The sequence below is a fragment of the Rhea pennata genome, chromosome 2 (assembly GCF_028389875.1).
Source record: "Rhea pennata isolate bPtePen1 chromosome 2, bPtePen1.pri, whole genome shotgun sequence".
Taxonomy (NCBI): domain Eukaryota; kingdom Metazoa; phylum Chordata; class Aves; order Rheiformes; family Rheidae; genus Rhea; species Rhea pennata.
In genome coordinates this window covers 126,086,989-126,147,936 of record NC_084664.1, presented here as the reverse complement: position 1 = coordinate 126,147,936, position 60,948 = coordinate 126,086,989, and the positions used below count along the sequence as shown (strand labels likewise).

The window sequence follows — 60,948 nt, the reverse complement described above, 5'->3', positions numbered from 1 at the left end:
TAGTTTTTTACTTGTCTAAATTACATACCCCTGCCAGAAAAACATTTTAGTCCAGGCCTGGCTGCCAAAGGTGGGTTTGGCTTTGTTTCGCCAGCTCCTTCTTGCGATTCTGCCGTTCTTTGCCTGTTCCATATTACTGTGCTTCAGCACGTGGAAAAGGAGAAAAATAGCAGCAGACTCTCTGAAATATGCTTCAAACTCGACTAAACTTATCTGACTGACAATGTGCATAAAGCCATCTTCTTCCCCATCCCCCCTCGCTTTCTCACCATCAGATGCCCTTTGCCTTGGACATTGGCAGTAGCCAGTTACTTGAAGACCTTTGTGGGTTACCAGGAGAAGGTACACTGGTACCAGAACTGCAGCCCAGGTGCACGTTACACCGTCAGAGGGGCCTTAGCTCGTTGCGTGAACACCTGCAGGGCAAACACTAGCCCTCTAACTTTTTTATCCGACTCGAATGCCCCATACTACACACTACTGTGTGCAGGTGTTTTCAGACACTGACATTTTTAACCTTCAGCTTTTCGGTCCAAATTTCACCAGTTCTGTCTCTGCTGTGGCATGGAAGCACCAGTCCCACCGGAGGAGGACAGCTTTCCTTATCCGAGTCTTACTAAAGCAGGTTTTGACATGGAAGAGCCAGCTGATTCAGCGTTTGGAGGGCTGGAATGAGGCATCCAAATTCCTCCAGGCACTAAAGCCACCTCTGACCTGGCTACAAAGGGGAGGGAAACAAGAGAAATATCTTCTCGCTGCTGCCAAGAAAGTTTCCCACCCTCCCCTGCCAAAGGCCCCAGCTGTCCCCTGCTCAGCTGCCAAAGCAGCCTTTCCCGTGCAGCCTCGGAGGGCTCCTCTACATCAGCGAGCTGAACCAAACGTGTCATTTCAAACCAGTTTAACTAAATTATTACAAACTTTCTTGGGAAAGCAGGACTTCAGGAAAAGAAAAAGTTGGGGGCTTTCTTTATATAGCTTCTGATAAATGTATAGGTTTATATAGGGTGAAATTCTGGCTGAGCAGGCTGTGAATGGGGACAGGATTTCACCCAAATGCTTAAAAAAGTATGCAAGGCATCGAAAATCAAAAGATGTCAAGAACACACTGAATTTAATGTGATTCCTTGTCATTGCATGCAGACAGCATTACTCATTTTCACCTGGAAATCAGTGGAAAACTTCACTTTTAAATTTCCCCGAAATGCAAAGTTTCCAGCCTGCTGATACATCCAAGTAAAGTGTCGTGCTTTGGAAATGGGGGTCTCTCCTTCCCCAGCATACAGCCACTCAGCCACTGCATAGCACTTTTCATATGCAAAAGCACTTTATGGTCCTTAATTAATGAAAATGAAAAAGCTTTCTACAAGGAAAGCATTACAGCTATCAATTAAAACAGCAGATAATGTGCTGACTACATGTACAGTATACTAGTGAAGTGATTTTATACAGTACATGTGGGGACTTTGGCTTAAACCTGAGGATGAGATATTTATTGCTTGTACAGTTGTGTGATAAATTATTGGCAAGTAGAAGCACAGATGGCTTTCCCTTAAGATCAGGCATCACATGCCACAAATTATCTGGGAAATTGTCATTTTAAAAATAACTCTGGAACAAGTGCCAAGCTGGGAGGCATATCAGTGTCTAATAAACAGATATAAACACAGCAGTGCCCCAAAATGAAATGTATTTGTATTAAACTATGGCTGGAAAGAGCATATATGATTTGTACCTACTCTCCAGCAGTACAAATTAAAGCTTTTCGTACTGTATTTCTTCTGTCTCCCGCTAATCAGGAAATTCATATTATGTTTTCTTGGTGCATATTTAAGCTGCTGTGGAATTAATGGACTGAACAGTCATGCTGCATTCTTATGTTATAGTTCCTAAAAAAAAAAAAATAAAAAAAGATCACAGCGGAAGAAAGTTAAGTGCAGTTACAGGCAGGTAATTTTTTGACTGGTTTTCAAGGCGGTGACGTGCGTAAGCCCTGAGCTGCGGGCGCTCGTGAGCTGCCTTCTCCGGGAAGCGCGCGCGCGCTTCGCACCTGAGCAGCTCCCGCTCCAGCTCCCGCTCCCGGCGCGTGCTCAAACCTACCGCCGAAGTGACGGTACCTGGCGAGCGGCCGGGGGCAGCAGGCGCCCGGCGGCGTTTCCCCGCTCGCCCCGGCGCCGTTGGCGGCCCCGCGGTTTCCTCCGCCGGGCGAAGATAAGGGGGGAGCGGCCGGCGCTGGCTTATCGAGAGGGGCAGAGGCTGCTGCTGAGCGGAGCCAGGGCCGGCCGCCCCGCGCGCGGCAGGAATGCGGCTCCGGCGGCCCCGCCGCCCGTCACCTGTCCGAGTCCGTCCTCGCCTCGCTCGCTTATATGGGCACGGCGGAGCGGCTCCGGGTGACGTCGGGGCGCTAAAAACAGCCCCCGGCGCCCCGCGGCCCCTCGCTCGAGCGATGTCCCCCCGGCGGAGCGGCGCGGCGAGCGGCTCGGCGCACCGGAGCCAGCCTTGGATTTATTGCGAGGAAAATTAACCCGGAAACGGATCAGGAGCGCCGTGAGCCGGAGCGTATGCCCCTGGAAAAGCTAGGCATGAGCACCTCGCTGAACTACAAGTCCTTTTCCAAAGAGCAGCAAACCATGGATAACTTGGAGAAACAACTGATTTGCCCTATCTGCTTAGAGATGTTCACGAAGCCTGTGGTCATCCTGCCCTGCCAGCACAATCTGTGCAGAAAATGTGCCAGCGACATTTTCCAGGTAGGTTTATTCCAGCAAAAGCTGCTTCTGTAGGAACAAGCAGCACTTGTTTAAATGAATGCAAAAGCACAATATCACTTGTTTGATTTGATTGCTGTTAATAGCCGGTAAGGCTGGGGCTAGTAGTTTAGAGCATAAGCAGAAGTTGCATTTGGGAAATGTCCCTAAGCTCTGGCTTCCTCGGGGTTCGGGCAGGGCTTGCACCGATATAAAATCCTACCCAGCAGCTGAGGAGAAACAGCTGTACACCCGAAGAGGGGAACCAGCCCTTTGTCCCGCATTCACCAGGCGTTTTTCTGGGGTTTGCTTATTGGAACTACCCTCTCGCTGCACGTATTTATAAAGGGTTTGCTGCACACTTGTTTTTGTTCAGGAGCTTTTGGAAGAGCTGCATGTCTCCAGCATGGCTTGTTGCAGGGCTGTGCGACAGCTTCGGCTCCTTCTTCCATTGCACATTGTGAATGCGCTTTGGATGGCTTGCGCTTGGAGGTGGGGAGGAGAAGGAGGGGAGAGGGACGCTCGCACTGATTGCAGCGGGCATTGGTCTGACGTGAGCCGGATGCTATGGAGGACACCTTGTGCTCAGAGAGTGAAGGCTGCTGTCATAGCACAGTATTTCGGTAAAGTTTTGCTTGGCCTTACTCACCTCTTCTTGTCCTGCTTGGCAAGAACAGGCCTCGAACCCATACCTGCCAACCAGAGGTGGCACCACGGTGGCTTCGGGAGGTCGCTTCCGCTGTCCTTCCTGCAGACACGAGGTGGTCCTCGACCGGCATGGTGTATATGGGCTGCAGAGGAACCTCCTGGTGGAAAACATCATTGACATATACAAGCAGGAGTCCACAAGGTAACAAGGAAATTTGTACCCTTGAAAGTTGTGCCACAGAAACAGACACAGCTTAGGAGTGATGTCCTTCTGGTTTTTCCATTTGTCAGATGTGAGGTTTATTTAGTTACTTTATTTTTTGGCAGGATGGAAATGCATTCTGCTGCTATGCATGCCTATCTGTTTGCTGTGCAATGAAGTCAGCTTGCACTTATTGAACATAGAAAGCAGTACCCAAATAAGTGTTGAATTTTCCTGTTTCCACTTACGGAAGAGGATTGTGCCATCCTTACCCACATGAGCGGTACTTACACATGCAAGCAAAGCTCTTGAAGTCAGCATAGTTAATCACATAAATAAGGAAAAAATAGCTAGGTTCACATCATTCATTTTATGAAGTAGTCAAATGAATGTATCTGTACTTCATCTGTGTGTTCTCATGCTACAGAGGGGAAAAAAGTTTCAAATTTTATCAGAAAATCCTAAGAAACTGATAGAACAAAAAAGAAGATAGCTGAATTAGACACAGGAGATATCCTGCATCATAATATAAAATCGTAATTCAGTAAAAAATCCCACTTCTGTCATCTTGGGATGTGACCTCTTGAAATTAAGTCTTATTTAAAACTCCATATAAGAGAAGGAATAGTCAGAAATAATCATATATCCGTGCTGCATGGCAGTGTACAAGAATCCCAGAGCAGAGGAATGGGTTGATCCTGTAAAGTAAGACTGCTCCCAAACATTGATTTCTAGAAATGGATTTGTAACCCATCCAGCAGTGGACCCATGTTACGTCTTGTCTCTCTTGCTGTGTTGATGGGTCAGACGCACGCTACCACTGTGAGGAGCACACTAGGGAGGAAGCTAAAACTGGTCCCAGGCCACCAAGCAAGCAACTGCTTAACCAAGGGCAAGAGCCTCTCATTGCCAGTGCGGTGCTGTATTGCAAGGTGTTTTGTACACCTTGCCCTGCTTGAAGTAAGACATAACCCCGGTCACGATCCCTGACAGTCTCCCTTCTCCCCCAGTAAGGAGCTAGGTATTGCAGGATAGTGGTGGCAACAGGTTCACTGGAGCAGTTGGACGCAACCGGCCGAGCCTGGCATCCTGTGCAAGGACTTCGGACAGCTTTGGGTGCTCCTACCCCCTTCCCACAGGAAGTCACCGACACAGAGGGTGTTTTGGAGTCCAGCTGTGCCTTTGGCTATTCTTGGCTGTTCGAATCCCCTTGGGTACTGTTGTAGCTGAACACAGATTGGAGCTCCAAAACACTGGAGAGCGTGAAGCTGGCTTAAAATTGTCCTTTCTGTTGCCTTTAGTGCTCTGTGCCAAGGGAAGCTCAGCTACCCCTGTGTCACAGACACCCAAATATTTTAATTAGGAAAATCTCCGAGCAAAGGCTCAGAGCAATGCTGGACTTTGCTTTTGACTAAAGAAGCTTGGTGTATGTGTTTTCATTATCTTTCTTGTTTTTTTTTTTTTCAACTGAGAGTGGTGTTTAACTTAAAAAAAAAAAGAGAAAAGAAATATGGCTCCTTTTTTTGCATTTAGTTCATTGACAATCGGCACAAAATTCAGTTACATGGAAACGTGAGAGATCTAGTAGATTAAAAAAATCTACTAAAGAAAAATGTAACATGATAAATAAAAGGAAGGGGTAGAAAAAATATATATGAATGTATCTTTCCGAAGTATTTGTCAAGAAGGTTTGCTTAATCTGCTACAGTGCTTTTTTTACATTAATTATCAGGGTTATGTAGCAGCAGCAATGATAACAGCCGTTATCTGAACTATTTGCCACTTTGTAGGCCTCAGCTGCCTTATCACCTTCTGCCTAGCATTTCTCAGACACCCGTGAGTGTGTGAGCAAGATCTGCCTTTGCTTTATCCTGCATTGCTCCACTGAAACCAGAAAGTCAAGAAAAATCAAGTCTTCCCTGCTTCTTCCTTCTCTACCATTTTCTTCCAAAATGAAGGTTAGGTTTTGGCAGAGTCACATAAGAAGAAGGGTGTGATATAACCTTTGCAGCCTTCTTTCTCTCCAAGATGACCCTCCAAAATAGCAGTTCTTGTGACTTCTGACAGGACCCTCTTCCCCTCTAGTCTTCCTGTAATTCACCATAAATGTGCATGTTAGAAAAATGCCAGCTCCCACTGGCTTTTCACATGAATTTAGGAGAGTAAGGTTAACTCAGGCTTTGTTTCCCATATAGGCAAAAATATTTTATTTTGAAAATACTGGTCTTAATTTGAGTTTTCTGTTTGAATTAAGGGATTGTTCTTTTAAAAATAAAAGCCAGGGCAGGAGCTCTACCATTGTATTAGGAGGCTCTGCCCAAGCTCTCACATGCAGCCACTGTTATTACTAACAACCACATCATATGGTCTTTTTCACATTGCTCATCATTTCCAGCCGATGACAACTTAGCTTGCTGCCCAATTTAGAATCTATTAACAACGCAAGGAAAGAAATATTCAAGCAGGACATGGCTGCTACAAAGCTTTACAGGAGAGAAAGCATTGAACCTAGTGGAAATAGGGTTGACTAAAATATTAAACAAGTGTTTGAAAGTCTGTAGGCCACCGATTACCTGAACTTTCTGAGGAACTTCAGAGTGCCTGCTGCTGCTGGGAAAGGATAACTGCAGGAGGCTACAACTTCCAGCAAGCTCTAGCAGCATCTAATGAGCTCTGTCAGCTATTCCTGATCAAAGGGTGCTTTGAGCTTTTGTTCCAGCTGACTCCTAATTAGGGAGGGTCGAGCACCCTCTCTCCCTAGGGAGGCCTATGTAAGTGCCAAGCCCAGACGGCAGGGAACAAATGTGGAACTTTAAGCAGTGGCTTGTGCAGAAACTGTGGTGAGAACAGCATACATGGGCTCTGCAGAGGTGAGGGTGCCCTGTATGGCATGATCCCCTGCAGCAAGGGGATAAGCAGGGGGAGACTCCCTGCTGTAGGGGACAGAAGCCCCCTTTGCCAATCCAACCTGCTGTCTGTGGAAGTTTTCTGCTTGCCGGGGGCTTGGATCCAGGATGTTATGGAAAGGCTGCTGAGGTTTGCCTGGATCTCTGACTATTACCTCTCACTGCTCTTCCATGTGGGCACTAGCAATAGGTCCAGAGGACACCTGGAGCATTTCAGATGTGATTATGTGGCTCTGTGGGTGAGGACCAAAAGCATGGGGGCCAGATGGGATCCTGCCAGTGAGGGAGAATGGCTTGGAGAGGAGTGTATGGATTCTGCTGTTCAGCAAAAGTTTGTGCAGATGGTGTTGACGACAGGGATTCAATTTATATGGCCATGGGACTCTCTTCTGCCAGGAAGAGATGAGATCCACCTGACCAAGTAGGGCAAAATGTCTTTACCAACAGGCTTGCCAGCCTGGCACGGACAGCTTTAAACTAGGAGCGACAGTGCCGAGAGGTAGGGGGTGATGATGAGCCACAATCAAGTGAGGAAGTGGCGGACCAGTTGGCCAGCAAACAACCCAGCAAGAAAGACCTTGTAATCAACTGAACAGGGCAGAAGGAGGCCCACCCCAAGTGTATACACCGGACAAGGAAGCACCAAGAGGACAGCATTATAGGGGAAGCTCGCATACCTTCTCCAGGAAAGCAGTGCAGTTGCCTCCTTGCACACTAATGCATGCAGCGTGAGGAGCAAACAGGAATAATCAGAGATCTGCATCCAGCTGCACTGGAATCACAAAGACATGGTGGGGTAGCTCACACAACTGGAATGTTGTAATGGATGGATACAGGCTCCTTAGGAAGGATGGGCTGGAAAGGCGAGGTGAGGAATTTCTCCTTTTTGTGAAACAGCAGCCAGAATGCATGGAGCTCTGCCTCGGGGCAGATGATGATCCAGCTGAGAGCTTATGGGTCTGGGTTAGTGAGCAGAACAATACAGGCAACATTGTTGTGGGTGTCTGCACAGATTGCCTGATGAGGAAGAAAAAATAGATGATGCCTTCTTTGGATAACTGGAAGAAGCCTTATGTTTGCAGATGCTGTCCTAATGGAGGACTTTAAGCATGCTGATGTCAGCTGAAGAGACAACACAGCAGGGCACAGGTAATCTAAGATGTCTCTGGAGTGCATTGATGACAACTTCTTGACACAAGTGATCAAGAAGTCAGTGAGGAGATGTGCTCTGCTGGACCTGATATTTACAAACAATGAAGGACTGGTTGGGAATGTGAAGGTCTTGGAGTGGAGTTCAGTATCCTGTGAAAATAGATCAGGGCAAAAAGCAGGATCACAACCTTGGACTTAAGGAGAGCAGACTTTGGCCTGTTTAGAGATCTTCTTGGAAGAATCCGATGGAATATAGCCCTGGCGAGAAGAAGCATGCAGGAGAACCGGTTGGTTTTAGGGTTTACCTCCTCCAAGCTCAATAATACTTGACTTCCTAAACATTGGTATAAACCAAAGGTGGCAGGAGACGTGCATGGATGAACAAGGAGCTCTGGACAAATCTGACATAAAAAGGAACATACAAGAGGAGGAAGCAGGGACCCAGGAGGAATGCACAGTCTGAGTCTGCAGAGATTAAATTAGGAAAGCCAAAGCCCACTTAGAGCTGAATCTGGTATGGGACGCAAAAGGCAACAGGAAAGGTTTCTACAAGCATATTAGCAAGGAAAAGAAGGCTAGGGAAACTATGGGTGCACTGCTGAATCCACAGCACAAGGGCAGAGGCCTTTGTGACAAAGGACACAAAAAAGGCAGAGGTCGCCTTGGTCTTTACTGGTCTTTCCTTGGTCTTTTACTGGTCTTCAGAAATCCCAGGTCTCTGAGACCAGAGAGAAAATTTGGAGCAAGGAAGAGTGGCTTTGGTGGAGGAAGATCAGATTAGGGAACATTTAAACAAATTGCATATAAATAAGTCTATGAGCCCTGATCAGATGCACCTGTGAGTGCTGAGCTAGCTGGTTGGTGTTATTGCAAGGCCACTCTTATCTTTGAAAGGTCATGGCAACCAGGAAAGGTTCCAGAGGACAGGAGGAAATCAACTGTCACCCCTATCTTCAAGAAGGACAAGAAAGAGGATGTAGGGAACTACAGGCCAGTCAGCATCGTCTTGGTTTCTGGGAAGATGGTGGAGTAAATCTTCTTGTCCTTTATGCATTTGGAAATGGCTTCCAGGAAGGTGATCAAGAATAGTCAGCATGGATTTATGAAGCAGAAATCAGGCTTGACCAACCTGACAGCCTTTTACAATGTGATGACTAACTTGGTGGCTGAGGGGAGAGCAGTAAATGTTGTTTATCTAGACTTTTGACACTGTCATCCATAACATTCTCATTGAGAAGGTGATGAAATATGAACCAGATAGGTGGATAGTGAGGTAGATTGAACACTGGCTGAGCTACCAGGCTGAAAGGAGTGTAATCAGATCAGCAGCACAAAGTCCAACTGGGGGCCAGTCAGTAGTGCTGTACCCCAGTGGTCAATACTGGGGCCAATACTATTTAATGTCTTCATTAATGACCTGGATAATTGTGCAGAGGCATCAGCAAGTTTGTAGATGGTACAAAACTGGGAGGACTGGCTGATACACTGGATGGTTGTGCTACCATTCAGAGGGAGCTCAAGAGGTTGGAGAAATCAGCTGACAGGAACCTCATGAAGTTCTGCAAAGGGCAATGTCAAGTCCTGTCCCTGGGGAGGAATAACCCCACACAGCAGCACAGGCTGGAGAGCAACCAGCTAGAAAGCAGCTTGACAAGAAAAGACCTAGTGGTCCTGGTGGACAACAAAGTGACCATAAGCCAGCAGTGCACCCATGTGAGCCAACAGACTCCTGGGCTGCTTTAGGAACAGCAGGGTGAGGGACATGATCTTCTGCTTGGCACTGATGAGACCACATTTGGAGTGCTGTGGCCAGTTCTGGGCTCCCCAGTGCTGAATTCTGGGCGTCGCTCAGCTCCAGAGAGATAGAGCTACTGGAGCAAGTCCAGCAAAGGGCCATGCAGGGACTGGAGCATCTCTCATATGACAAGAGGCTGAGAGAGCTGGGACTGTTTAGCTGGAGAAGAGGAGGCTCAATGGGGATCTTATCAGTGTGTATAAATAGCTAATGGGATGGAGTAGAGTAAAGAAGGCAGTCAGACTCTACTCCACAGTGACCAGTTAAAGGGCAAGAGGCAATGGACACGTATTGAAGTATTGAAGTACAGAAATTCCACTTACACATAAAAGAACTTTTTTTTTCTTTTTTTTTTTTTTTAAACTGTGAGGGTGGTTAACCACTGGAATGGGTTGCCCAGAAAAGTTGTGGAGTCTCCATCCTTGGAGTTATTCAAAATCCAGCTGAATTCAGTCCTCGACAACCTGCTCCAGCTGACCATGCTCTGAGTAGAGGCTTGGGCTGGGTTATCTCCAGTGGTCCCTGCCAACCTCAGTGATCATGCCTGCTTTGTTTTACCCTTTCCCTAGGCATCTCAGAGTGGCACTGCTTAAAAGAGTGCTCTGCCTACTCAGGTTTCTCTGAGCACAGATAGCAGTTGCTTTGCTGAAGACTGAGAGGAAATCTTAGTCATCAAGCTCAGCTCAGTAAGTTTAATTCAAAGCCTAAAAACCTCCTGGGAACAGAAGCAGCACAAAGTCTGCTATTTTTTCTTCCCATTTGTAGATGAAAATGTAACAGGAAGTGTCCTAAAACCCCATAAGACCTCACTACCAAAAACTGTCTGTTCAACTGAGCAGTGACAGATAATAAGTCTAATAAGAAATTTGATTTAAACATGTTTTCATAAGCTTGTTCTTTTTGCCTTGTGCACTGCCACACCCATGCATTACATGATGTGATGGTACCAGGAACGGCTACAGCTATCTCAAGATCCTCAGTAAAACCACTCTTAATATTGGTTTTAGGATTTCAGTAGAGACTTCATACCTTTGTATAATCCTTTCTTTTTTTTTTTTCTAAAAAAAAATCTAATTAAAGAATTCATCCCTCTGTTTTCTGTCATAAAACCCACTCCTGCAAATCTTACTTGTTAGTTACCTAAGGGATGTAAGCAATAGGTGTGGAATAGTTGTAGATTGGTGCAGTTTAAGGCAGACCTGGCCCAAGATGTTGACATACACAATAACGTGCTTTATACAAGATAGTAGTTCCTTATCACCTTGGCGGTGAACCCTTGGAGGCTGGGGAACAAGAGCACAAAGCTATTGGGTCATTTCAGCTACCTGCAGTTTCTTTGGTCACAGCTACATCTGTGATGAATCTTTTCTTCTGCTGCAGCCATGTAGTCATTTTCCTGCTGGCTGTTCTTCAGCCTTTCATTTTTCATTTCAGAAGCAGCCACCATTTTAATCTTAAGGGTGGTATTTTGACCATGTAAAGGTCAGGAGACTGTAGGGTCTCCTCAGAAGTTAGGGCACATTCTGTGTATTTGCACCAGTATGACAGACTGGGGCCCAGGATCTCCTGCTAAAAATCTTTCCTTTTGCAAAGCCTAGGAAGGAGTTTGTAAATCCATTTGCTTCTAGACTTCTGTCACTGTCTTCAGTGCCTCAACAGTTCAGGGAGTTCTGCCAGGTTTCTTCCAGCTCTTTGAGGTACCTTTGAAGGTTGGCTGCTTCTGGCTGAACTTAACTTGACACCATTGCCTTTTTGCCCTGTGCTATCTGTCTTTCTTGCTAGTGGCACTGGTCCAGTGTCAAATAACATGCTAGTAGTTTCTTGTCTTGTAAATATTTGCAGGAAGTGCAGCTATTTCAGGCTTAATCAATCACTTTGAAGTTCGTTGTCTGTTATTTCCCCAGCATGCCGGTCCTTCCACTAGTGCTCTATAACGTGGAAATTTTTGGGGGTGTTTGTCGTCATTCACAAACAGTATAACATGTTCTTTACAGTGGAGACGCACCTCTTCTAACTAACATTACAATGATGCTGGATTTGAAGCCCTGAGTACATTATGTAAATGTGTGCTAGAAATCTAGTCCAAATAACACAGGTTTCCTTCAGAAATGCCCAGCTTGTTTTATTATAGTATATTGTACTCTATTGAAGATCACGTATTTTCCTTAGAAGTCTTTTTAATTCCAGTGCCATCTTGAAATTAAAAAATCTGGATAAAAGAGTTGCTTTCTTTGTGGCTTGATATTTTTTATGCTCATTTAATTGACTGTTTCTTGATCATTTTTATATTCATTTAATTGGTCACATTCCATTTTTAACATCAGAAGAGAAAATCTGTACTCCATCTTTAAAAGGTAATTGTCATCTCCACTCTACCAAACTGTATGGAGAATTCTACTGTAACATAATATAAAATACTGGTCTTTCACACATGTTTTTAAACTGGTAACGGGATGAATGGTTGCCTCCTTGCTACAGAATTCTGCAGGATGGCTTAAGAAGCATAGAAATGATTTCTGTTTAATTCTGTTAAATTCTATAGTTTGGAAAATATATTCTATCTAATTGTAAGAAAATATATTTCTATGATGTCATTGCTGCTCTTGCTGCAGGTAAATCATAGTTCTTCTGAACGGTAGCCAAAGGGTATAACATATTATGTTGGAAGGATTTAGCATTGCCACGGTAGGAGCAGTGGCTTTGAACTCTAGAGGCTTGAACTCTGCTAATCCTGTGCAGCAAATCGTGCTTGCCTCACACATGCACGGGGTGCTGAGGTGGGAGCCCAGGCCCAGAGAAGCACCCGCCTGCCTGTGCAGACTGGACCAGAGCTTTCTCTTATGCTGAGCATGCCAGTTAAGTAACTTGTTTAAAGGAGGTTCCAGCTGAATTTGTTCCTAAGACAGCAAGGATTGACTTGCATGTGTATGGCTAAATCATTATGTTAAAATGAAAATCAAAACCGAGCTATAGTCTAGCGGTAGAGCTCCTGGCTCAGCATAGGCAAGGAATCACTCCTGTGCAACCGTATCCTTGGTGGCTGGTACAACTGAGTTAGCTACTGTTAAAAAGTTTGACACTCTACAAGCTGGAAGTATGCCAGTTGGCTAAAATTATGTGACTCCTTATTTTGGTTGCTGGCCATAAGGACTCAGCCCTGTTTGTTATTGACAGCCCTGACCTGGAACATACTAAGCACTTTAGCAGGGACCAGAAGTAAGCACATGAAGGTCCATGCTCTCATTTTAAATTAGGGTTCTGCATAAGAGCTTTGCTGGATCAGGCCAAGGACTGAAGATTTCACATGATTAAACCTAAAGCAATTAAATATGTTTCCTGATTCATACAGAAGTTAGACCACAAGCTAACTTAAAGTACATAGGTAGACTCAGACCAGTCTTAGTGAGGTTACTAATATTTTCAAATATGCATTTAGTCACATTCCCAGGGGGAATCACAGTATGAAGTCATGTTGCCATATTGTCATCACATCCTACTGTGTTGTAGTATTTAACCATACCTCTGTTTTGTCTATATTTGTCTGTTTTGTCACGCTGTGTGACAGGTCAGTCTGGGACACTGCTAGATATATGTACTCTACACATATATATCTACAGGAACTCTACTGTACATAATGTCATTATGTCATTTCATAATGACACTCTAAGTCTGATGAGACACCTCATCAGAAACTTATGACAAGGACCAAGTTTGTTTTAAATTTATTTATTTTCTTTTGAAGACCTGAAAGAAAGTGTGACCAGCCAATGTGTGAGGAACACGAAGATGAGAAAATTAATATCTATTGTTTGAACTGTGAAATGCCCACCTGCTCCTTGTGCAAAGTCTTTGGTGCCCATAAAGACTGTCAAGTTGCTCCTCTAACAAACATTTACCAGAGACAGAAGGTAAATATCCTTTTGTATCTCATAATCTTCCCAATGACTTACAGGACTATTCACAGGAAGGTATTCCCATGAGCTTCCTGTGAGTTTCCAGAAGGGCCCTGGGGGGGGGGCCTTTTCCATTCCTGTTTGTGAGTGAAAGGCTCACAAACCTATAGCAGCTGTCTAGTTAGAAACACAGTGAAATATTTTAAGAGAAATCACAGAGAAAGGTATTACAGTGTCCCAATTTGTCATTAGCATAACAAGTAAACATTTTAGGCAGAGGTGTGATGTAAAGATGAGGATCTTCCTTTTGAGGTTCCCAATCTCTTTTTTTCCCAGTGCTTTTAGATTAGAAAAAAATAGATAAATAAAACTAAGATTTCCAGCACATGCGTTGGAAAAAGAACAGTCCATTACAAATCTTACAAATCAAACAATGTTCTATTAGGCACTTTCCTCTGTAAGCATCCCATTTTTAAGAAATGGGAAGTAAAAAACCTTCTATGCAAGTGAATGCAAGCATATTCAATAGCTGGCAGCACAAGATGTACCTAACATCCTGTGCCCTTGCTGTCACCAGTAAAAGACTTGTTTATTTTTAATACAGTATTAATTTAAAACCTGACTCACTGGGTTATCCTCATGAGATAAACAGCTCATTTTTCTGGAGGGCTCCAGTGGGGCAAGCAATCAGACAGGCCAACTTTACAATCTCAGCTTCCAACTTTGTCACACAGCTGCTTGCATGTGTGCAAACTACAAATGAGAAGTCACTTTAGGAAAGTAGTTACAAACATCAATCAAAAAAGGAGGGAGAAGGAAAAGTTTCTTGGATGGAATCCATGCCCCCATCACTCCCTTTCTGTGGAGATTTGCAAGCACTGGTTTCTCTCCCAGTATGTCTGTGGGAAGGGGAAAGTGCGTGTAATGGCACCTTAATACAGGCATCGGTAACCGTGCCTGGTGGGTGCCTAGTGAAGTCTTTGTGAGTTTGGAAGATGCTAAGCCCAGCTACCAGACGCTCCTGGAGCAGGGGGGTGTCAACTCAATATGCAAATAATAAACTCAAATAAAGATTTCAAGCTGTCATGCCTAAGACTGAAGAAATAATCCAGAGGCTGAGGGATGTAAAGGATCCTTTACAAATGTTGTCACATCAGCTGAAGGTCACAGACTCTTGCCTCTATAGCTAAATCACTATAGAGTTTACCAAGGGCTCTTGGTCTTCCTCAGCCTCTTCACCAAGTTTACTGAGGACCAGCTTCTCCAGCCCTTTATCTTCAAAGGACATCCCATAATCATTCTCATCCCCACACTCAGACCATTCCCTTCTTCTTCTTGGAACAAGGACTCTCCTTCCTCCAATGCAGAGGCACCTGCTCACCATTTCCAGCTCTCTCTCTCCCTCATTTCTCACCCGTTTTCATTTACATCACCCTACAGGGCCCTAAGCATTCCCATCTGGTCTGACTGCTGCAAGAAGGTTTTCCTCACTCTGTCTCCACCCCACTCCCCCCAGTTTTCTCCCTTGCACCTTCCCCAAGATCCCATAGACCCACTGACCCTCATGGAAGAGGCTCTGTAGTGGCCATGGTCTCTGTGGCTCAGGTAGATGCAGAAACTAAAAAGTCAACCTCTCTGGAGACAAAGTCTTTTTTCTCAACAAACTCACATGGACTATTTTGAGAGTCTTGAAACACAGAGCTTTATACAGAAGCAACTACAAGAACCTCCTGGAGTGAAGTCCTTCCTCCTTTCCAAACCACAGTTTCTTTTCCCTGAGAAGTTTAAAAATGTCAATATTTTCAGCATGTTTCAGGAGAGGAAACAAATGGAGAGGGTAACTTGTGGGGAGGTAAAGCTCTAGTTTGTACTGGGTTCTGTACAGAACAGCTAAGACAGCTCATTTGGCTACAGCTCACTGTTAGATGTGCCACTCTGCAAAGCAAGAAGGTGGCACGACTGCTGCCAGCCCATGGCAAGTATTTAATCTCCCACTCAATTGCTCTCCTGTTACTGTCTAGTCTGAACTCAGTGATGGCATTGCGGTCCTGGTGGGGAGCAATGACCGAGTGCAAGGGATAGTCACGCAGTTGGAGGAGACCTGCAAGGTAGTTGAGGTAAGTGTCACAATTTTCAATGCAATTATTTCATTGTGAAATTGCATTTTTTAAACTAAGGATAATGAACATTCTTTAGCAGACTTCATTTTACCCAAATGAATTCCCAAATCATTTTTCTAAATGATTACCTGTGGCTTTGTACGATGTCAGTTGTACTTCCTCAATCCAAGGATATCTCCTGCTCAGCATCCTGCCTCTTACACTTTCCAGGGACATGTGGTTAAAGACAGAAAATAAGAATAATCTGCATCAGCATGTCTTGCTCAGCATTCTTAGTTGCATGAGACATAAGTGAAGGTATACAACAAAATACCATCAACTCCCAATTCCTGTAACTTCTCAGATCAGATACTAGAGCTGTAAAAGATCAACATTAGTCTAGAACCTGATCCTGAGAACAGAGCCTTAATCTCAATCACAATATATCTTCCAAATATGTTCATTAACCGTGAGTTGAATTACTTTCCCTCTACACAAAAGTAGTTTTTAAAATATACTTATGTTGTCCTTTAAGGAGTGTTGTGTTGCTCGCAGGTGGAAAGAGTTGGGTTCTTACTATGAGTTTGGATTTTCCTGTAAAGGTCTTACTCTGACAGAGCTGGAATTAGTTTTGTGACATTCAATACCAGAAGTGGCTTTCATTTCTTCCAAGAAGTTTGCACCAGCAAAGCAAATAAAAATCTCAGCTCTGGCCAATTTGAGCATCACAGGTTGAAAGGAGCTCATATGGATTGATTTTACGATCACTGTTTGATGAAGCATCTACTGAAGCAATTGCATCCCTCTCAGCCCAATTAGAATTCTATTGACCCTTCAGAGTGAGAGCAGAAAAGAGAAACTGCAGTGAAAAAGAAGTTAATGCAAGATGTATAGATTCTAATTGGTAAGAAAAATTGATTCCACAAGCTAAGTACACAATTGCCCAAGGCTCCTGTTTCCTCAGAGCAAGGAAGAACAGAAAGTGTCCAAGTTTGGTTCAAAGAATATAAAACCATTAGCCCAAGTAAATGAGAGAGGGTGGAAGCAGCAAGTCAGAACTTTGTAGTCAGGAAACCTTCGTGCTGCAAGGATGAAATCAGCTGCTATCAGGACTTTGCAGACAAAAACAAGCCTTTCAAGTAGGTTGACTACAAAAATTTGAATGATACAAAAGCAAAAGCTTATATCATTTAAGTTCAACCAGCTGATACAAAAACAAAACTTCAAACATCTAGTCTGAAGTATGGAGAAAACACTGTGCTAAAAATACCTTATTAAATACAACAGAAACTAGCTTCCTCAAATTCCTCCACTTGCGTAGTTGAACCTTTGGACCAAATCCTGAAGAAAGCACAGCCATTTTACTTTCAGACTTGGTAACAGGCTTTCCACCTTTAAAGTCAGAGATTGCAGAATATAGAATTTACCTTGGTGCTTCCATGTTACATTTCAAGCAAATCGCATTTCCTACCATACTAGAGCTTTGTCTGCATTGACATCAGTTTGTCCTTGAAGACAAAAAGCTACAGCTGGAGCTGAGGAATGTGCACACCTGGAAATAGCGTTTATAATCCAGGATCGTCTCTTCTCTCTGCTTAACACTTTGCAGAGAACAATAGAGATCGGCTATAGCAAAAATTACATGATTGCTCTGCTTTTAGCTGCAGTAAGCAGTAGCCTGCAGTTCTATATTTTGCTACCATGCCTATCCAGGCTTTAAAAAAGAGAAAAATAAAAAAATCTCATTAATATCTGCCTATCTTATAGCTAACTTATAACTATAATATGAGAACAAATTCTCATATTACACTGAGAAATAAAAAAGGAATATAAAATGCTAAACACTCAAAAACAGTAACAAGTAATTGAATAATATTTAGCCATGTAAAAATGTAGGACTCAAATAATGAAGTAAAAATTACAGTATTTACTTTAAATGCTAATAACATAGGTTAGTTAATACAGATACTTCAGAAAAAGCAATGCAAATCACACTCAGTGGAAAGAACACACTTCTTTCTGCTGTAGCTGTACTTTAAAAAAATAAACATGCTGAGAATTTTTCACAATGGAAAGACATTTATTTATTAACCTTTTTCATTACTCAGTATCTGATTAGGATAACTCCATCAAGCAGACACTTAGCATGGGAACACTTTATACAGAAAGAGTATTTCAGAAACATCTAAGCATTTGCATTTAGGAACCTGTTTTGCATCTCACACTTGAAGCTAACAATTCTGTAATATCTGCTGGCAGGAAATATTATGTATTAGAGCCTAGAGATAGAGAAGGGCGCTTTGCCAACTCTCTCTCTTCCTCCTCCATCACCTGTCTTATATCAAATGGCAAAGATAGCACACACCTGTCCTGAAATTAAGGTTGTTTTACGAGTGATCTGAATGGTACTTCAGAGGAGATCACTGCAGATCTGAGGAGGTTGCTGCAGATCAAAACAAAGAGGAGTCTGGAAGAAGAGGAAGGGCAAGACATCCTAGGAGAAAGCTATGAAAGGAGTGAAAGAGAAGAGAAAGGCTATTTGAGGAGTGCATGACACCCAGGAACCACAGCTCACCTTGTTGCGAAGTTTTCTTACCCCTACCCTATAATTCACTGATCCTTCATTTTAACCTTATTTTTAACATCTCCATGGATGCTGAGCGGGCCTCCTTTGACACTTGTCTGCTGTGCAGGTAGGGACAGACCTTGGTTGAAGCACGCATAGCACAAGGATCTTTTTAGTGATTCCTGTCTCATAACCAGGCAGGTGTACTTGTATTTGTATTTGTAACATCCCCGTTGTCCTGATGGCTTTAGTCAGCTCATCCACCCTACAACCAAGCCACGGCTCTGTTTCCCCTTACTGCAGGCCTCAGGCAGGGAGGTGTTGCAGGGAGCAGGTGCTTACAGCAACCCTGGCCCCCTCCCAGCCAGCAAGCTCATAAATAATAGTCTGGCTGCATCGCACTGTATCCTTCCCACCTCACCATCACTGTTGCTGCCTCGTTCCCAGCAGCAGACCTAAGCACCAGGGAAAATACAGAGGAATTTCTGGGAAGCACAAAAGACCTCAGAAGGGCAGGACTTTCTCTGAGCCTTCTTTGGCCTCTCGTGAGTTTTAAATTAGGGGTGCCTGTTTAGTGTAGTCTTCCTCATTCGGAAGCAGAGGTGGATACTTGAACTGATGCAAAAGGATCTGTATTTGGTCCCCTTGCCTTTATGAACATAAAATGTGATTTTTGGCCATATGTCCATCTTCAAAGGCATCCTTTGAAACGATACAGAGCAGACTGTCATCAGCCTCAGGAAAGAGCTCTGGCTGAAAGTCAAGAAAAAAGTGGAATTCTCTGTCCAAATGGTACTAGCAATAATCAGTCATAACAGTTCCAAAAGTACTGTGGGCCGGTTAATAATCCTGCGCTGCCAGGATCTCAGCTTTATGCCTCAAGGGCTGAAGATGAGGAATTGATTCAGCCTCAGTTCCTGAGAAAGAGATTGAAATAATCACCATCATCCACTGCGAGATAACCACAGTAAGGACAGTACAGCGTCCAGAAATATGGCCTTTCCCCCACCATGTGCCCTGGGGCACACAGATGACTCAAATACTTCTGCTTGGAAGACCTCAGACATTATAGATAACCAATCTCCGCTCTCATCCCAGTATACTGTGCTCTCGTTAGAGAGAGCTCAGTGAAGCAGTCATCAGACCCATCTTCCCTACTCAGTGAAAGTGCGGTGTGGTCTGGGTAGAAGTACAGCAGCGGTGTTTCAAAAAAAGGTGCAAAAATTAGAACCAGAAAATAGGCTTTGAATTTGACTTCTCCTCATCTTCATCCTTTCGTCATACCAAAAAACATACCATTTATTTTCAAGGCACCTCTACCTCATTCAGTGCACGGTAACACTAATACAGTGGACGCTTACTGCCAAAATAGAGTCTAAGAGCACTTAAGTGAAAACCAGGCCTAACCAAGACAGTTTTAGGTTCTTTGATAGAGGGAAAAAAAAAAGTATTCCAGAACGGATTTGAGATGATCTTTCCTTTAAAGACTATTATATTCATGCAAATGAATCCAGTTGCTAATATAGCACTTTTTTTTTTTTTTAGCTTTTCCTGATGACTTTTAAGTATCACTATAGACATCATGGATACTTTTCACAGACTGACAAGTTACACAATAACCTGTTTGGAGGATATCAATGGGTTGGAATCAGTAGTTTGAAAACAGTTTTAAAACTTTTCTTCTGATAGCTCGAACTTTGAAAATTATAGAAGTCTCTGGGGTCATTCAGAATCCTTTGCACTGTTCAGAAAGAGGAATTTCTTTGATGAAAATGCTTCCAAGTAACTGTAAAAATAGAAACTCTTTTAAGAACATAACATGTTTAATATAAACCAAATGATTCACAGGAATGCTGCAGACGACAGAAAGAGCAGCTGTGTGAAAAATTTGATTATCTCTATTCTGTACTGGAAGAAAGAAAAAATGAGATGACACAAATAATCACTAGAACCCAAGAGGAGAAACTGCAACATGTCCGCTCCCTGATGAAGAAGTACGCGGATCATTTGGAGGCTGTGTCAAAGCTAGTTGAATCAGGAATCCAGTTCATGGAAGAGCCAGAAATGGCTGTGTTTTTGCAGGTATGAAGTTTATAAATAGAGATAGAAAGGGAGTGATGGTTTTATTTAAGTACTATTTAAGCATTTCTTGATTTTAGGCACATTCAGAGTATGATCTCTTTGGATGAACATTTATACAAACTCATTTTTTTAAACACTTGCATCAGAACAGACAAATGACTAGCCCTTTTGTGAATAATATCAAATCCAGGAGTGTAAGTATTTGCTATTTGCACCAAAATATACTATTCTGTGTATAAGTTTCTAGCTGTCCAAAGAAGAAGCAGAAATTGTAGTATTTTCAATTGTATTTCTATTGTCCCACCACTGTCATATATGTATATATGGATTCCTGTGAGTTATAATTTTCATTTGCATATTGAAAAAATGCTTAACTTTCAAAGAATTAAATACATATTTGCCAAGTCACATTTTTACACCTTTACTTCAACACTTTTCTGTTTTCTTCCTATAAACTTAGAACTGCTGATTAGGAAATCACTAATTAGCAGCCTATCCACTGAATTTATTGGTGTAGAATTTCTGTCCTGTGGTGTTATAGTTCATCTATATTAAAGATTGAAAAAGTCTTCTCTACAAAAAAAACGTGCTTTTATCAATGAACTGATAAAACTTAGCCTTTGAAGAAAGCAGATTTTTTTCTAGGCAAATAAAATTTTGTAGCTCCAAAAGCGTACCCCGATGGATATTCAAAGATAGTTCTAGTGACTAGAGATGGTAACAGAACGATTTTTTTTTGCTACAAACTCAAAAAGACAAAAAAGTTTGCATTTACCCTTTTGTAAAAATCGTTTGTCTTTCCCATCATATTCACATTTTAATTAAAACTGTTCAACAAACTAAAAGGTTTACTCAGATGTATACTCATTACTGATGAAATAAGATTTCATTCATAGATCTCATGATTGACTTTTATGAGATCCGTATTAATAAATTTAGAGATGGCTTGTGTAAGAATTAGATCACAGTGCATAAAATCTCTGAAAAAATTGAACCATTTATGAAGTCAGTTATTTTCTTTTTGTTTCCACAGAATGCCAAAACATTGCTACAAAAGTAAGTATTTAAACTTGAGAGATAAAGTATATATTTGATCTTTATAAATTGCAAATTTATCTGCAAAGCCAAATGCAAATGACTAATATCTCATTTTAGAATAACTGAAGCATCTAAAGGATTTCAAATGGAAAAAATAGAGGATGGCTATGAAATTATGAACCAATTCACAGTGAACCTCAGTAGAGAAGAAAAAATACTAAGAGAAATTGACTTTGACAGAGGTATGTCATTTTTTTCACCTTAACGCCTTTCTTAAATTGCAGCTGTGTATAATTTGCATGCTGATATTGATATCCCCTCTATCCCAAGGTGTAACTAGACCATTTTGTATCAATTATAATCAACAGCAAAAATCCATCATAGTTAAAAAAACAAGTAATCTATTGACACCATTAATTTTACCTTTTGTGTAGCCTTAAGCCTTTCCAAAGAGCATGATCTTTACCAACTCCTCAAGGAAACAGGAACCACCCCACACTTGTGGTGAGGGGACCAGAAAAGTAAGCTTTTATCTCAGTCTATAAAGTACTATTCCCGTCCAGCTGGTGCCATTATTTTACGGCATGGCAGCTATAGAAGCCGTTGAAGAAACAGAATACTTACTGCTTAAAGAAGTGTTTATGAAAGATAGTCTTTTTTTTTATTAATAGAGACATGTAACAGAAATCTAATTGAAATTCAAGATCAAAGAACTATGAAGGGAATCAAACAGTGTCATCTTCTTTCATGAATTTAATTTCTTTTACAGTGTCATTTGTATGCTTGTCTATGTAATCATGCAACTTTGTTATTCCGTGTTTACTGAAGTAGCCTGAAATCTACGTTCATCTATGCCTTATCATAGAGAATATGCCACAAGAAATTAGTGGATGTAAATATTTCAGAAAATTGGATCTTTACTATTAGAAGGCAGCAGTTATAGTCATCTGGCCAGCTCTAATTTACTTTCTAGCACTGAGTTCTACTGATACATTTATATTTACCTTCATTAGCCCAATTATGTCTCATATGGATGCACGGGACTCAGTCCACTGGCATTCATCACATGATCCCCAGCCATGACTTATATTAGCTTTAGAGCATGTGCCTAACAGAGGTGGATCTTGGTCTGTGAGCTGGGGTCCATGCACCAGCTGTACTTGGCGCATGAGTCCATATAGGAGGACAAAAGCAGTGGCACCAGTCAGGAGCAGAGGAGCAGGTGCCTTTAGACAGGACCGTGAAACTCAAGGGATTTGTCCTAGGAGAGGCAGTCACTAGTCCCAGCCTTGCACCCTGTTTGTCCCTATGATCAGCCACCTCTGCCACTTCGCTGCCACACCTGCACATCTGCCAAGACCATGAGCTAGTGCATGGGACATGCACTTCGACCGTGTGATCGGAAGCGTGACACCCATCTCCTGTGGACGAGGCATTAGTAAGGCGTATGCAATGGGGCATCTGACCCTACGTTTGAAATTACAGCCAATGAGCTCTTCCACGTTCAGGGGACTTGGAAGCTGATTTTCGGTACTCTACTTATGGGAGTATATTTGCCTACAGAAACATTTCTCCGTTATGAAGGCATCATTGAATTTGCAGATCTGTGTTCCTTCTATGTATTCAGGCAGAGCAGTGAACCATAGAACTCTCACAACCTGTTCAAGATACACAGTCATTTTGGAGCTTGGATTAATGCATCCATCTATGTTAATTTTTCTGAAGTACTAGGATGGCTCTGAACAACATCTGATATTTGTGAGGATGAATAACATGATTATGCAAAACAAAATGCCTTGTTAGGGGGCTCTCTCTGAAAACGAGTCTGCCCATGAATGCTAACAATGTAATGTGTTACATGATGCTAAAGCTATGGTTTGAAAAGCTTTGACAGTCTAGTTTTAAGGAGGTTTACCCCAAATCTCCACAGGCAGTTATTGCAAAGAACTGACCTGGTAAAGATTTACTTTGATGGTTCAACCATGTTTAAATTAATAGATAAATAAAATTGCAAAAGAGACTTTTTTTTTCCTGGCAGATTTTGCTAGACCAGTATCCTCTCACCAAAGAGTGCAGCTCCATGCTGCAAATCCCTCATGGGGGTAATTGCATTAACACGATTTTCTGTCCTCCTTCCTATGGAAAGGGCTAGTTTAAGATCAACCAAACAAAAAAAAAGTGTATATTTAGCCTAATTGTTTCACAGATCAGATGCAAAGTGCCCAGGCTATTCAAAAGCTGCTGAACTGGTACAGCTGAGGTGCTAGTGGGATCTGGAAAGGGGCGAGGATGAACATCTGGAGGGATACAGCAATAGGAGCAGCAACATCTTAAGCTCTTGCTAGAGGCTTGTAATACAGGGTAAAACTCTACCTCATGCCAAATCAGGTAACATCTGTCTTTGCACAGCTGATACTGAAGCGTGAAGCCTGTGTAAATGCAGTTTAGCGCAGTGGCTAACTCAGTATAAGGATGACTATGTGCTCACACCTACCCTGGGTCACGCTGGCGTTGCCAGGAGGGCCACCAGTGTCCACATCGGGGCACTGCCTGAAGTTCTGCTACCCAGGCCCTGCGTGCTGGGGAGGCGGGAGAGGATTTGTGCTGCTCTGCTGGGGCTTTCTGGAGCCAGTTAACTCAGCAGAGAGCACGACCACTGCAAGGACACCACGGCTGGCAGCATGGCCACAATGCCCAGCACTGACGTGCAGGAGCAGGTTCCTCACTGCTGGCCTCTCCCCAGCGTGCATCCCCTGCCCCCCTCAGCACGGCCCAGCCTTTTCTGAGCAAAGCAAAACCTGTTTTGCTTTGTTTTTCATTCAGGAAAAACCCTCAGCCAGATGATGAGTAGCTTTGCCATGCAACTGTAAATGGCTTTTTATCGCGAAAGGGCTATAGCTATCTTCACGTGGTCCTTTTATGCCTGTCCTGTTAGAGGAGGAGGGCGAAGAGGAAGAGGAGGAGACAGCGGATGGTGAAGATCTGGATGAAGTCCACACAGAGTCATCAGAAGAGGAGGAGCAGGAGGAGGAAGAGGAAGGAGCTGAAAGAGCATCACTGCCGTCTCAGCAGGACCTCGAAGCACCGAGTGCAGTCAGGGCTCCTCCGGCTGAACCAGCCCCACCGCTGCTGCCCGCCACCCCAGCTGGCCAGGTAACCCCCCCCAGGCATCCTCTGCCCTGCCACCTCTGCTGAGCACCACCCTGCACCAGGGTCACGGCTAAGGGAGTGGAGACACTGCAGGACAGAGATGCCTTTTGCCCTTTTACATATATATCCACAGCTGTACCTGGGCCCTCAACCAGCACATATATCGATCGATAGGCAAAAATAACAGTGTTACATAAATCAAAATATATATGGGATGCATAAGATATAAATAAAAGAAATTTAATTGGGGATTTAAACACATTACAATGGATGTTCTGCTTGGTGTGTATCATGATTTAACTCAGACTAACTGATACAAATAAGACGGTTGTTAAAGTATTTATATTAAGAGAGTTTGGCATTCCTGCTAGGTTTAGCGAGCCTTCCACCACCCATTTTTAGATCATACTTCTAATCTGCTTTCTGCAAACAGCGTTTTCTTTCTTCTGGTCTGGTCATCCTTAGGGTTATCATCTAGGAGTCCGCACACCAAACCGAAGAGGAAACTGCCCTTAACCTAACAGTGTTACAACCTAGCAGCAAACAGATTCAGTGTGTCAAATCTTTTAATAATTTAGGATGGCACTTTTTCTTAAGGAATGCCATTAGCATGAAACAGTAATTGCCACATAGTCTAAATGATCTGCATAAAAAAGATCTTGTTTCGTATGCTACTTCAGTTGCCCATAGATACAATTAACTTAGCAACTTGTCCTCTTATGCAACTTATCCAATGAAGTTGCTGAGTGGGTAAAAGCTGCTGTTACGATATTTGAAGAGGACAGTGTGAAAACAAGAAAATAAGTAATAAGTCTTTGCCTATAGCAAGCCCCCCACATAACACATGGAAAAATAAGTAGTCTAGACTCATTCTTGCTTTTGTTTAAGAACATGCATGAGTTTGCACCTCATGAGTTGTGTGAAGATGCCCTTAAATCAGCTTTGATTGATTTAACCAAAGTTTGTCATTTGGGAGATTTGTACAGATTTAACTAAACTTATGTAGCATAGTCAATGTAGTTTTAAATGTAATCATGATGTAAACAAGATGCCTAAGGAAACTGCAAGTCCCTCATTTCTAGGGCTAACACGGAAAAGGGATGGCATGCTGCTACAGCAATCATAAAACACTGCTGTGAGCTAGCCAGACTGGCATGAGGGGAATGCAGCACGTGGGATACTTCCAGTGCAGTTTTTGCCTTCTGGTGTAAGGAAGGCAAAACAGAAAAGCAGTGGTGCAGCAGGTAGTGCAGGGCAAGCCCCAAGAGCTCGATGCAAGCAGAGGGGGTGCCATGCTGCCAGCTGCTTCTCTTCCTAGCTACATGCAACCGTGCTTGGGGTACCATGCTGATAGGAAGGCTAATGGGCAACTGTTTCTCTCCAGTGGCTGTATGTTCTCCTTCTTGTGACTGCCCGCATCAACAGACTCATTGGTAGATGCCTTATTCTTAGCTTAAGCCAAAATCCAGCAAACCATTCAAAGGACTTCCCAGGCCTGGTACCTACACTTGTTTTTCATGTCTAGTGCCAGTTCCTGAGGCTCTTTTGCAGGGTTTATTGTATTCTTAGGACTGAATTGGGTGTTTATCTGCTTATGAGCTGAAATTAAGTAAATAACTAAGAACCTCTAATTTGGCAGGCAGCTATATCCCCTTACTGGACAGTCACTAGGCAAAATTATTAAAACACAGAGCTTTATCCTCCTCCTGGGTCCGTTTTTACAACAGTATGGCTCAGCCAACTTCTGTGGTGTTATTACTGAGTTAGAAATGGGATTAAAATGAGGCCTAAAGTGTATAAATTAATTAAGGGATCACTTGCTCACTCCTTTCTCACTCTGTGTCCCCTTCCCAGCTAATTCTACCCTCCTATTTTCATTGTTGGTAACTTATTTTCTTTTCTATGCCTGTGCTATTCAAATTATAGATGCCTTTACTCTGCCGAAAGAAGATTATACTTCTTTCAGACCCTACATTAGAACAAATATATTCCTTGCAGTGCAATCTAACAAACATGGCATGCAGAGAAATGTGGCTACCGCAGGAAGGTAACGTGGTGCCCTCTGCTTCTTCTTTTTATCTGTCCTGATTAAGGATGAGGTTGTGACACCAAGTGGCTCTCAGCAGACTGCAGAGTCTGACAGTCCAGTGTCATCCACAGCAGAAACCACCGATCCCTTGTTTTACCCTAGCTGGTATAAGGCTCAGTCGCGGCAATCAAGCAGTCCGAGCTCAACCCCAGTGAGCGGGTTGGGTAAAGTAGGGCCTCCTGTTTCACTGGAAACAAGTACACCGAAGGCAGAAGCCCCGGAGGTGGCCGCCATCAAGGAGAGCGCAGCGGGGAGTGGTAAGGAAGGTAATACCACCGCGGCAACGTCCAAGGTCAGTGTCACTGAGCTCACGCCAGAGGGGGGTGATGTGCAGCAAGGGGGGAAAAGCAGCAGTTCAGAACAGGAGGGTTAATTATCCACTGCATGTTAAAGAATAATAATAATAATAACCTCAGAAATACGGGAAGAGCTTAAATTGTCATCTCAGCAAACCTCTTGGATTTACAAGTGATCAGAAGATGCGACAGGCTAACAGTTCGGCTTCAGCGTAGCACATGGACAGTTGCTTGTGCTTACCTTAACTGCCAGTGCATCTAACTTGGGTGAGCTACTATCTGAGTTAGCTGCCAGGGAGGCTGGCAGTGCCTCTGCTCATTGGGTATTTGCATGTATTAGTAGTAGTCGAACCCTGTGCATGAGACTGTTTCCATTGCTGGTTGAAAGCCCGTGTGCATCACATACGGTTCTGCACCCACTAGGGACGCAGCTGTGGCTTTGCCTTGCCTTTCGCAGCTCCGCAGCAGTGCGTGGGTGTACATTTTTTCCGTGCACACCCTGAGCGATGAAACTACCTGGTGCTTTTTTGCATGTTTGATTGCTGCTCAGAAGGCAAGGTGCGATTTCCTGGGTTCAGATCTGTTGCAAAGCGCTTCCTCCAAGGCTTCTTGGGACATGAAGAGTTTGGGAAAGAAGAGCAGGAACATAATATCCTCTGGTTCTGTGTTAGATTACCAGCAGCATGACTGGATAATAGAAGCTAATTTGTTGAGGCTTGGGGGGGGGTTCCCCTTAAAATGATACTGTTGGAATAGGTATAACCTGACTTTGAAAGTTTTCTATTCTGCGTATGTGTAAAACTCTACACAGGCCAAAGACTCAAGAAATAGAGCTGAGAGTATGTGAAATACTTGCACAATTCACCTGCTCCTGCGCTAGTGTGTGACAATGAGGTAGCCCATAAGCAACACTAATTAAATTAGATTGTCTTGATTTATAGATACCAAACTTAAGCTGCATGGTTTAAAGAAGCAATTACCTGTGTATATGTGGCAGGAGGAGAATGTGTATGTGTATGTGAAAAAGCACAAATGGGTTTTAAATATTTAGTGCTTTTTCCTTAAAAGTTGTAGTTGGCAGTTCAGCATACATAAGCAACCCTACAATAATAAACCATCATGTGAAGGGCAAAAGAGAGAAGAAGGACTTCCTACAGATGCGATAAATATACAATATATATTAATTCAGTGGCATTTTAATTTGGTATAAGGATTCTCGTTGACTTCAGTCTTAATGAAACAAAATTTGACCCACAATTTTCAGTAGTCATTTTTCAAGTCAAGATTGATTTGGACACAAGAGTGGGATAAAAAGAATGTATTTAAAAATCATCAAATCTGATATGACCATGTTTTCTTAAGTATATTTCAAATAAGCTGGCAAAAATGGTTAAGTTCAAAATGAAATTTGTCACTGCAGTTTCTTCATAACACTTCCACTAAAGAAAAGGTTTTAGCTACTGTAGCCAGGTAAAATCCTCATGGACTTAAATTCCTGGGAGTTTTCCTGACTGTGGTATGCTGCTTTGGGTTCTAATTTATCAGTAATAGGTAAAAGAGCAAAACTAGTATTTGTTGTGACCAAGTTTCTGTAAAACTACTGCAATGGTTTTCAAGCAGGTCAAAGAGGTCTGGAGCCCAGCTTTCTGCATAATCAAGTATCGGGAGTAAAAATAGTCCAGTGGGAAAGATATCAGTTCCTGATGTCTTGTGACTTTGTAGGTGATGGGTTTCGATATTTTCCAGAATCATGAGTGATATTGACATTTGGGAAGGAGGAGTGTGCTGAGAAGAGGAGGACATAGTTCTGGGAATAGGAGGAAGAAAAAGTAAGAGTGAAAAACTGACAGTGGGGCTGGAGACGGGGAAGGAATAGGAAACCGTAGGGAGCAGAAGGTGCCAAATGTACTGAAGGAACAGAAGAACCAGTGTGCCCAAGCTAGGAAGGGTAGCAGGGTGATGCCACAGGCAAAGTGTCACAGATCTGAGCTGGAATGTGGTGCAGCGTTTAGGTCACTGAGTGGCCTCTAGCATGTGGCATCATTTTCACGTATGTGAACTTCAACCTTGGGGTTTTTTTCTGCATGTGATTTTTTTTACACAACCTCATCTCAAAAGCCCTACTTACTTATTTTTCAAAAATCTTGACTGATGTTCCTTATACCCCTGTTTTTACTCCCTTACTCCAGTTAAAAAATATCATGGAAAAAAAATGGAAAAGTGCTGTGGAAAAAGAGCTTTTTCACTAAACTTAGTGATTATGGTTCATCTTATGACAACATTGGTGAAGCATTCTTCTTATTTTCTCACAGGGGTTAGCATTCTGCATATCACTTTTGGCATTTCTTATCATACTACATCATCTTTGGATTCTGATTCAATACATGATTTGTACTTTCATGGGTAGGAAATGTTTTATTTTACCATTAACTAACAGTACAAGCAGTGTCTCTGGTGATGTTCCTACATGGTTTTAAAGGAAGTTTTCCTTTTATCCCATCCAACAACATCATGCTAGTTCACAATACAACCTGCCTGAAGTATTTCTTCCTCGCACCTTCAAAATGCTATCCTTCAGCTTAATCCTGCATGGTTAAACATTGCATCTCTCTGTTTTAAAAAAGAAAAGAGAAATTTATTTCCTGAAACATATGGGCTTATATTTCAGTTGCTGGTTGGATGACCAGCAAGGTGGTGGTCATCCAGCCAACCAAGCCTGTGGCTTGACAGGAGGTGAGAAGAGCCAAGCTTGTTCAGTCCAGCAAGTGGGGGAGGCAAATCTGGAGAGCAAAGATTGCTGTCAGAGGGGTACGCGTCGGAGGGGAAATCCTCTGTGTAAAGGCTAAAGGATGACACTGACAGAAAAAAAGGTAGTTTAAACTGGCCACGTATTTTCAGCTGGTCAGTTAGAAGGTTCCTAACCACCTGAGCCGACAGTCAGAAAAAGTCTCCCAGAGAAGTAAGGCAAAAAGCCCAGACTGTTTGTAAGATAAAGCTTGAAACTTTGAAACTGCTTTTCAGTGGCTGGCGGAGAACGGGGCACTCTGGTCGCGTAGCGCTGCCCGCTCCGCTCTGGCCGTCCCGCGCTCGCGAGGGCGGACGGAGCTGCGGTGCCGCGGAAGCTTTGCTGTCTCTGCCGAAGCAAAGTGGAGCTAGCTGTTTTCTCCCGGGTCGCCGTGTCCTAGTTTTTAGCGGCGCTGAAGGCTGAGCCCATGCCGGTCTGCCTGCCTGCGGAGGCTGACACGGTCGGCAGGCAGCACAACACGGAGCGGGAAAACAGCAGCCGAGAGAGGCCCTCCTGAGACTCAGGTGCAGTAAATGCCAAAAAGAGGGACCAGAGTTAAGACATGCTTCTCCCGAAAGCTCGAGCTCTCCACACTGGGCTCCCCCAGCGCCCCGCGGCCCCCGCGCTGGTGCGGCGAGCGGCCGGGGGCGCTGGCACCCCTCAGTCACGTCATTGACCAGAGCATTTGGTCTTATTTATTGGAGAGCAAAGACCTCTGACACAAGGCAATGGTAGTTGCCTTTGGGTGTTTGCTCTATTTAACAGGAAAAAAAAATCAGTTTTTGCTTATCATTCAAACAAAAATGCTTATTTTTCCCTGCTCATTTTCTCTACTGCTCTCTAAACGCCATGCAATATAATATGGTGCCTCTATGGAAAATGATAAACTATTGTTCAGCTTTTTTAACCAAAAATTCCAGCACTGTGACTAAAGTATAGCTCTCCATTAAAAAAAAAAAAGAGAGAGAGAGAGACAGGAAGAAGCTGTCACTTATGCTTATCTGCATAAGTTATGCAAAAAGATGCACTGTCTGATATAATTTGAATTTGAAAAGAATCGGACACTGTGAATCTCAATTAAATTTACAGAGCATAGTTTAATTTTCATTTATTAGTGCTTGTTTTTGAAAATTTAGTATATTATTACAGGAGGACATAGAGCTTATTAGTACACATGGGAAATCAGGCATTAGAATAGCATTATGCTATTTTTTTCCCCTCTCTTTCTCTTTTAATTCAAAATATATTTTGAAATTAAAAATAGACAAATGCAGAAAGCGCTTGTTTCTACCATTTGTGGCCTCTTTGTGCGCAGTCTCTAGTGACAGCTTTATGATTTATTTAATCATGAAATAGAAAGGAGGTGAGGGAGAAAGATGTTTTGGTCACAGACTCTACTTGAATAAAAATCATTTTCTCTTCCATATGTAGTGAGATGGCTGTTTAGACAGCTTGTGTCTTTATCCTTCATGTGAAATATCAGGTCACTTCCCTTTGTCCTGTTTGTCATAAGCCCCTCCAAGTCATATAACAAAATTATTCAAAATAAATAACAATAATAATTTGTATTAATGATAATATAAATCCACACATGGCCATCAACATAATAAAAGGGGCATATAATTTATTATTTCAAGACTTTTCAAATAGAAGGTTCTGATATGAACCTTGTTTTCCTGCAGCAATAAGAGGTCAGTTCTAGCTATCAATCCAAAAAAATTACTTAAGATAAACTTTGTTTCACTCTAAGGAACAGTCCCAATGCATGACGACTTTTCCCCTGGAGTACAGAAGGATATGGCAATCAGTTAGGACATGGCAACCAGAGGTGCAGTGAGCAAGTGCATAGATTACTTGGCCTAAGAAAGGCTGGCGTGAAATGTTTCAGCAACAAACAATATAGGAACGAAATAGGAAATTCCGTCCTGTACAGCCACATCCCACTTAAAAGAGGTGCCGAAGTTAGAAGTGTAGTGACCATAGGCTGCTTCTGTGGCTAATGGAGAATGGAGGCATCTCCAGCGAGGGAGACGGCTCACTAACTGCCGCTGTCTTGCACTTGGCACTCTCTTCATATCCGGAGTATAAGGAGACATCACTCTTAATGGAGGTGCCTCAGCTAAGAGTCTAAAGTTAGTGGATGTTTTGAAGTGAGTCTGAACCTCTGTGGATGACAGGTCGGAGCAAATGACTAAAATGGAGCAGGGATAGTGAGTTGCCTTGCCGCTCGTGGGAATACTTTCTTTTGGAGTAATACATTAGCAGAGGATGACGTGGACATTAGCAAACAGAGCTTTCCAGTGCATGGGAGAAACAGATCTTGGAGTCCAAAGCAAAAGCAAGAAAGCTGAGCAAGACTGTATGTGATGAATTGCAGAGGGAAAGTGAAGGATAAAGGTAAGGTGAAGGAAGCCTTTGCTAAGTCTTAAGAAGTCTTTCTGTGTTTGGTCTCAGGAAACATCCTAAGTGTGATAAGAAAGTGAATGGGCATTTCTTGCATCCCTGTAGGGATTATATCTAAAAAGCTCATTCACCAGTTTGGCATTTCGGGTCTTGGGCATCTGCCTGCATGCTCATTATACCTGGAGGATGCTCCCAATGACATGTAGTTGTGGGGCTGACAGCGTAGGAAGAATGATGTGTACATTTTGTAAATGCTGGTGTCATCTAACAGTTAGGCTTGTTCACCTGAAGGAGATTGTGGACCTTCACTCTCCTGTGAATCTGTTTTCTAAATACGCATTGAGTCACGCTTAGTAGTAAGATTAGATTTCAGGAGTGCTGAATATCTGTCAGTTCAAACAGAGCAAATGCTCAATGCTCCTGATTATCTAGCCAGTTATGTAAGCTCTTCTTGCTGCATAGCTGTAGGCAACCAAACTTGAAAAGCTGGGCCTAAATTGTGCCCTAAATTCACTTGTGCGGGTCTCTGATAGCTTGACAAAGCCAAGCACATCAAGAGCAGTAAAACCACTTTCCAGGAATGTATAGTCCTTAAAAATATCTTCACACTCAAAAACACCATATCCCTTAGTTTGTAATAGAGGAACTCCAAAATACAGCAGTGGTAAAAAACATGACTATTTTACAATAAAACGCTCTTTTGTTGTTACTGGAAAAAGACAGGTCCCAATATACCCTATGTCTCTTCAATATCTTTCAATCCGGTTAAAATACAGAGGGCAATTGATAGGTGAGGAAATTTTTGCCGTAATCAGGTTTTTGTAGACAGCATCTCTTATGCAGAGACATCATGTGATTTTGTGAGAGCTTATGAAAGGTCTTGCATTCACCTGGGTCTCTGGTTACCCAGCTTAGTTAGTCTAAACTGGAGTGCAGGAGCCTTTATCTGTTGCACAAATTCTTTGGCAGCATGCATCACAGAAGTGGCTGGCTGTAGTTGCAGGGGACTTAAATGCATACCTCCAGTTTGAAGGGAACTGCAAGTTAATCATCCACAGACAATATTCTGATTTAATTTCCTTTGCTGCCAGTAAGTACAGTGCTTTAATTCCATGAGGATATAAAATATAATCAGGACTGAGCTGCTTGGAAAGAGAAACACTAATGGAGTGGCCTTTGTTAATCTTGTTTCATCAGTTTTTAAATTTTCTATTACTTGCTTGCAACCTTATGCCACCTGCCAGAATTACCGTAGGGACATTCCTCTCTGTATTCAAGTATTGTAGTTCTCTTTGCCTTGCTGCTGCATACTTCAATTTCAGCTGGTGATCCTTCATATATTTTTCCATGAGACAGCATTAAATCATCTGTCAGAAAGGTCAGTATTTAGCTAAGTTTTAGCCAACTGATTGTCATGTCAATATGCAGACAACATGGACAAAAAAAGATTATTTAAAACACAAATAAACCTGAGAGAAATCAATCTGTGGCTTCTTCCTCATGTACCTCTGCTTTTCCATTACTCTAAAAAAGGTGCAGTCCTATGTTTTAGCTCAGTCCTTCTCTGGAATTATTGCACAAGTGCAGTGGTGATACACCAGTAATAATTTCTTTTATCTTCTACAAATTGGAACTCAGTCTTGCCAGTCCTGCTCAGCCACATGAGCCTATTACTACTGCCAGGGAGAGATTGCTTACTTGAGAGAGCAGAGTTTTGCAAGGCTGGGTTTAGTGGGAATTAATACTAAGCAAGGGTCTCCTCTCTGGCTAACCCAACACAGTCTTTCCACAATTTGCCTGCAAAATGGGACAGAAAGTTGTTGATCTCAATAGCAAACATAGCCCAAGCAGAATTCCCCGAGGAAGGCAGTTTCTGCTCCAAAAACTTCCTTCTCCCTTGTGCAGATATATTTAGTGTTATTGGAAGATCTAAGAGCATAGAGAACAGAATTCAGCTTAATATCTGCTTTCAACATCTGCATATGCTCATCCTGCATTTTTAGGAGGAAAACTGGATGGGTCTATGCCTGTACTGTTAAAAAAAGTCTACGGGATTTGACTGAATGAAAAATGGGTCATCTATCCTCAGTGACGTTTAGCCTTTTGCAGAAGACCCATGAATCAGAATACAAGTCCCAGTTACATTCTGTTTGAAGCTTCTTCCTAAATCTCACCTAAATTTCACTTTCAAAACATTGCTCAGCCTCTAGCTGAAATACAGGGGGAGCATTAGGTGCACAGTCTCGGACAGTTACCATTCCAGAAATTCTGCTTTTGCTTCCCTCTAATGTGACTTACGGAGATGGGGCTCAGTTGCAAGGTTCAGGTCCGAGGCCGTTCAGCTGGTGGCAATTTGTACTTGTAAATTTCCATTTCGCATCCTGACTTTGCACGTAAGGGGAGATAATTTCCCCCCCACACACAGTTTAGCGAATCCATGCAGAGAAAATCAGGAAAGTCTTGATTGCTCCTCCTTTAACACCTCTCTTTCTCTTGCTTCTGAGAATTAGCTGCGTGATTCAGAGGCAGCGATGATGAGGCGTGAGGGCAATGCATTAAGACCGGCTTTCAGACAACAGTTTCACATAATTAATATGAGTGGCAAATATTTCACCTGAAGTTTTACCTCAGATAGTCTGGTCTGTGATTTGTCTGCTGAGTCACAGATGCCGTCTGATTTATATATGTTTCAATTTCAGCCCATTGCTAGCAATAATAGGACCTCAGCAGCGACAGTGTGGACAAAATTCTTTCTCCTGCTCAAAATAGTACAAAGCCAGGCTCCCCCAGATCTTGTCCTTCTGAAGCTGGCTCATTGAAATATTGAACTCTACCTCCACGAAACCTCCCTCTCGAAGCGTTTCTCATTCTGTTCTCTCTTCAGACATTCTGAAAGGGGACTAGAATGTAAACAAACAGTATTTCTTAATCAGGGGCGAGTTGTTGCTGGTTTACATCATGCTATGGTAGATCTATGTCACAACAACACAAGCCACCTGTCTGCAGAATATTTGGTTTAGTTGTCTTCCTACTGCCCTGAAACATTTCAGGCTTTCCGTGCGGCTGTAAACTATTCTCTGTAAAGCAGGGCTTGTAAACTTGCAGCAGTGAGAGGTGGATCGATATCTAAATACCAGCCTATCTGACCATGAATACTGAAAATCCCACTGGCAGTAATTAGCAGTTAATTAGAGATGACTCCCGGTGTTTGAAAATTGAATGGTGCTGCTTCCAGGCTTTCCTGACTTTTGAGGGCTTGGAACGCACCCGAAGGAGGAGCGTCCTGCCTGTTTCAGTGCCTGCCTTTCTGGCGCTTAAAACGGAGACCTAGGTTGGATGGGTGCATTTTCATTCAAAAGAAAAAAAAATGAATGGAGAAAGACATAGAAAATGCAGCATTAATTCAGCCTTAAATCCCTTTTCAGGTGATATACCCTACAGACACATTTACGATAATCTTTAGCTGATTAAAAGAGCAATAACTAATTCAAACAGCTGTCACCCCAAGGTTAGCTGCCGATAGTTATGTACCACACTGTTCAGATCCTGCTAGTTGTCAGAGGACTTTTCCTTCGATTCACTAGAGAACGATCCCACAATCCTGGAGAAGAAGTGGTCCAAATTTCTCACTCCTTACTTTAGAGAACATCCTGTCACATCTGCCCAGGCCTGTCTCACCCACCAAAGGTGATGATGAAAATACAGTGCCAGGCTCCTAAAGCACTCACGACTCAGCACTTCCATGCAAAAAAAGTGGCTCTTTTTCAAGTTGAAACAGTCACTGTTTAACTTACTCTGTTACAAAATGATTTATTGAGAAAACGTCTTCTTTTACCCCACCAGTGCAATGAGCTTTTTCAATATCTGGCACCAATTTTGCTTTTTAAAATACATTCACTTTCATATTTAAATGTAATTTTATTATTTATTTTTGTAAAATAAGTTTTGTTTAAGGAGCTGGTGTCAGCCCAGATGCAGGTCAGTTCCAAGCTTGGCATTGGTGCCACTTGTGCGTGATCTGTGCTTTACACTCCTTAATAACAGGTCAATACTTGCAATTGAATCTGAGTCTTTAAGAGCAGCATTTATCACAGCTTCTTTAGATTTCACTTAGGAACAGTATGAGATGGGCAGCAGGAAGCGTGGTTTAGTATCTTGCACATAGGTGGGCTGAGCAGTGTGTGAGCAGGCCAGCATTGCTAATGCATGAGCATAGATTATAATGTGAGACATGATACCTCAGACGCCTGTCCAGGAGGTCACAGTGCTGCTAGCTGAGCAAAATATTATTATTGGAGTAGAGTCATTTCTTGGCTACTCACTTTGATAACTGTGGTTATAGCAGAGAGTATTCAGGCAACTGAAAACATGGAAAAACAAGCACATGGAGAAAAAGGAGCAACAGCAAAAAGCAATCAGGAGGAAAAAGGTGTTTTAACTGTGGCATGGACTCTCTCTTTCCATTACATGGTGGCTTTAAAGAATAGCAATCTGTTGCTCTCGCTGGCGTTCCAGCATTTCCTCCCAGAGCTCTGGCAGTGTATTTTTGACTCTCACAGAGCGAGCAATGTGTCCATAGCTCGTGTATATCACCTCCAGCATACTTGCAGCCCAACTAAGTCAATCATTCCTGATGCAAGTGTAAGCAGTGCTCAAACCTCCAAAGCATGGTATGTGTCCACTCACCTCACAGCTATTCTGGCTCTGTTACCTGATCCGGTGAATGGAGCTCTGGGGTGAGTCACAGTCTGCGCTGGCACTGTGTCTCATTCACTGCATCTGCAAAAATACCGTTTGGAGAGAAAGAAAAAGCTTTAATTTACAACACTCCATATTACTCAATGGAAAGATTGTGTAACAGAGCCAAACTGATGTTAAGCTATTACTGGATTTGTTACATCTCCCTGAAAGTCAATAGGAACATTTCTTTGACATGGATTAGATGGGTTACTACCACAGAGGAGTATTTGGAAGGTCTTTCATGGTTTACTTACAAATGAAGTTGTACCTACTGATTTGATAAAGCAAAAGGAGGAGAAAAAGTTGCTAGTAGTGAGTAACTTTCTGATCCTGGTGGCCAGCACTTACCACTTACTCCTATAGTTTCTCAGGGAGATGTGACAATGGTCCTTTTCTTCCTTCTAGTAGGACTGAAAACAGAACAGAAATGATAGAAGGCTCATTGATCAGGAGGTCCTCAAAAACTTCACTACGACAGGAGCAGAGAATGATGGGTGGATAAACCCAAGAAAGACTACTTTAATCATTCAGCCTTAGCATTCATGTGCTTGTAAGACTCTCCTTTTGGGTTTCCTTCATTTTCTTGGACAGTGGCAGGACAAGAATTTATTCAGGTTTGTAGTTAATCACTCTCAACAAAAAAAAAGTTCCAGTGTGCTGCAATAATGGATGGGATATTAAAAGAGTGTCTTATTTCTGGCTTTTTTGTCTCAGTTATGAAAAAGATTGGTTATATAGAAAGGGGAATTGTATTTACTTTGTCTCATATACTAGTCAGAAGCAAACCACTCTCTTAAACCATTCTCCAGAACTGTTTCCACCACTTGTTCAAATGGTGGAACATTGACAGGTGAACAGGACACTGGTATCCTGTGAGAAATGTACAGATTCTGCACCAAAATAAGCTAGCCAGACTTTTTGTCTGAACTTGGTCTCTAAGATCATTAAGAGATACTGCATTAGCCATTAGCCACATAATGCTAATTATAATACAATGAAAATCTATTGAAGAAAGGCATTTACTCCCAATGGACATTTAAAATTCATTGCTGGCCACTATTCAGAGAGTGACACAGCTAGCACTATGATTGATGGGAGTTTGTCTGTTTGTATTATTTTGTTTGTGACTCTATGTTTTTTAGTGGCAGGTAATCTTAGCAATTATTTCAGAGGATATTCTGCTGGTTCCCGCTAATAAAAAGAAAAGATCGGTGTAAAATAAGCTGCCTCTTAGCTTGAAGTAGTGTTGTTGTGATTTATGTGACAGCTGCCAGGTGTTAGACTGAAGGAGCTAGACTGCATAAAAATATGAAAACCAAATGCTTGAACTAAAGTTTAAACTATTTAAAAATAACCTGTTGTGCTCTCTTTGTTTCCGCTGCCTGGAAGTGTTGAGTGCCAGAAGTGTAACACTTGACATTTGAGGCAGGCAAACATAGCCTACAGATTCTGTGATGGCTTTGCAACCAGCTAGCATTTTTTTAATAATGCTTGTTCTTGTCAACACTGGAGGTTGTTTCTAAACAGCCAAAGTAAAATATGGGAATTAACTTTAATTTATCACTCATTTTCTGAGGCTAGAGAAGCCTGGGAAGCAAGAAGCCTGTGGTTTCACTGCTTCTTTCTCAAAGAAAGCATTTTCTTTCAAATTCACACTCTCGCTATCCCACTGGATCAAGAGGAGGCAGTGAAAGCACTGGGTGGTTCAGACGCTTCCAAGGGTGTATTGCCTTTCTTTCTCTGGCAGCAAAGGTGGTTTAGGAGGTTCTTGCCAAATGGACATGCTTCTTATTCCTGCCCACATGCCACTCGCATCTCAATTGTGCTGATGCAGCTGTTTGTGGGGCTGTGTCGGAATCAAATTACTCAAATGGTCTGGGTTAAAAATATCTTCCTTCACCTCAAAAACAAAACAAAACAAATTGATGTCATTCCAGTAACATTGCCATTGTCAGCACAAAGCTGCAAACAGCAGCAGCAATGCAAATGGACAGTGAACCGTGGAGGGATGAGGTGGATGGGGTGCCAAGGGGCAGGATCTGCATTTGGCTAGCACAGCTCCAGAAAACATTTATCAAGGTGCATGAAAGGGCTCTGTGTAACCAACCAGAGTCCCCATGTGCGTTGTTGTAAGAAATAAACTCCTTTCCTAGGGCTCATTGACTCCTAGTAAGTCATGTGCATTCTCTTTTCACTTACTGCAGTGTAAATCTAGACCTTTCTCCTTAATTCAGATTTGAGACCATGATTCCACAAGATGGTAAATACAATTTTGGGGAACTCAGTATTAGCTCAGAAATAATATACCGAGGTGACACAAAGTTTTTAGCTGGTACAAATTCGCTATGGTGAGTCTAATTGGTTCAAAAGAATGTGAAAAGGTCGTTTTTGCTTTGCCAACAAAAGCACAATCTACTCTCCTATGGCTGGCATATAGCTAGCAATCATTTTTGTTTTCTGACTAATTAAATAAAACTGTGATCATTTACTCACGCAAAATTTTGATAAAATACAGTTCTGGGTGATCTACAGCCTTGGGGGAGCCAACCAGTTCAGTCCTCATTTCTCCTTATTTCTCACATTTGCTTGTAAGCTGATGTGATATAGCCTCAAAGAAGGCCTTTATAACAGTGGCTTCTCCAGATCCTATCTAATTGGAAATCAAAAATAAGCAAAAAAATTGACCAAAAAAAAAGCAAATTGAAGAAGACAGTTAAGTTCCTTCACCTTTCCTCCCTACTTTCCAAATTTAAGAGTTTTTAGATTCTGTAAATAGTAATAGTGGTTTTAAATTCCTATCAAGCAATTTTCTGATATTCTGAAGTATTTGGGTGAAATCTTTCATGTCTAATCATTTAAAAGTCAGATCTAGTCTAACCCGGTCACCAAGAATCTCAGAGTCAACAGTTAGAAGCAGATATCTCCATGAGGCAATCCAGTCCATAGCGAGTTCTTTTAGGATGAGACAAATCACCCTCTGGTAGTGCCTTTCTCTCATAGGGACTGAATACGATTTGCTTGACTGAACATCTCACTTCTGAATGACAGAAATTTGGTAAGGTGGATCCCAGTCCTGTATCTGAAGGCTATGGAGATCAGTGGATGAAAACAAAACAGTGTGTGTGAACTTCATGGTGTTTCAGGCATCTAGAAGCCCTAGGCTGCCTATTTTTCCCCAACGTAAATTGAATAACTGCAGGGTCCTATTAAATGGAGACATTAGTAATAGGATCTTACCTCTTTTCTCGCATCCTCTAACAATTTTTTTTGTTAGAAATTTATATAGATTTAACTTGTGCTTAAGGAAGCAAACGCTGAAAGATGCTGAGTACCTGCAACTTTGATACGACTCATCAGATTAAACTTATACTGTTTACTCACACAAATTCATAGTGTGCCAGATGCTGAAAGGTGCTAAATGGCCATTCAGTGGGAGTTCTCCTTGCTCAACACCTCCAAAGTGTTGGCACGTATACTTCAACTAGGACTTTACCTATACAAAAAACAAATCCAGCCATCACTCATGCAGGGTGTGTTTCCCTCCCTGCTTCATGAGTTGACCTGGTGAAAATTCCTGGTGCTTACTGAAAGCATCATCTGATGTCACTTAACACCACAGGGGAAAATATAAATCAAAGCATAAGTATTCAGCACTCTCTCAGCATTGACCTAGTGTGATTAATATAATCTGGGGTAAACACTTTTGTTATTCTTTATTAATGTTAGGGACCCAAATCGAGGGTTGGGACTTGTTATTCTAGGCAATATAAAAAACAAGCCCTACCCTTGAGATCTCCAAGACCAAGAGATAAAACTTAGGTAGAAGCTTAACAGCAGTTACCTAATAGTGATGGACAAACACAATGAAGTGTTGTATCTGAAACATCTGAAAGGCGTGTGGCAAAGGCTGTGCCATGCTCAGCAGAAAGCCTTTTTCTGACAATGGAGCAGGACTGCAATAACAGGGAAAGCAGGGTGTTCTGGGCCCAGGGATTGCAAGAACTTGTAGAGAGGTTGAGTGTTCAGATCCTGTTGATACTGAGAGGACCTGCTTCCACTTTCTACCTACCAGTTCAAAAAGTTATTTTCTGTAAAAGCTGAAATCTTTTTGTCTCAAACAGCTCTGAGCTGTGTGGGATGCTGTTGCAAGGGAAAAATTAATAATATGCACAGGGTTGTTCCAGGCACCTTTCAGTAGTCTCTTGCCTCACATGAGCATTAACATATCTCAGTCAGTATAGAACTCAGAGCACAAAGACTAAAATATCACAGGTGTGAAAACACAAGTCTAAAAGCCAAAGAACGGCTCTGTTGTGCTTGCTTCACTCCTTGTTGGGTGTGATGGCAAATTATTGCTCTTGGAAAGGCACATCAAGGTATAACAGACTGGCAGCCTGCTGAGTTCAGTGAGGCACTGGGAGTAAATGCTTCATCCAGCCAAACCCAATAGGAATATGTTTGAGGTTCGGCATTGTTTTGCTGACAGAGGAAGATGTCATCACATCAGAATAAGAAGGAGTTAACAAGTTATGAAACACAGTTTTGTCAGTGATGTAGACACAGATTGTTTTGTTTGAAATGCAGTACCAGCAGTGCTGGTTAGCAAGTTAATGCAGTCACCTCGCCAGGCTAAGTCTTTACATTGTGCTTTATTTCTTCTAGTACTACTGGGCCCAAATCCTGTGAAACAAGCTACTTAACTTTAAGCTCATAAATAGGTCTTTCTTTCGGAGTTAAGCTTTGGTTACAATATGTTTCTGGATAATGGTGGTTGGAACAGTAAATGGAAGTGATAAAGGAAGCCTGTCCTGCACAAGGAGAGAAATGACAAGGTTCCGGTGTCATTCAAGTAGAAAAGGAATAAAAATGCAAGCAATGATTTTTTAAACCTCCTTCTAGACATAATGCTTAAGGGAGAGGAAGAAAAAAAAGGGAGAGGGGAGGCAGTCCCATGCAGGGTTACATACGCCACTGCGGGCTTGGTGCACAAAATTGCACAATCAGTTTGAAAATTAGTTTTAGCTATCCTAAGCACTCCAGTTGTGCTTCCGAAATAAAAGGCAAAATTTTCAACATCACAGAGGACTAATAAACCACCTAAACTTCTGCATCCAATGAGATCAAGCAAGTACAGAATCCCTTACAATTTTGAAAATCTAGCCATTTATTTACTGCTGATATCTGACTTTTGCAATCTGGGTTGGAACATTTCAGCTGAAAGGTTTGTATTCAGCACTTTTTAGGACTGAGACTCAGATCTTCTATGATCGAGACTTGATTAGCTATGTGCCTTTTCAGCTGAAGATCTGGCCCCACAGGCCCAATTCCTTACAATGCTTTTGCATAAGCCTAGGAGATGATGGTTCCCACCAGTGTTGCTGAAAATGGACTCACATAGATAGCTATTTCTCCCCGATTTTTCACTGAATTTGTGTTCTTAATAAAGTATATGGTAGAGTTAGCGAGCAAAACAATTTTATTTTGAAAAGTTTCATGCCCACAAAAAATCCTTTCTGAGTCCTGTACTTTGGTGTTTTGCTGCAAGTAGCGGAGGTGTCTTACTTCAAAAGCATTAACGTAAAATTGTGGCAAAAATAGTCCATATTTCAAACATTAAGGCAGATTCTCAGCTAGCAGATCACTGAACCTATTAAGGCTATTCCAGTCCAGAGCAACTGAGGATCTAGGTCTGATGAAGAAGCTACGAACTCTGATTAGATATGAGTAAGGTGATAAGGAGCGACTTTCTTTCATACCTCCGTACTGTGTTGTCTGTTGGTGGCGCGGCACTCAAAGAGGTGGTAACTGGAATGAAGCCCACTGGCCAATTTATACATAACATGCCATCACTTCTCACTAATTCCTATAGCATACTTTAACATTAAATACTTACAAAAATGCTTAGAAAAATCATCCATCCCATGCTTCAGTTCCTCATAAGCATCCCTGCTTCACTGTTTGTTCCTGGAAATGTATGTTAGCATCACTGCTTTGGTAACTTTCTGTTTTCAGACAGTGTTATAAATGATGGAGATGTGTTAAAATTCAGAGGACACTACTCTGCCGTTTTCTCTCTGCTGTGTAATATCTTGACATCAAAGAGTCCCTCCTGCAGTCATGTTGGTGTTCCCAAAGTGAGGTGAACCCCTACACAGAGAGGACCAGTAGAGTGGGCCCAAGGCTTTTACAACTATTTTAATGTTAAGAATGTACAGTGGTGTATGTGTATTTATATATATATAGAGAGAGGGGTAATTGTGAGTTTAATAGTGAAGATGCAAAGCATCCCTTATCCATCAAAATGTCCGTTTTTGTTCGTTTTATCTTTCATGGCATTTCTGATAATAACACAAAGCTAGACTTCACTCTGCCAAGGGATCTGAAGACTCTGGGATTAGTAAAACTGTTTCTCTATATTCTGGTGACAAGTTAAATGTTCAGCTAATTAATAACTCCTGTTAGTGATTAGCAGATACAGTATATCAAGTCCAGATTCCCTTTTTACTGTAAGTGTAGGATACCTGTTTTCTGCACCTGGGAGCAGACGCAGAAGTTTATTTCTGCATTATTTATTTTCTGTTCTTGGGCTGAGTAAAATTGAAAGGAAATAAATATTAAAAGACTTTAAAGAAAAAAAAACACATCCAAAGCACATTTTGTGACAGCTGAACAAGTATCACATTGAGTGGCAGTGCACTGACAATAAGTTTTGGCTTAGGACCACATCAATCTGGAGGCCCAGCTACACAAGCCAAGCTGGCTCAGGATAACTTACAAACAGGCAGTGATCTCCCAGAGGCCCAAATCAGGATTAAGCCCTTTGCGCAGGGGCAACACACGCACACATAGTGTAACACTTCCTCTGTTGGTGTCAGTGGCAAAAGTCCCACTGAATTCTCTGGTGTTACTACTCTGGCTGGCCTCTCCAAGCGTTCATGTTCCCCACCTTCTCCCTCCGCCCCCACATAGTACATTCTGATTTTCTGTGTTCTCTTAAAATCGTAAGGATTTTAATTCAAATCATCTTTTCCTCTTCCATTTGTCAACTTGTCCTTCCTTTGCAGACTGGTTCTGAACCGTCCCCTCAAGGACGCATGGAGGAAATGCCTGAGAGGGGTGACGAGCCGGCTCGTCATGTCTTCTCCTTCTCCTGGTTGAACTCCCTGAACGAATGATGACTCACTCGGGCTGGCTTCTGGTGTGCTTCTCTGAGGGACCGCAAGCGCAGGCAGCCTGCCTGAAGTCAACAATGAAACAGACCTGGAAAGGGACATCCGAGCAGGTTTCATTCCCAGGAACTCAGCTGACCTCCACACTGTACCTGGCCCTTGAGATGATGGAGTCCTGAAAAGGGTGGGAGCGCAGGGACAAATTGCTGTATTGCTGTAGTCTGAGCGTTTTTCAATAATTTCTTGTTTCCAAGGGGAAAATGGCATCACTACAGCTGTAGGATGAGCACTGCTAATGTTTCACTGTTTATTCACTTTCCAGCATGTCTTCGTATCAGAGTAGATGCTTCATCCACGTTATTAGTTAAAATGCTAATATGATAGTCACTAGTAGTATCCTTTACCAGTACAGAGTGTTTCCCCTCAGTGTCCTCCTGAGTCCAGCCCAGACAGCTTGTCAGTGCCAGTGACATCGGTGAAACTATCCCTCTTCAGCACCCCCAGATCAGGGTTAAGTCTAAACTCCTCCCCGAGGCTGCTTCTAGACCCCACAGTACTGGAGCATCCTGTACTGCAGGAGCTGAACGCAGGAGGGGAGAAGGAAGCTCCTGTTTCTTCCTTTCTTCCTTCTGCACTTGCCTTTGCTGCTAAGTCACAGCATATGACACTCACACAAACAGTCAGGCTTTTTTTGGTTTTTTTTGTTTGTTTGTTTGTTTGTTTGTTTGTTTTGGTAAGGAAGGTGCATAGCAGTAGGGATGAGGAAGATGTGCACACCAAAAGCACTGGCCAAACCCCCCCATGCATGCGTGGGGTGGCACACAGCTCTGACTGTGTGGGGAAGCAACTGGAATGCTGCCCATGTCTGTCCAACCTGCATCCATGTTTTCTCAGTCATGTGTGAGATCAGCACACAGGAAAGGAGACATATCTTTGCATGAAACTGGGGCGCAGTGAGGTGGCCAAGGTATTTGTTTAAGGTTTAGTCCAAAGGCACCAGGGCGCACTGTGGAAAAGGCTAGTGCCGAATGTCCTGTTCCTTGTGCACAGCAGATGCTGTGCATGGCAGATGTCTAATGAAACCAGATTTCTGTCTTAGAAGTGCATCTGTAAGATGCAATGAAGGTGAAACTGCAAGTTTCATCACTGGGGACAGGTATCAGCACTCAGTAGTGTATAAGGGAGACTGTCAAGTTGTTGGTAATGCCCAGTGCCATAGAGGACCAGGTTCAAAGCTCTGATATAGTTATATGTGGATCTTTCCAGGATCCTGAGTCGGGCCCTAAACACATCGTTTTTGCACGCACTGGCTGGCAGAGCATGGGGCAGTGCTAAACACCCTGCCCAGAGCAGGACAGGTGAGCCTGGCAGTGCAGGCACAACGTGGTGTCTGGCTAGCAGGCTTTGAGGGACAATCCATCTATCCAGCCCCAGTCCTGACTGTGCCTCATTATAGGGACTAAGTCACATCAGCGAGTCATCACAGCTCTGATTTATATCTATTTCCCCTGGAAAATGTTCCTGCAAGAGAAGTTTTGGAGGGTCATGTAGGTGAAATCTGTAAAGAGCTTTGAGATTAATACTGCCCAGAGCCAGCACCTTTCTGCACCATCATCACCGCGTTGCCTCCTGCTGCTGCAGGGGTATTTCCCACAGATCTAATTTGGGGTGAGGGTTTACAGTCACAGGTCCCATTCATCCTTGCAGATTTCCACCAGTTCCTTCCACAAAGTTTCCCTCCGCACACCACAGCCTTCCTAATGCCCCTCGGAGGGAGCCGACTTCATGACTGCCACTGGGATGAGCAAGCCCTGCCAGAGGAGGCTGCCCGGCCCCGGCTGCAGCACGGGGGAGCTCGGAGGAGCCCCCCAGCCGCGGGGGCGCAGGGGCCGGCAGAGCCCCGCACCCGCACGGCAGGGCCGGGGGCCGCCCTAGCCCCCCGGAGCAGGCAGTGCCCAGGGCTGGGGGCTCTCCGACGGGGCGGGCCTCCGGGAGCCGCCTGCAGGAAAGGCGATTTCCCGAGGAGGAGGAGGGAACCGGCACGAATTGCCCGGCTATTTGCAGGGATAAACCGCAGTGCTTGCAGGGCCACGCTTCGCTTTGCCCTCCCTCCTGGCAGCCCGGCCTGCGGGGGCGGGTTGGGTCTTACCGCGGCTTGTCGCGGCGCTCCGGGGCCCTGGGCGCCTGCGGCCGCGGGGCGCCCCCCACCCCACCCGCGGGCAAGTGCTGAAGGAAGGCGAGCAGCCCTCAAGCGTCTAGGCAAGAAAGTCTATCAAGCCATCGTCACTTTGCAGCTTTTATTAAAAATATAAATATTAAACATTCTCTTACACAACAAAATTGACCGAGCGCTGAAAAGATGTTTTATTGTGAAAATGTTTACAGGAGAAAGTGGACTTAAAGTAGCTTACAGAGATTCCCCCTCCCACCTCCCTGCCCCCACCAGAAAAGTTATCTCTCTTCTTGGCAACATTTTTTTCCAATGCTCACACATCCCTACGTAGCGATGTCACTAGAATAACTGGGAAATGGAGAAATAAATAAAGGTAGGGGAGGTTACAAACGACACTCGTGTTTCTGCACTTGGTACACGGTTGTGCATGCTAGTCAAGGGACAGAGGCTGTTCGGAGTACACCCTTCTAGGTTTAAAGCTATATAAAAATAAAGAGATGACATCAGAGCAGCACTATGGTACATCGGACTGTGTAATTATTCTTGTGCTAACTGCGGAATCTCTTTGGCAAGGCGGGGAGGGGCCGCTTCACTTCCCGATTATCTCCATCAGTTTCCTGTTGCTGTGGGCTTGCTGCGCCAGCTGCTCGGCGCGGGCCATCTCCAAGACTTCTCGCAGGAGGTGGAAAGTCAGATCCAGAGAAATCGGGGGCTCCTCGGAGCGCTTCTCCCTCTCCACGGCCTCTCCCTCGACTTCGCCCTCCTCGGGGCTCTCCAGCGAGCGCTCGGGCAGCTGCTGCAGCTGTTGCACCGCTGCTCGGAAAAAGTTGGCGGCGGCGGCTTCGGGCGGTAGGTTGCTGGTGCTGCTGGAAGAGGCGGGTAAAGAGCCAACGGGTCTCTTGCTGAGGTTGCCCAGGCGCAGGAAGTACTCTTCTCCCATGCGGAGCAGGACGGGCAGAGTTTGCTGCTGCTGCTGCTGCTGCTGGAAGAAATCTGGCTGGTGCAGAGCCCCGTGAGCGGCTACCGGGCTCTTACTGAGAGCTCTGCACTCCTGGCAGGGCAGGAGGGCGACCAGCAGGATTCCCGTGGAGACCAGCAGCTGGATCTTCATGGTCGGGGCCCAAACCTGCAGCGGCGACAGAAGGGGAGTGGGGGGGGGGGGCGGTACGGAGCACACCCGGGGCGTGCGATTAGCGCCGAAGCCCCGGCGGGAGGGGACGGCAGCGGCGCGGCGCGGCGCGGAGGGGGCGCGCACCGACGGCTGCTGTCCCGGTGCTGAAACGCGCCGCTCCGCGCCCCTTCCGCCCCCCCGCGGCCCGTCGGGCTGCGCGCTGCCCGGCCGCCCGCCGCTGGCCCCTGCCGTCGGGGCGGCCGCCCCCGCGGAGCAGCCCCGTGGGACGGCTGCGGGCGCGGACGCGGACCGCGCTGGGCTGCGTCTGTCCACAGAGAGGCGCAGCGCGGCTGCAACGCGTGTGCGCGGTCCTGCGCGGTGCTGTGCATCCGCGGGCGGCACGGCTCCTGTCCCGGAGAGCTGCGGGCTGTGGGCGCCCGGCTCCCCCGTGCCTCCCCGGCTCCCCGCCCCGCTCCTCCCCGTCCGAGGGGCTCGCCCGGCTCCCGCGGGCTCCCCGTGCTGGGGCCCCGCAGCGCAGTCCCCTCCGCGCCGCTGCGCGCCCGGGCGCGGCTCCCGCACCTACCCGGGGCGGCGGCAGGCAGGCGGCGGCGGGGCTCGGCGGTGCCCGGCGTCCCTTCCTCTCGCTCTCCCTCGGAGCCGTCTCCCGGCGAACTTGTGATCAGATTTGGTCCTAATCAGAGCCCGGGCGCGTGATTTTTATAGCTTAGACCCTCTCCTGGAATCACGCAGAACTTGCCTAATAAGCTGACGCTCTCCTGACAGCGCCGCTTGCGTGCCCCGATCCACTGCTGAATAAATCATGGGGGCCCGTCGGAGCGCCGATGGGCCGAGTTTCGCTATCGCAACCCCAAATCTCACGTCCAATTATATCAACAGATATTTATCGCCTCTGCGGTGACGTCAGCCGGGCCGGGGGCCGGGGAGCAATGTGCCCCCACCCCCCACCCCATTGACAAAAATACTTGAATGAGATTTCCTAGCGGGCGCGTACTATGAGAGGTCACACCGGGGAAACTTTCCACTCGCGGGCCGGCCCGCGGGGACGGACCCGACCGGCCCGGCACCGGGGCCGCAATCCCGAGCAGTCGCTGCCCCCCCGCCCCGCGGGGATGCTGCGTCTGGGCCGCTCCCGGGGCCGCCCCGGCCGCTGCCTCCGCCGCCGCCCGCCGCCTCCGGGCCCGTCCGCATGGCGCGGGGCCGGGCGGGGCGGGCAGCTCCGCGGGGCGCGGGCTTTGCGTGGAGCCCGTCTGTGCCCCGCGCCCGGGTCCTCTGCAAACCCGGGGGGCTGGAGCGCCCACACCCCCCGGCTGCATGCCCGCTCCGCCTCCGCCTCCCCGCTCGGCCCTCCTGCCGCTCGGCCCCGGCCCAGCGCCCTCCCTGCGGTCCCCAGCCAGCGCTCCTCTCCGTGGCCTTCATCGCTTCTTCCGTGGAAGTAACACCCGCCTTTATTTGCCCCCCTCACTCTTTGACTACCACCAGCAGATCTTCCCCAGCTCATGTTTTTTCCCTCCAGTCATGTGTTTCCCTGTTTGCTCCCCATCCGTCTGTCCTCTAGGATCTCTTAATCAGCAGGTGACTGCAAAAGGTTGAGTCCTCTTCAAAGTGCTCTCGCTTATCCCTTACACCTGCAGGCTCCAGACTGTATTCCACCAATATCTCCAGCTGCATTGCTTACCCTCAGATCTTCTCTTCCAGGAGGTCATAAAAATAGTAGGAATTCCTAAAATATTCCTAAAAATAGGAAGTCATAAAAATAACTTCGCTCAGTGCCCACTCCATGCATAAGGAATACTCTTTTTGTTTTTGCATCCCATCAGCTTTGCCAATGCATCTGTCCTGCTTCTCCACTGCCTCAGTTGCCACTTTCATCATATCATTCCCTTTAAACTGCAAAACTGCTCTGAAATCCTACTTGGTTGTATCCAGTCTAGACTGTAAATGCTTGGGGTTATGCATTTGTATGTGTCTCTGTTCGCACTGAGGAGTTGGAATGGACCACAGAAGGTGCTAGTGTGCTGGCAGTGCTAAATCAACAGTCAAAGAAATCCACTTCTCTAATAAAATAATGAGGTTCAAACAAATTAGTGCATGAGGTTAGCCACAGCTCAGTTCTGAGCATCTCCTGAGAGGTGCTATACGCTGTAACTTTTGGTCTGTCTACCTGCAGCCTTTGACATTGTGGGCGAGGTGCCTTCAAATCCCACCATAAACGAATGGAAAAACAAGCCGTAATAACGGAGCTTTGTCTCTGCATTAACTGTGTTAGCTCCAGCACTCCTGAACTGAAATGCCTATTACAACAAAAAACAGAACAGAGTATGTTGTGTAGATAGTCACAGCTATTTGTGTGCTTTAAAAGCATGTCAGAACAGTTTTCACTGAGAACAACAAGAGGTTCAGAGAAGCAGGAGCTAGGTTCAGTGAATTGGTGGAAAATGTAAGAGGCACTTCTTAAGCTCAGATTCTGCAGATGTGCTGTGGGGTGGTTTTTATCCTAGTGTCTCCATTTTTAGGTATAATACACTTTTTAGAGACAATGAAACCTCTTAAAATACTGTGATCATAAACATAAAGAAGGAAACGTTCTGATCCAAATAGGTTTTTTTAGTACCGTGGGTGAGATGAATAAGATAAAAGGCTGCATCTCTCCAAAAGATTGATGCCAGTGAGAATTTGGCTCAGATTGTTTTATATTTGTCATCATTTAAAATATTATTTAGGTCCCTTTAGGCAGACAATTTTGTCCCTTGAAGAATTACAGTCACAGCAAAGACATCAGAGGAATGGGCTAGGACAGCTCCTGTAATTTTCACAAAGCTGCCAAGTAACCTGCCAAGTTCTTCTTACCTTTTCCATGACCCTTGTCTCTCAGTAGAGTCTATATTTTCTCACACACACTTGCTTTTAATCCAACACAGTTCTGTTAGCTCATGTTTTCCCCATAGACCCTCATTGACATGTTAGAGGGCTTGCAACAATTTAAATGCAGGGAAGACTGAGAGACAGTTGGATGCTTTGATGAGGAGGAATATAAACCATTGCAGAGACCTGAATCACAAAGTACTCATACACTGAGTATGCTCAATTCTTCAAATGCAGAACTGACTTCCTAAGAACATAAATCCTTTCTCCAAAGAGTAACCAGTTTCTAGGTGAAATCTCAGCAGTTACTCCTGAAGAAGATTGCACCAGAAGAAAGCCTGGATGGATTCCCACTGGAAGCAAAAAGCAGAGAAACAAAGCAGATAACAGGTAAATCTGGATTTGAATTTTAAGGTTTGTGGTATAGTTTGAATTTAGCATATCACATCATAAGAAGAGTATTCCTATCTGGCTCATTCTGCAGACATTGGGGCAAACATAATTTTTGCAACGAATCACAAAATAGCATTGTGTAGAAATAAAAAGCATCCCGTCCATTCATCTCTCCGTCCTGACTTGGGTTGGGTGGCAGCTGATCCCTAGCTTTAGTGATCTCAAACTTAGGTACCTACTGACAGGCAATTATAGCCACTCTGCCAGAGCTAATGAAGAGCAAAAGCATGTCCAGAGGATATATCACACTGCATGATGCATCATTAGTTTGCATGATGCAAACTAATATCTTAAGGCTTCTGGAGAAGCTCACCTCATTGCCTTGTCTATAAAGGGAGTGCAGACAACTACCTTAGCCTAGTCACCAAATTTTTAAGTGGCTAATTTAGGCAAAAAGAATGCCTGTCTCATTGATTGACCATAGCAGAGAGATCACACAATTCTAAAAATAACTATATAGAAGCGATGATGTTAAACTGGGGATATGGCTCTTACTCCAGGTATTTTTGAAGATATCCATCTTCAAACATGGAAGAGCTCACACTAGAGGTAGATCAGCTTCCTACTACGGTGTAGTATTTCATTACAATTCCAGTGTTTGGCAAACTTTTCTATCATTTCACATGATCATTTATTGTGATCATTCTCAATACTCCGTCCATGTGATCAGCTCTCAAACATATGGTTTTACATCCTGCGACTATTTCTGGTGCCCTCTCTACATCTTGCCCCCTCTGAAGTGCCTGCATTCATACAGTGGCATGTGTATGCATTACATTTTCACTCAACTATTGGGTACTCCTGATTCTAAGAAATCTAAATCCGATGCTCACAAATTCTATGTATTCTACAGTAACCTGGAGAAAAAAGCAGACAAATTCCAGATATCTTATTATGCCTGGAGGGGATGTCATTTTAGGAACAAAATACATTTGCTTATTCTTCTTCAGCAAAATGAATTTGCTAGACTAATCTCAGAGACCCTCAATTAAAGCAAATTTTTAAAAAATCAATAAAAATAGATCAGTTAAATAGAGAAGAATATGTTCTAGGTCAGAATGAAGAACAAAACTGATAAGGATCTCAATTGTATCTCATTTCTTCTGAACCCATCTGTCTTCAAAATTCTCCTCTCTCTCACTGCGTTTTAATTTCTCTTTCAAACAAATTTTTAAATGATTTGACTCCAGAAAGGACATATTTGGCTCATGTCACAAGGTTTTTCTGTACTGTCTCTCACATTGTATCAGAGCTCCATTTATCCCTTTATTAAGATGTCTTTCATACAGTCCTGTGAGATAGAGAGGAAAGCTCCTTAATTTTCCGAATTTTCCAGTGGGGAACAGAAACATCAGAGGACAAAGTGATTTACCCCATACCCCACAAGGATTTGTGTATCAGGCAGGAGTGACTCTTGTATTTTCTGAGCCCAGGTTCATAATCTCAACTAGAGGACTATTTTCATTCATGGGATATTATTCATATTTTTCCTCCCAGAACATTGCCCACAAGACACAGTTTTATGGGCTCAAGGTCTCAAAAGAAGGAAAAATTCCTCCGAAATATCCCCTCGGTTCCACAGTGTCTGAGCAGGATGCAGCCCAGCTGCAGTTCACACACTCACAGATTTGCAGGGCTCATTTTGCTCCTGAAGTCTGACCTCCTGCTGAACAGAGGCCAGTAAACACCACTCAGGAATTTCAAGCACATACCTTATCCGAGCAAGAGCATACCCTGTGCTTACAGCCTTGTGCACCCGGGAAGAAGGAGGGGAGGGGGGATTTATTCACCCAAACGTTTGTAATGCAAAGGGAAGCTGGACATGCACCCTCCTGGACGTCACAAAAAAGGTGCTCGGCTCTCACGGCCTCGCTCACTAATTCTAATCAGCAAAAGGAAGTTGTAAAATTAGGCTGGGAAAAGTCGGCATGCTGGAAGGGCTGTGCCTTTCTCTTTTTGACAGCCCTCATCTAGGGAGGCAACAGCTGACCTTTATATTTACCTCACAAGACTTGTCACTTGCTATTCTTGCGCTCGAATAACGGATGGAGAAGGCTGCGCGGGTATGTATGTGAGCTCTCCCCACTGTTAATGATAATTCTGCAGGAATTAATCTCACAATTATTGGTAACAACAAGGAAATCCATCAAATACGCACTATGTGAAGGCACTGAGTAATTTGTTTTCCCGGCTCTCTTGGTGTCTGGGTATATTTTGCTGTAAGAGGAATTTTGCTGTGTGTCTCTTAGCTGGGGGTCCAATCTGTCTGTCTGTTTTTGGCCAATACTGCCACTGGGACTGGGGCAAGCACAAGAGATCAGATTCGATCTCGTGTGCATGTGGAGCAACCTATGGATTCAGCCCGGTTCGCAGTGATACAGAGGAGGGCACCCATAATCTGGCTGACTACAGAGGCAGCAGGGCATGGTCTCAGGAGAGCAGGAGGAGGAAACGCTGGATAGACGTGCAGGCACTGGGCACGCTGGCCAACCAGCAAGAGACGAGGCAGTCCAGGAGGCTATTGCGGGCCTGGAAGGAAGAGACAGGCAGGAATGCCAATATTGCCTCTCCTCAGACACAACCCCACGTCTCCACCACAGGGCTGCTGGAGCCCACCACTGCCCCTTTCCTGGGCTCTGGCAGCAGGGTGCAGAGCAGAGCCCGCAGACCGCAGTCTGCACGGCCAGTAGCTGCTTGTGGGCTTGTTTGGGGGAGGCTGCGAGCAACCATGCTCCGAAGCCCAGGAGCAGAGGAGAGCCTCACTGCCCAGCTAGGATGCTCCAACAGAAAGGCCTGCTGGGACAGTGATGGCTTTGGCCATCAAACGCACTGCTGACACTAGGGACCTTGCTTCGTTGTCATCACATGCAGCACCAGGAGTGCCTTCAGCCACTTGTGTCAGCAGCAATATTCAGTTCATTTAGCTCTAAACCTGCAGCCTTGTTACAAGCATGGGGAGATCATGCTACTGGGGTGACAGACCTGGGAGTCGCTATGGAAATAGAGACATTTTTGAGCACAGCTGTACCAGTGCAGCATTTTCCAGCATCCGGGCAGAAGCAATCCAAGCAAATAGCAGGCATTATATTTTTTTGAGTGGCCAGCCTGCTGCTCTTTTGCTAGAGGAGCAGAGAACAGGAGAGTTGCTGGAATTTGAATTTACACAAAGCAAAACCCTCACTAAAACCAAAACATCCACTGTGTCCAGTGGGAACTAAGATTTTCTCCATAATGTAAGACATGTGATGCATATATGTATAAAAGCATATAGACTGACAATTAAAAGAACTGAGTACAGGGGGCAGGTAATCATTACCATTAAAAGGGAGATTTGTGACATTTAGAATAACTCCTGCTCCTGGAATCCTGTTACAACCTCAGCTCAACAACATGCTCAAAGATGTGCTCTCAGTGCCTATGGGAATGCACTATAAAGAGGCAGCACAAGGAGATAGCTTTGTATGTTTTCTCCTCCTTTTATCCAAAATTTAGAAAAGAAACTTTTTAACCTTCAAGCTTAAAAACATGAGTCAGCAATAGCACCAAGGCTAAGAATCCCCAAATAAACATCGAAGAGCTCAGAATGTCATATTAAAAAAAAAAAAAAACTCATAATTCTGAACGCACTCTCTTTATTTGGGGGAGGAAGAGATAGGGGCAGCACAATTTTGGAATATTTGAGGCTAGAGATGGTGCAACTGCCTTCTCACTTCTTTCAAGTGAGGAAATATGGGAGGAAATACAAACACACTATCTGTCTTGAATGGCTGGGCAACCAACTATATATAGAATCTCCTCTGTCCTACTTAAGTTATGACTAATGCTAAACAATTAGAAATTCAGATGTCTGCATATTTGAAGGAGCAAACATCTCTAATGTAGGATTTGTTGTTCATTAAAAAATGTGAGAATCAAAGTCTCTCTTAGCTCTGACTAGGCTGCACTTACCAACAGGTGCATGTTGCTGGAAGTGGAGCCCCATGAGACTAATTGTAAAGGATAATGAACAAGATGAGGCGTTTCTTGGAAAAAAAAAAAGATTGTTATCTTTATAATGGCCATACTTATGCCAAAGATTGCAAATTCTTTAGGGAAAGGACTTTCTTTTTTGTTCCATGCCTGCCTGGTGTCTAGCACAACGGCGCCCTAGTCTGTGACTAGGAATCCTAAGTGCTACTGCAATACAAGCAGTACATTATAGTAAATAGTAGTATTAAATTAGCTGGGAACATGAAGGTTCATCAGCATCTCTGATGTACAGGATCAACAAACATTTCTCTAAGCCAGTGGCCAATAGAGTTTTATCTGAAAACACTTTATTTTTATGAAGAGAAGCTTGGCTGGACATTTTCTCTGGTTCCTCCAGTTCAGTGTTGGCTGGACTTTTTATCTCGTTTCTCTGATTCAATATTGCAGTGTCTGGGAGCACAGGAGTAGGTTCTGACATAGCCAAGATGAAAGACTACGTGGAGGAATCAACATACAGGATAAAAGTACAAATCATATCAGCTAATAAATGGAATAAATGATCAAACTCCAGTGGGCAAAATCTCCAGACTTCTCAACCAGTTCCCATTCTCTCTCTGGCTTACTGTTAATGTAAGGCATATACTTAATTAGTTTACTTACTAGCTGGCTTCTTTTGTCTCTCTTTTGCTTTAAAGTATTAATCACCATTACAGATATAATGGCAGGAGCCACTGGTGGCATTGCTACATACATCAGCATATATTATTCTCTTAGTAAGTGAGGAAGATCTTAGTTCTGGAAGAAACTACTGATTTTATTGCTGACTCCTGATGCTAGAAGAGCAGTGGCAAACACTAATGGAGATGTTATCATTGCTTCTCCATAACTAGAAGCTTCCAGAAAACTGAGAATTAGGTATATCTTTGGTCTGAGGCACGACAGTAATGAAATTGCAGGATGTCATTGCAATCTCTTCTATTCCAGGCTAGCAGATTGGCAAACCAAGATGGACTATGGCTATTTCCAGGCACTGAGTTCCAGATTTCTCCTTCATCAGGAAACTGCAGTCGTCTGACATCAGGCCATTTGATAATAAGCAGATCTCAAACTGCCTTGCAAAGATTAATTCCTCTGAAGTTAATATATATACCTATATAGCTGATTTCGCTCAGCACTGAAGTGCATTCTGAACTGACTGAAATGCAGCAGTTGTGTAAGGCACCAGTTGGCCAAGTCTCCTTCATTCTCACAGAAATCTAAGACAACCCAACTCCACTCGCCATCAAACCCCACAGACTGCGTTAAAACTACTGCCAGGAAACACGTATGGATACTGCATCCAAGAAAGCCCGCAAATGGGGGTGTTACGGGCAGGCCAAGCCCACGTAAGGAGCGCAGAGATGCTTCTACCTCTCAGACTTGCATCCTACTCTACAGCAATGCAATGCTGCATCTGAGACAAGAGGTTTGCAGCACAAGCTCAGCGCTCTCGTTGTGCTCCTCTGTATCTACCATTGGATAAACAATTAAACTGGAAATAGGCTAAAACCATCTAGGTAAATTCCAAGAGCTCTTCAACACCCAGGGACTTCAGGTCTGTAACATAACCTGGCAGCTCTAGGTGAAGTTTTTACTAAATGACAGAGGGCAATTGAGATTTTCACTAAGAGCCTTCAGCTAGCATTCAAGACATCAGAAGCTATGAGTTAACAACTCCTCCAAGGGTGCTTTTAGATGAGAGAAGATGGCTGCTATCAGAGTGGTCCAGGCTTTTTTTAAAACTTAAAAATAATTTCAGAAATCTAATCAGTGCCTCCTTTTCTAATAGAGTCTAATTTTAAGCAATACTTGAGTTGATAATGTCTCTTTTGAGGCAGCTACATATATCATAGAATCATAGAATCAGTAAGGTTGGAAGGGACCTCTGGAGATCATCTAGCCCAACCTCCCTGCTCAAGCACGGTCACCTCAAGCATGTTAGACACAGCTGCATCCAGGCGGGCCTTGAAGATCTCCACAGAAGGAGACTCCACAACCTCCCTGGGCAACTGGTTCCAGTGCTCTGTTACTCTCACAGGGAAGAAATTCCCCCTCACCTTCAGGCGGAACTTCCTGTGCTTCAATTTCTGCCCATTGCCTCTTGTCCTGTCACATGGGACAACTGAAAAGAGTTTGTCCCCGTCCCCTTGACACCCTCCCTTCAGGTACTTGTACACATTGATGAGATCCCCCCTCAGTCTTCTCTTCCCCAGGCTGAAGGAGCCCAGCTCTCACAGTCGTTCCTTGTAGGGCAGGTGCTCCAGCCCTCTGATCATCTTTGTAGCCCTACGCTGGACTCTCTCCAGCAGCTCCATGCCTCCTCGTAACGGGGAGCCGAGAACTGGAGACAGTACTAGAGATGAGGCCTCCCCCAGAGCTGAGGAGAGGGGCAGGATCACCTCCCTCAACCTGCTGGCAACACTCTTCCTAATGCACCCCAGGATACCATTGGCCTTCTTGGCCGCAAGGGCACATTGCTGACTCATAGTCAATTTGTCATCCATCAGCACTCCCAGGTCCTTCTCTGCAGCGCTGCTCTCCAGCAGGTCAACCCCCAGCTTGTACTGGTGCCTAGGGCTATTTTTCCCTAGGTGCAGGATCCTGCACTTGCCCTTGTTGAACCTCATGAGGTTCCTCCCTGCCCAACTCTCCAGCCTGTCCAGGTCTTTCTGAATGGCAGCAAAGCTCTCCGGTGTGTCAGCCACTCCTCCCAGCTTGGTATCATCAGCAAACTTGCTGAGGAGGCACTCTGTCCCCTCATCCAGGGCACTGATGAATAAGTTGAACAAGATGGGACCCAGTACTGAGTCCTGGGGGACACCACTAGCCACAGGCCAATGGGCCTATACAGGTTGGGAATGTCCCTATACGGCTTTTTCAGTTCCCTTGTGTGAAAAATAATTTTAGAGCAGCCAAACTTAAGGTGTTAGCAGTGAGTGTCATTGACCTTTTGGTGCTGCATTAAGACAGCAGTATGAAGTGCTGGCAAATAAACTCCCCAGGCTTGTCTCTCTTCAGTTTTCTATGAGCATCCTGTGCTCAGGGAAGATTTTAAAAATCCTTAGTTCTGTGAGACAGCTCATAAACCCCTCAAAGTTACCACCTAGGTAGTGTGCTCAGCAAGGCCTGTACCTTGAGAGGCAGATTCATAGGAACCTGGAAACTTACCTAGTAAAGGAGGTGATGTGAAAGCACTTATAGCTTTGTCCGAATTGCTCTTAGGCTGGTAACTGAGAAATGTCTCTCCTGCTGCTAAGAGGAGAAGGAGGAGGGTCCTTGGCATAATGTGGGGACTACATCTTAGTCCTTTGCTTGTCCTATCTGTATTACTATTCCTGAGGAGGAAAAGGTACAGTTTTCAGTTCAGTGGAGATGAAATTGAGCATCCTGAAATCTAGGGTTCTGACACTGACTCCAATTATCTTGTCTTGGACCCAATCTGAAATGCACACACTTCCCTCCTATTCGTCTTGGCAGAGCTTCTGGCAGAGCTGTGTGGTGGAGGCTGGCTGATGGCTGCAGAACAAGAATGAAAAGAAGATGCCAGTAACAGGAAACTGGTGGACTGGAAAATAAGGGTGGCAGTTAATGAATTGGTTTCTACATGGCAATAGGTAACTGAATTGCACCATAATGTCTTTATTATACCAGAAAGAGCAATTGCAGTAATTAGGTGTGTCTCAAGACACTCTCCAATTTCACTGCTATGTCTAAGAGGTGGAATTTTCCCCGGCTACATTTGCTATTCCTATTAACAAACACACCCCAAATTAAAGAGATGGGGAGCAAAAGAATGCTGAGCACTTCACAAATACACGGCATTTTCATTATGACCCTCCTGACACCTTGGGAACTCCCTGGTAAGCCCTGTAGGGAATGAAGAAAGGAGGTATTAATCCTTGCTGTCAGTGAAGGAATTGTGGCACACATTTTCTGTTGGAGCTGGGAACTGAACCTCTTGCCTCAGTCACAGGACTATCCTTCTCCCTTCAGCTGTTTAGCAAAATGCAATGGAGCCAACTGAGGACTAATAATTTCCACATCCTAGGTAGCTATCTAAAGGGCAAATGTCCCAGTTTTGGTCCCTCAGAACAGCTCTTCATTTCCAAATCTGATCTATATCATAATCCCTTTGCTAAGTTCGTAATAGAGCCAACACAAAGCAGAGTCAAAACCTGCTAATTGAAAACAAGATGATATTTGACTTTTCCTTCATAGAGAATGAAAACACGGTCCCAGTTCTGGAACAAAGCCAGATTTCAAATCCCGAACCCCTTCCTGGAGTGTAACCTTGTCTCTCTGCATGGTTCTGCTTGAGACAGCACAAGGAGCTGGAGGCAGAGTCGCCTCACGCTGCCAAAAAAAAAAAAAAAAAAAAAAAAAAAAGACTGCCATAGCTTGCATATCTTTACACACTCTCCATCTTTATGACCTTTATGACTGGAGCCACAGGGAATAGCTTTTCATCTGTATGTATCTTCCACTACAACATCATAGAGGTCCTATACTTTTGTCTTCTAAAAATCAGACCTGAACGATGCCTAATGCAGGGGAGTGAGGCAGTGATATGAGGGATTTCTCCAGGCTGAACTGACACCTCCAGATAACCAAGCTCTGCTCATTACCAAAATATGAATACTTCTCCTTCAGCCTACACATACAACTGGCATTTAGCTTGAGGCAAACTAAGATGTTTTCAAGAAATTAAACTGAAGTAAATCCCTCTGTGGTTTGTCTCTTCTGCTGGTGACTGAACTGAGTTGTCGCAAGTTCACAACATGGGGCAGTACAACTCCTGATGTTTTGGGAGAAAGAAGGTAATCTTTTGAACTTGTCACTCAGTGGGATTTCAGCAGGGCTGCATATAGACTTTATATTCTAAATAACCTGGGCTTCTCCAGTTCCCCATGCAGAAAATCTGCACCATGGCATTACCCAAGACTCTCAAACCATATCTCTTGATTGCGCCCATCCTGAGATCATTCTCAAGATTCCCCTAACAGATACTTCATTCACTTACAATAAACTGGCTGGGCTTTCAGCCATACTATCCTTTCGAGAGTTTAAAAAATAACAAATATTACAGTGCTAACCATACTACACAAACACAGCATGTATCAGTCAGACTGTGCTCTCTGCCCCATCTCACATGCCAGTGCCTGACCACACAGCTCTTTGTGCACGCACTGTGATGAACAGTGGTCTGGGGACTTTATAATCCAGTGACAGGTTTTATGTTTAGTAACTCTTCATAGATTTTTCTTTTGCAAATCTGTCCGATTAAAGATTGACTGGGAATTGCTCTTCCTGTGAATGACATTTGCATCAAAAACAAACAAACTCAGTAACAGATCCTAACATGCAACGTGACTGTGATAAGAAGAAAACTTCAGTTATACAACCCATCTGTAAAACTGGCAAGACCCTTCCTTTCCTGGAAAAGATGTCTTTGCATCTGACATTACTACCCTTACTCTGAAAAAGGAAATAATCTGATTTTCAAAAAATGTTGTAGGAGTCCTGATTCTTCCACAATGTAAACAATGCAGAAGATCAATCTCCGCTCAAATTTCCAGTGCAAATATCAGAAATCCCATTAATGCTTTATAAGGTTTGTAGATTGGTTGCTCATTGACTCTATCTGAGGAAATAACATCTCTCCAGGAGGAGCAGAAGAATTGAATGATCTTTACCCAGAAGAATGAATGAGCGGATTCCTGACTGCCCATTATTTATTTATCTAGCTTGAAATATCCCATAACTACAGGTGGGAGCCAAGAGGTGGTGCTAGAACTCAGCTATCTCATACTTTGGAAACATTTATTCCATTTGTTTTCAAGTGGAGAGATGCAAAAGATGGCTGCACAAACTGCTTTACGATGTTTACAACCTGGGTTGTTTAGTCTCTCTCAGCTGTCTGTGCTGTTAGAAAGAGCATAACCTTTTTTTTTTTTTTTTTTTTTTTTTAAGTTTTGGGGACTAACTGTTCTGAAAAGTAATCATCCTAAATTCTTATTGCTCGCTTCCAAGAGTTCTTGAAACTGTTCACTCCCCAGCTAGAGCCAGAAGCACTCATTATCAATATAATGAGAACAAGTACCTCCGATGCAAATATTCATGAGTTAATCTGGCTTCATTGTCCCTAAATTGAGCACTAGAGCAACACACTACAAAATATGCATGAATCAAATCATGCTTAGAACTGACACCAGGCCTTTCATCACTGACAAACGGCCTACTTTGGGGATGAATTATGAGGAGCCCTTTCAGTGACAGTGAATTGTGCTACGTTTCAGATGGAAACTCACACCACATTTCTGATTGACCAAAGGCCTTGAGTAAGAAAGTGCGAAGAGCACCAGAGATACTCATTTACAGCACCACTGTCAGGAGCATCTGCAATCTCTGACACTTCTCCTGCCCTGCTGGTGCGTGGCCAAAATGGCAAGTCCATCCCTGGGAACTGTTCTCTATTATGCACCAGTCCTCAAGGGGAATCTGGGTGCTATGAGTAGAAATTTGACTAACTTTAGGAAAAGCAGGTACCTCTCTACTGAGAACCA

The 60,948-nt window shown here is 43.9% G+C and overlaps 2 protein-coding genes across 4 annotated transcripts; one reads left to right on the top strand and one right to left on the bottom strand.

Annotated features, from left to right (window-relative positions):
• Positions 1 to 2,302: 2,302 nt before the first annotated feature.
• TRIM55 (tripartite motif containing 55) lies at positions 2,303 to 46,452 on the top strand. Of its 3 annotated transcripts, XM_062570318.1 has the most exons (11): positions 2,303 to 2,747; positions 3,422 to 3,594; positions 13,190 to 13,355; positions 15,362 to 15,457; positions 19,854 to 20,087; positions 21,121 to 21,143; positions 21,243 to 21,367; positions 24,061 to 24,278; positions 26,369 to 26,656; positions 28,973 to 29,063; positions 43,653 to 43,746. In XM_062570318.1, the coding sequence occupies exons 1-11, from the start codon at positions 2,559 to 2,561 to the stop codon at positions 43,661 to 43,663; spliced, it is 1,614 nt and encodes a 537-aa protein (XP_062426302.1). In that variant the 5' UTR covers positions 2,303 to 2,558; the 3' UTR covers positions 43,664 to 43,746. The 3 variants fall into 3 exon arrangements, with proteins under 3 accessions (XP_062426302.1, XP_062426303.1, XP_062426301.1); XM_062570317.1 differs by lacking the exon at positions 28,973 to 29,063 and having other exon boundaries at positions 2,306 to 2,747; positions 43,653 to 46,452; XM_062570319.1 differs by lacking the exons at positions 26,369 to 26,656; positions 28,973 to 29,063 and having other exon boundaries at positions 2,305 to 2,747; positions 43,653 to 46,452.
• CRH (corticotropin releasing hormone) lies at positions 46,273 to 47,664 on the bottom strand. The gene is made up of 2 exons (XM_062570320.1): positions 47,625 to 47,664; positions 46,273 to 47,056 (listed from the first exon to the last, which is right to left on the bottom strand). Exon 2 carries the CDS (start codon positions 47,039 to 47,041, stop codon positions 46,520 to 46,522), a length of 522 nt encoding a protein of 173 aa, XP_062426304.1. The 5' UTR covers positions 47,042 to 47,056; positions 47,625 to 47,664; the 3' UTR covers positions 46,273 to 46,519.
• Between the last annotated feature and the right edge of the window lie 13,284 nt (positions 47,665 to 60,948).

Coding starts and splice junctions, on each gene's coding strand:
- TRIM55 (XM_062570317.1), top strand. CDS start 2,559: ATGCCCCTGGAAAAGCTAGGCATGAGCACCTCGCTGAACTACAAGTCC. Junction 2,748..3,421: donor GTGCCAGCGACATTTTCCAG/GTAGGTTTATTC, acceptor TGGCAAGAACAG/GCCTCGAACCCATACCTGCC. Junction 20,088..21,120: donor AAATGGCTGTGTTTTTGCAG/GTATGAAGTTTA, acceptor TTGTTTCCACAG/AATGCCAAAACATTGCTACA.
- CRH (XM_062570320.1), bottom strand. CDS start 47,041: ATGAAGATCCAGCTGCTGGTCTCCACGGGAATCCTGCTGGTCGCCCTC.